Genomic DNA, 62654 nt, shown 5'->3' with positions numbered 1-62654 from the left:
TCAGTAAATATAGAAGAGCATTGACTGCCATCACCTGCCTCCAGTTCACTAAATGAACTACACCATCTAGTGGAGAACCCAGAGGCAGTACCTCGAACTTATTTGACAGTACAGCAGTCTCTATCATCTTCTAGATTGGTTGAACTCCCTAATTCAAAAACAACAACAAAAAAATGAATGAAAGAAAAAAATACGGGAAAGTGCATGCGTTGGAGGTGCAAAAATATATGGAGTCAGGATTCTATGATAACCTATAAAGTTTAAAAAAATTGAAATGCAGACACGGTTGTGTAAAAAAACACCAAATATTTTGCCAGAAATCTCTCTCCACCTGTGGGTTACATCCATGTTTTCATCTATCTTATAAACTGTGTGTGTGTGTGTGTGTGTGTGTGTGTGTGTGTGTGTGTGTGTGTGAGAGAGAGAGAGAGAGAGAGAGAGACAGAGACAGAGAGAGACAGAGACAGAGAGACAGAGAGACAGAGACAGAGAGACAGAGACAGAGAGACAGAAAGAGACAGAAAGAGACGAGAGAGAGATGAGTTTATATTATTCCCCCATTCCTCCAACTCCTCCCCTGCACTCTTAAATTCGTGATCTCTTTTTCTTTCTTTATTATTATTGTTGTCATTAATTGCCTGTGGGTATTCCTCAAGGATACGAGTTTTGTAAGATTTTCCCTATCACGTTGGCATGCCAAATGGTGTCATCATTGTTCTGGTCTTGTTTAAGCAACCAAATTGTTGAGATTTCATGATTGTAGTTTCCCTGTCATAGATAGAAAACACAGTCTTGGAGCCGATATTGGTCCTCTGGCTCTTACAATTGTTCTGCACCATTTTCCAAGATTTTCTCTGAGCCGTAGGTGTAGGGGTTGTGTATTTAACAAATCGACTGCGGCTGGGCGGTTATTCTCTGGGGTTTGACTAGTGGTAGGTTTCTGTGATGGTCTCTGTCTACTGCAAAAATAAGCTTCTTTGATGTTGGCTGAAAGCTATACTAAACTATGGGCAGAAGGCTTAAGTATTCAGAATAAAGTCTGAGCCACAAGGTGGTGGGACATGACTTTAATTTGAGCACTCGGGAGGCAGGGGCAGGCAGGGTGGATCTCTGTGAGTTCAAAGACAGCCTGGTCTACAGAGCAAGTTCCAGGACAGCCAGGGCTGTTACACAGAAAAACCCTGTCTTGGAAAACCAAAGTAAATAAATAAATAAATAAATAAACAAACAAACAAATACATAAGTAGAACGAAGTCAGAAATTATTCTGGTTTGGAAAGTGGCAGTAGTGGTTTTTCTAGGTCTCTGACCTCACCAGCAAAGACTAGTTGGCTGTGTTAAGTCCAATAGACAGCTGTTGGTTACCACCAAACTGTAAGTGCCACTATTGCCACTTTGGGGACATCTTACTGATCTAGTTATTGTTACGGTTTCCAGGTGTGGCACCTAGGTAAAACTATGGATGGCTTTTCTCTCTTGGCAGTTTACATAGCACGTTCCTGTACTATATGAAATCTAGTCCTCTGAGAGGAGGCTTTCACGTCAGATCCAGCTTGATTTCTCCAAGCTCTGTGTCTAAAATGTAGAGTGTCTTCAGCAACAGGGACTTAATTCCAACTTCTGAGAAGAAACTGAGAGCAACAGCAAGAGCCTAGATTGTCTTGTGGAGTGTGGTGGGGAGTATCTTGGAATCCCCTGACAGAGAATTTAAAAAGGGGTTTCCCATGCCCGATATTGAGTATTGCTGTGGCTCTTGTGGGAAGTATTAACATTTCAAGTGGTTTAACTTCATTATATACACATAGTGCTTTCTATCACCCCATTCTGGTCCCATTTTGCTTTCCTGGTATCAGTGTTTACTCCAGCTATATACTCACATTTAAAGATTGGGACCTAGGATCTATAAATAAGAGAGAACATGTAGCATTTGTCTTTCTGGGTCTGGGCTACCTCACTTAATATAGTATTTCCTAATGTCATTAGGAACAGGATACCTGTACCATGAAGGGGAAATATGAAAAAAGGGGGTTTCTCACCTAGGAGTGGGGGAGGAGGGCAATAAAGGGAAGAGTTGGGGAGGAGGGATAAATACAAACACAAAACACTAAGGATGATTGAAAAAGCCATCGATAGCCATATCATTTTATGTTTTGTGTGTGTGTATATAATGAAGTTAAACCACACTCCACAAGGCATCCACTTCCCAGGGACTTTGCTATGTGCAAGGTCCCTTGGCCTGAGATGCACTTTTCCAAATTGTGGCCTTATCACCTGTGTGTCTCTGTTCTACCCTCAATGCCTCCAGTAACTCCTACCTGAAGAAGCCCCTGGCAAGGCAGAATTGTGGTTTCTAACCTAGATGGTAGCACAGGCCTTTGGGACCTTGCTACCTCGAAGTGGAAAGAGCTCTTGGACAATTATGTACAGTTCTTAGGGTACTGCATGACCTGACCTATGCATTTACCTGGGAAGTGGATGTTCTCAAACTGCGATGGGTGGGCAGCCTAGGAAAGGCTGTTTAGCCACTGCAGAGTCTCATCTCCATTGAAACAACCCTTTATTTCCTCTCAGTTTATAGGCTCAAGGTACCTGGTATGAATGCTGGCCTTCAGTAGCTGGAGGCAGATAAGTCCAGGACACTTAGAGGCTTGGAGAAAAGCAGGCCAGCTGGGACTACTTGACAAGTCCCTACAAAAGATAATTGCTGGCTGCAATGGCAGTAGATTAAGGCGCAGTCACTGTGGTGAAGTCTAAACAGTAGGACACCTTGCAGGAGTCAGTTCTGTCCTTCTATTATGTGGGCCCTGGAGACTGGACTAGGTTGTCAGATTTGGAGTCAAGTGCCTTTACCCACTGAGCCATCTTGCCAGTCCTTTAAATAATAGGTTTTTTTCACAGTAATGAGAAGAGTAACTATGACATAATTTGCATTTCTATTTTTCCCTTAGAAACTCCAGCTTGATATACATCTTGCCAATTTGCTTTCAAGTAATCCAGATGGACCCAGTGACCTTCCTGTCCGTTTTCCCCCTCATCTTTTTGTGATTGCTTTAGCACTGTATGAACATGATTTACATGCCAGCATTCACATCTGCCTGACTCTCTCTTACCTTGTAAACATTATGTCCCAACCACAGGGCTCAGCACACCACTAAAGCGCCACACCAGCCCTAAGATCCCCTTAAAGTGAATCAGCCCTTTAACTGTTCTGTGAAAATGGTCTTATCTGGCCTGGTGAACTGTCTCTCATGGCTGAGGTCCAGACAAATATCAGAGGCTTGTGGAAGATACTAGAGGAAGGGCAGGCGTTGCTGAGACCTCAGCCTGTGATAACCAAGTGTAGCTAATGGCCCACTTAAGTCAGTCTTTCAGAGAATAATTTCTCTCGTGGGTATTTAGATTATACAACGTTGGTCTCAAGGGGTTCTGAGTATTTAGTTTCTCTGCTTCCACAGTACTCAGACTGAACTCAACTGCCTCTATGTGTCACAGCCTCATAAGTCAAGCTGTGAGAAGCTGTCACACTCCTTGTTTAGAAGTGTTTCCCTACTCAAAAGCACAAATTCAAAGGCAGAGTACTCTCCGACCATCATAGTTTCCTGTACTGGCTATTACTAGGGTCCCCATCTGTATTCTGTACCATGTGTTTTCCCTTCTTTTTTTATTAAACTTAAGTCCTGATGGTTTCTATCAGTTGAATGTAACTCCCAATCTTTCCTTCTTTGAAGCTTAGTCTTCCCATGTGTTCCAAGTTTTGGATCCCAGGAGGGCTGTTTAGCTAATCATTGTTTCTCTTACCCTGCTTCCCCATGCTCACCACAAGAAATGGCAAACCAAAGCTTGAGTGCCCCACAGTTCCCCTGGGGTCGAAATGAGTTTATTAGGTTTATATACACACCAGGGATGAGGGGATATGGGCAGAAGCATGAGTGAGCCTAAAGCAATGAAAGTCAGCATCCAGCGCAGATAATCACTCCTCCATGGATACATAAAGCACTCTTTCCCCAGCCTGTATACTCTAGCATCTCTGAAAACCCTGAGGCTAGGTGCAAGAATGGCTGAAAGAGGTGTCTGGATACCCAGATGAGGGTTCCATGTCCTTTCCCACACCCTTCACGAAAAAGGAGTATCAACAGTAAAGAAGCCTGCATGTGATGACTGCAAGTAGAAACAGCTGATCGTATGAGGGTGGCATCTGTTTTGCTATAATAGTACAGTGCAATGCTAGTGCAGAGGACAGCATCCACATGCTTTCCTTGTAATTCTGCCTCTCCATTGACTCTGTGAACAAGAGTTCCTGGGAGTAAGCTATGTCCGCTGGCAGACTGATTGAAACTTAAGTGATGTGGAGAAGCTGGAATGTTGCAGATCTTAGACCCTAGTTACAGTTTATCTCGGGCTATCTTTATGTTGCTAAATAGTTATTTCTTGCTCCTTTCTGTATCAGACCTAACATTTTAACAGGCAAAAAACGTTTTGGAAGCCGGGCGGTGGTGGCACACGCCTTTAATCCCAGCACTCGGGAGGCAGAGCCAGGTGGATCTCTGTGAGTTCGAGGCCAGCCTGGACTACCAAGTGAGTCCCAGGAAAGGCGCAAAGCTACACAGAGAAACCCTGTCTCGAAAAACCAAAAAAAAAAAAAAAAAACCAAAAAAAAAAAAACAAAAAAAAAACCAACAACAAAAAAAAACAAAAAAAAAAAACCAACAACAAAAAAAAACCATTTTGGAATCTATTAACGAAACCCCAGTTTTCCACCAATCAAAGAGCTAAAAGTGTTGTCAGATAGCATCTAAGACCTATAGCAAAGTCTCCCCTGTCTTGCTTTAGCCAACCATTCTGTGTACTCACCAAAGTATTTGAAAGGTGCCTTGATTTATGGCTTTTCTTTTCCATGTTACTGTAAAAAAAATTCACGAAATGTCTACCTACTGGAACAGAGAATCTGGGGCAACCAAAATCTATGTTCTCTGGGCCAGCCATCACCACTCATATTTGGTTCCAGAATAAATTCTCGCTTTTCTTTGAGGTGAGGACCGTTTTTGTATTGGTAGTTATGACTTCCAGTGTCGGGCTCCAAAGATACACTTTTCACAGCAGGAGTCACCTATTGGAAACAAAGTATCTGCATAGACCTCCTGCGTGGAAGCCATTGGGTGCTCTTTCCTCAGGTAGGCTGTGGTTGAGTGCTCTCTGGGGGCTTTCTGGACTCTTTTGATTTGGACTAATAGTCCATTTGATTATTCTGAGCTGGTTATTTAAAGAACTTGTTTGGTAGATACCTTTTTGATTTTTTTTTACTTGCTTCTGAAGTATTTGGATTAAGGCATCTATTTTGCTTTGAAAGAATTTTGACTCAACATTCAGTTTTTTGTTTGCTTTCAGATCTCTGAGGTTATTTTGAATGTTTCTTTGTGGAGCTGGATAAGAGTCTACTCTTCTTGGCCCATCCTCCTCCTCTTCTCTTTTTCATTTCCTCTGTACTCTTTACCCATGTGGAATCTAAGGAATGAGGGCATGTTTAGGGTGGTTTTGTGTTTGATTGGTGTGTTAATTCAACTTGCAGTTTTAAAAAAAGTAGAAAAATATGGCTAAAAGGACAATTCCTCTCAATGGGAAACATTTACTACCCCCAAAGTGGTTTATTTTGTACACTTAATTAAAAGTCCTGGGCAGGGGTTGGGGATTTAGCCCAATGGTAGAGCGCTTGAGTAGCAAGTGCAAGGCCCTGGGTTCAATCCTCAGCTCCAAAAAAAAAAAAAAAAGTCCTGGGCAGTATTTTTTTTTTCCTACCCACAGGCATGCAGCCTCCTTTAAATGGAATGTAAAATGATCTTTAAAAAAAATGATATAATTACTAATTCATCATAATATCTCTAAAAACTACACGTGTAAAGGAGATATTAAAAACAAATTAGAAAATTTAGAGATTAAAACTACAGATGCATACATATGTGAGTTCTGAAAATAATGCTCTACCCTCATCTTCTCTGACTTCATTTCTTCTTTCTTCATTTCCTAACAGCAAAATTACATATAAAAGGAAAGGACTGTTACCCATTTTAAGATACTGAAAGTCCCCATTGTAAAGGCCACACTACTTTGGTAAGCTATACTCACACTTAGATCTGTCTTATATTTTTCCTTGAGTGGCTTTTTCTTTTATCCTCATCCTTAAGCCTCCATTTAAAATGTCTTTATTATTTAAGCTAGTCCTATAATTCCTATCGTTGTCCAAGTTACAAATCCTGGTCTGGCCTGCACTAAGTTCTCTAGTGCTGAGGGGAACTCCTCAGGCTGCTAAGGATGACCACATAAAGCTATGTTTCTGTCCCCTCATTGCTAACATACCTGAGGGTTTATGCTGAGATCCATCTTCAAACATCATTTGTGAGTTTCTGTCTGATGCTCAGCTGATCTACCCTGCTAAGCATGGCTGCGTATTACCTTGTGTTTCTTTGCTTTTGTTTTCCTAACCATTAAATATAAACTAATATTTGGTTAAAAATAAAATTCTGATTTCTAACAGGTCTAATGTCATTTCTACTGGCGTTATGAACAGTTGGTACATAAAAAGACACTCATTAAAGTTCTGAAAAATAGTACATTGTCATCCATTTTCTTTCATAATGTGGTTTTTCCATTTGTTTTTTCAAACTAAATCAGGTATAATACCAATATAATAAAACAGATGAAGATAGTGTCCACAGATGGGAGCTATTAAAGGCTCATCTTTCCTAGAGTTAGAACTAGCCACTCTACATGAAGTAATAGCTATATCATCAAATCACTTTGGAATGTACATACACACCACTGTCTTCCACCAACCAAAGGGTAAAAATGTCATGAGCTAACATCTGAGGTTTATAACAACTTTATTATAACTCACCCACCTGATGTTTCTGCCAGTGTATTTTAAAAGTTTCAATTTATGATTTTCTTTTTTTCTGTTACTACAAAAACTTCATAAAACCATTACATATTGGCATGTTGCTTGGGGATGACCTGGATATGTGTTCCCAGGTCATGGTCACTACTACTTGGCTCCAGAATAAACTATCATTTATTTCCTATGAAGTGATATAGCTGTGTTTTTGGAGGCACAGAAAGGCCATCAAATGAAAGAATATATCCAACTGAATTAAAGATACAACTCAAGTGTGCTAAAATAAACTTTACTGTTTTCAGTATTATGCCAAGCCCTATATACTTTATTATCTCATTCCTATTTATTATTCAGAACAACCTGGGAAATGGGGGCAGGAGGAGCTTACTCTTATTTACTGGAAGTCCAAATATATTGACAAGAAATAAGTAACATGAGTATACATATTTATTCACTGCAAGGAAGCATGAAAGTTACCATGAACATATATGAAGCTTTGTTTTTTCTACCAGAGCTCCAAATTGGGATACATGGAATCCTGAGTGTGAAAGAAAAGCTACAGCTCAGGGTGCTAATCCTTAGTAAGGGAAAGAGAAGATCTAAGACGGTGTCCCTTAAGCCATATTTAGTTCTCTAACAGCACAGATACCTCACTCCCCCCCACCCCCCGGATCTTACCAAATTAAGTGTTAAAATGTTCCTGTGTACATGAACTCTGTACCCATGGAGTATCTAGAGAGAGCTAGGTGCCATTCATGTTAGTTACAGGCGTGTAAGAGCATTGACAAAAGGATCTGTACGTTAAAAATCGATTTCAGTCCAGTTTTGTGATATTGCCACAGCTATCCTCTCTGAAGACAATTTAGCTATAAAACAAACAAACAAAAAACTGATCAAGCTGACTTCTGCTCATAAGTCAAAGGCCCAGTGTCTCGTTTATTAATGAAACACTGATAGAAAACCTTTATACACGCAAAGACAATGCTCAAAATCACACAAGCAGTAATAATAGTATCTTGCGCCCCTTCACTTATCCACACCCCTCGAAAACGAGGGTAATATTTTTAGTTAAATAAGTTTGGGCAGGAAATATCTTTATTGCACCTATTCATTTTGCAGATGACGACGAGGGGAGCCAGAGCATAGCCAGGATCCCAGAGTATCAGCTCCACAGAAGCGAAGTCAAAAGATTCCCGGCATTTCCGGCGAGGAACTTCTACGTCACCGGAAGACGGTCCGGTTGATCAGCTTCAGGAAATGCCACATTGAACATGGCTGCCTCGCTGGGACGTAGCCACACTCAATAGGGACACAGTGGGTCCCCGCCCAGGCCCATCCCCCGACGACGACACTATTTCCGAAGGCTCTAGAGCCGGCGGAAGCGGAAGCGCTGCAGAGGTGGGGGCGGCAGGAAGAGTCTGTCGCGTTTCTCGGTCCCTCTCAACCACAAAAACAGACGGAGGGCCGGCGTAAGTGAGCCGCGGCCAGGGAGGCTGTCGCGAAGGTGGAGGTGCGCGGTTGTGGGCAGGTGGAGGGGTCCGGGGCTCCCACCGCCCAGACCCTCGCTCTCGGGCTCTGGAAGTCTTGGGGCCTAGAGCGACCGAGGAAGGAGCGTCTGAATATGTAGTTCTGGCCTTGCAGGCCTTCCTTGTAAGGCATCCAGCCCTCTATTCCGCCATGCAGGACCTTCTCTGGGTCTCGGTTTCATCAACCAAGTGGGAGGTTTGCCCGGACTTGGGGCCCCTCCCCCAGCACACACTCGGGGCGTCACGAATTCAACGATTTTAATGTTGACTCGTTTAGGCCAGTAAATTGAGGGACGCCCGCTCTCAGCCCGCTGAGGAAGTAGCTCTAGTATGATGCGGTTAATTCATCGTGTCAAAGATGGGAGACCCTGGGTTTTTTGTCCCAATGTTGCTGTTTACTTGGTGGATATTTTAGGCAGATCCCCTCATTGTTTTGAACCTGGAATTTTCTCATCTGTCAGAGCAAAATGTTGGATTAGACACTGGCTTGCAGTCGCCTTTCCCACCCCCACCCCCGTCACAAATGGGAGGTGAGATAGGGTTTCTGTAAAGCTAAGATTTCCGGAGGTGGGAGAAATTGGAACATGGAAAGCACATACTATGCAGTACAGACAGAGAAATATCTATTCTTGTAATTTTAACTTTTGTTTGAGAATTCCGTTTTTAGGTGACTGGAAAGACTCCATCCCTCTCTTCAGAAGTTGTGATGTTGCAATTGTACTGTGTTTGGGAGAAGGGTGTTGCAGTGCATATTGTAGAGCGCTATCCTCTAAGCTAAATAGCCTCCAGTCCTTGTCAGATCATCTTTGGCTTCCTGCAGAAGACCCTGCAATTGGGCGTGTTGTCTGTTGACATTCCTTCATAGAAGAAGGTGATGGGATATGGGTCATAGGACCCTCATCTGAGATTCAGGACTCTGCCTCCTGTACCTCGTGGCCATTTGTATGTAATTCTGCCCTAATCGCACATGGCCTCTTAGTAGGGAGGTACTAAAGTATATAGAATGGAAAGGTTAGCTGAAGGAGGAAGAACTCCATGGGTACAGCTGTGAGGAAGCTGTCACCCATGCCCGGTGAAGACTTGCCAGTCTGGCTGCTTTTGAGTATACCAGGCTCTTGTAAGTAGCACCTCAGTCATGCTCTGTAAGTAAGCCTAATAAATACATTAGTTCCCTAGGGTAAACTTTGGTGGAATTGTATCTTAGTTTGTCACTAGGGCCTCATAAGAGAGATTTATGTCTCCCCAGAGGCAGAATTCAGACAACACTGTGTGTGTTTAAATGGTTGTGTGCCTGAGGTACACATTTTATCTTTTGACAAAGGGACATAACAGAAGAGAAAGAGAAAACTAGTTTTCACTAAAGTTAGGTGATATAAAAATTGGTCTTGAATTGAAATTGAAGGCCTAGATCTGTGCTTCAGAAATGGTACATTTCTGCCTCAGTAACAAGACAGTATATCATTCTGGTCCTCATTTTCATTATTTGTAAAATGAAAGGTTGAACTAGATAGATTCCTTACCCTTTTCATTAGTGTAGGTTTGGCCCCTCACTCCTCCTTTAGATCAGACAAGTATGGTGGATGGATGACACTTTTGTGGCAAGAAAGTCTATCCTAGATAGTAGATACATAAAATGTTCTGTGAATATTAATTAGGTGATTTGCAAGGTACTGTAAACTGAAGCCAACAGAAAATAAAGAGGCATTGGAAACCTCACAGGCAGGAAAGACCTTGGCAATGTAAGACCATTGGGATGTTGGAAGGAGATCATTGTTCCGTGTTTATGTTTGTTTTTTAGGGCAATGATCTGTCATTTGATCTTAGTAAATGGAATGATTGAAGTAAGAATTATCTCTGAGGGTAAGCCACGTGGGAAGACTTTGCTGCCACCTTATACCAAACAGAAAATAAATGAGGGGATGGAGGAGTAGGTAGATGCTAGTAATCAAAAGGAAGGAATTCATTTCAAGAGAATTACCATTGATTAGATACAGATCGAGATATTGATTCAGATCCCTGCATTTTCAGCTAATGTCATGATAAGTTACTTTAGCTCTTCTCTACGAAGTACTAGTGTGAAACGACTGTGTGTTTCAGAGTCCTCGAGTGAGATGAGGAAAAGGAGTAATTACTCCTTCCTAATTAGTAGTCTGTGATAAAGATGCTGACAAGCTAGATCAGGTAGAGGAAGATTGTCAGTTCAAAGGGGTTGAAGGAGTCCAGGAGGTAAGATATTTGTAGGCACAGGTGATTTCAGAATTATGCACCATAGTTTTCAGTAAAATTTATGATGGGAATACACAATTAAAAGAACTTAATTACAGGCATAGGAATGTTTGAATATTAAAGCTTAAGCCGGGCACAATTTGGGGAGCAACCCAAACGAATCTGTCAGGTTATTATAGTGTCCTTTTAGCTGAGGACATGGCTGAAGGCCTTAGAGAAAATATATTATAGAAAGAACTGGTTTCAAGGGCACTGGCAAAGAACTCAGGCTTAAGACTGTGCTTGGGGTGCCCAAACAATATTGAAGCTTCCTGTGCTTAAGCTCTGGTAAACAGGTTTCTGTGGCATACTAATGGACTACCCAGGTGGCTATGGGCTACTGTGTGGAAGCCTAGCTTTGTGAAGGATGGTATGGTCAGAATTCTAATAGGAGCATCCTGAAGCCCAATCTCTAGGCAATGGGGTGTAGCTCTGGAATGTGAAGAGACAGCTGTAGTGGCTGAGGACTGCCAATCACAAGGTATGTTATGTAGGCCAGGAAGTTTGAGTCTTCTGTGCTGTGACAAGTGACTTCCCGATTGACACTGGTTCTTTGTTCATCTGAAAGAGCCTCTGGAATTTTATTTGTAACTCTTTTGGCCTGGGAGTAGGAGAGAAGTGCCACTGTCATATTCTCAGACTAGTTTGTAACCCACAGGTGTGACTAGGTAGTCTCTGAGGGCCCCTTCAGCTTGTAATATTCAGGGATTATCATTTCTGCCAGAGTAACATTTCTGACAGGGTCAGAGCCAGCCAGAGCTTCCAAAAGTTGTTAACGTTAGAAATAATGCTTGGTATTTCAAAATACCATCTTCACATATTTCTGTTTATGTGTTGTTAATAGTCACCTGTCCCTCACCCTCATGACTCGGCTAGGCCTCCTCCAACTCATCTCTCTTCTACTGCTGGTAACTAGACTCTCTTTTAACCTGCTACTCCTTAAACCTTGGCATTTCTTCAGGGAACCAGAATGTTTAGTGGTATGGGCTGTGAAAGGTGGGAAGAAAGGAAAATAAAGGCTGGTCATGGCTAGTTTCCATCTTTACTTGCTTTTTAATCCCTCTTACTGTGAAGGCAAAACGTGATAGTCTGCTTTTGTATCATGAATTGCTTGTTTTCTTCACATGCAGGAGATGCCCAGCATAGCTCAGCCTGAAATTTGATGTAAATGAGACAATGCCCAGTTGAGTTCAGCAATTCTGTTATCTTTTGTCAGTATGCACTGGGCTAAGGAAAAATAGAGGAGTCCTTTAGTGAGGAAGATTTTTTTTTTCTCACGAATGTTTTAGAGGTACCTGCTTGTATTGGAGAGGGCTTCCCCTTGGCTATGGGCCCTCCCTTCCCTCTTAACCTCCTGATGTAAAGATCTGTCCCTTACCCTGGCATCATCTCAAGCCTTCCCTCCACCAAAGGCTTACAGCCTTTCTTACCTGAAAAGTATGTAATTAGAAGAACACATGTTTAATTGTAGGCCTAATGTCAGAGCTGTGAATACCCTGTGAGTCTTGATAATTTGGATATTTTTTTTCTTTTGTATCACTAGTTTTTGGTTTTAGATACAGATTATAGACTAAGTAGACTTTCATGGACTTGTCAGACACACCTATCTTCTGTATGATATATCTCTGTAGTTTTGAGTTCTAAACAAATGAATTTTGTAAACTTAATTATATTAAGATGAATTGATTTAGAATTTTAAGCATACATGGACAAATACGTAGCGTGAATCCTAATTGGTCTTAATAATAAAAACCCGGAGTCAGATATCGGTGAAAGCTGAAAGATCAGAGAAGCAGAGCAGCCAGCCACTAGAGACTTCTTACCTCTATGGAATCCTCAGACTGAAAGGAAGCTGGGCTCCTGTCTCCTCCCACCTTATATTCCTCTCTCTGCCCTGCCATATCACTTCCTGCCTCTACCTCCCTAGTGCGGGGTTTAAAGGCCTGAGATCCTAAGTGCTGGGATCAAGGATATGTGCCACCGCTGCCCGGCTCTCTTTCTCTTTTAAACTGGATCAATCTTGCGTAGCCCAGGGTGGCCTTGAACTCCTGATCTCCTGCTTCCTCCTCCCAAGTGCTGGGATTAAAGGCATGTGCCACCACTGCCTGGCCTCTATGGTTAACTAGTGGCTAGCTCTGCCTTCTGATCTCCAGGCAAGCTTTATTTGTGAGAGCACAAACAAAATATTACCACACAAATATCTGGGACACTGGGGATTACTAAATATGGCTCAGAAAGAGCACTGCAAAATAAGAATGATAATCAGAGATACAGTCCTAAGAGGGAGGGGCTTTAAGTGCCGTGGATGCAGCGGGGGAAAGGAGGAAGGGCCGGAGCGTGTCATCTGAGGGCTGTCAAAACTCTTCAACCTGAAGCATGTGTTCAGTACCCGGAGGACTGTTCTGAACATCTGCGCAGCCCGCAGGTAAACTGGGCTCTGCGAGTTAACAGTGTTTTAGAGCTTTTGAATGCTGGAGATAGATGTTACATGTATTTTTATTGGGCTAAACTCTAGTAGTAGTTACTGATGTTATTCTTGGATGTTGTGGTAACAAGCTGCTCATAGGAGTGTGAAATGATTAGTGGAGGCATATGGAATAGTGGATTTATTATGAGTGAAGACTTGTTGCCTGGAGGTGAGATTAAGATTCTTTCCTGGCAAAACAACAACAAAAACAACAAGTGTGATCATTAGACCATTACACAATAGCTGTGGAATTTTGTTATGTTCCATAGAGTGCAGGTGAAAGGAGATGTTTTCACAAAACCACTAACATTTAAATTGGATTTTGAAGGCTAATTAATGGTTTTCTAGACTAGGAAGAAGGGGACATATGAGGGGGTGGGGGAGGCTAAAGGAATATGACTGTTCTAGCCAGAATTGATAACATAAAGGAAAATTCCACCTTTAGAAAGCCGTCTAGTCCTACTGGAGTATACCAGGGAGTCACAGGTAAGGGTTGGAAGATGAGATTAGAAAAATAGCTGAGGCTGGATTCAAAAGATCCTTACTCTTTAGGAGCCATGGTTCCTTGGACACTGATTCTTTCCTTTTCTTTTTTATTTTTTAAAGAACTCCCATAAGCACAGTGAATCTGAAAATCTGAAATAATTGAAGTGAATATGAAATAAAAAATAAGTTCCTGTTTCATGTTCAAATCAGCTCTCATTTTCTAGAAGTAACCACTGTTAATATTTTGTCAAAACAGGCATATTTGTCATTTACTCTTATCTAGATAAAATTACACTTGAGACTTAGTCTACACCTTGCTTTTGATTTTAATTTTTTAACTTAGTAAGAAATGAGAAGTGTATTGAAAAGGTAGCTGTAGCTTGGGTGTAAAATGTGGTATGATAAGCATTTATTCAGTGAATTGCCCACTGAAAGCCTGGCCTGTGGTTGGCTTGCTGTAGGCTCTGATGGTCCAGTGCTGGGTCCTGATAGAAAGCTGCTAGTCACCGTGGCCTAGATGAGGATAGCTAGAGTCCCAGAAGCCAGTGGGAATGCATGTAAGAATAGTATTGTGGAACATTGGGTGATAGCTCGTGGAGTAGTCAGGGAACATGAGAGATCTGGGTGTGTTTAGGACGGTCAAGGTTTATAATTTAGACATTTAGTGGCCCACAGTAGAGGACAATGTGTCTTATATGCTGTGTTTGCATTTGTGGTAGCTGAAGCCTTAGGAATGGGTACAGTTGGTCAGTGAGAAGCTGGCTTCCAGGGGATCTGGCAGAGGAGACAAGAGTGGTCATAGAAGAGAGGAACACTTGGGGAAATTAGACAAGAGTGGTCATAGAGCAGAGGATCACTCCAGAACCCAAGGAGGAGAAGCAGGTTCAGGAGCTACCGTGACATGGTTTCAGTTGGGGAGGAGAGACAATAAGCAGGAAAAAAATGGGTGTGATAGAGTTGGAAACTGGTTTGTGTAATTTTTTAGGTGGTTTCATAGGTTCCATCAGCAGTGGTCTGATAGCCATAATAAGGTGGATAACATAAATCAGCCACCAAAAAACCAATATAGATGTCACAGACTCACTGTACTGCCTTTAAAATAAAGCAAAATGTATATGCTTTGTAAAAATGAATTTTCCCTTCAGAATTACAAGTTCTGTATGGTTTGTTTGTTTTTGTTTTTTGTTTTTTGTTTTTTGTTTTTTAAGGAGAGTGTCAATATTTGATGTTATTCTATTCACAAAAGGTACAGTTTCATTTCCTCACTTTGTAGGTAGGAGAATGAAGAATTTAAAAGGCTGAATCCTGTTCTGAAAATAATGATTTGTGGCAGATCGAAAATGAGAGTCCTAGGGTCTCTGCTGTGTTGTGGGTAGCTTATATGAAATGTTGAATTCCTCGGTGTTAATGGCACACAGATGAGGGACAACTTAAGCTGATAGCTGAAAAGTTCACTCCTGTGACTTCAGACATCCCTTTACACATTAATTTTGGATGTGTGTTTAAAATCATAAGCTCTTAGCCAGCAGCAGTTTGTTACCTAGTTTGATTATCTCACTTTACAAACTGAGGAAATTGATGCCTGGAGAAGCGGAGTGAACCAGTTGGGTAGGAAGTCCCAGAATACAAATTAGAAAATAGAACTTTATTCTTGTTAAATGTTAAATAATTAAATAATGTTAAATAATTCATATTTATAATCTCAGCTGTTCTTTGGGAAAAGATATTCTGTGTCTTTAGAATAGAACAAATTAATACTTTTCTAAATTTGAATATGGTGTGTTGTTGTAGTAACATCAGTATTTAAGGCCTTTGGCGATCAGTAGTTCCAAATGAGCATTATCTTAACTCACTTGTAATAGGGACGGCTTGGGTTGGAGTTTGGTGTGCGTCCTTAGACTCCTCTACTCTGTTTGCCTTTCAGGTCTTGTGAACTAAAATCAGGAGAGATTTGACACTAAGGGCAGCATGGGGCCACGGAAGAAAAGTGTTAAAATGTGTCCGATGGACAGTGAGGTCCCAGAGGAAATGATAGCAGATGAAATGAAGGACTATATGAATCAGCTGTCACATGAAGTGCTTTGTCATATTTTTAGGTGAGATTTTTATTTGGTTCACTTTTATGTACCTGAATTGTAAAAACTAAGAGCAAACTTGTTTTATGAAGCTTTTGCTTTTCCTTTAGATTTATTTGTTTTTACTGTATATGTATTAGCGTTTTGCTGGCATGTCTGTCTGTGTGCCATGTGGCATGTGTGTCTGTGTAGCATGTATGTGCCTGGTGCCCATGAAATCTGAAGAGAGTGTTGGATCCCCTAAATCAAACCTGGGTCTTGTAAGAACAGCAGGTGCTCTTAACTGTTGAGCCATTTCCCAGCCTCCAAACAATTTTTAAATAGTATTTTTTACTAAGCCGTTATTAGAACCATTAATTAAAGCAAGAAAGAAAATGTTATATTTTCTTTTCACTCTTTGTCCTTTCTTTTCATTCTTTTCTTTGATTCATTATCTTTATCCATACTACTCAGAGACAGAGTAGAGACCCAAGTCAGCATCCTTGGTCCACCAGTCTCTACCTATGGACCAATGATGGGAATAGAGGTGTTTTAGGATTCAGTGGTTAAACAGTGCTTTCAAAGCACTCATTACATTGTAAGGCATAGGTATGTGGTTTAATGATCATGTACTCTGTTCTCCCCTTTTTATATTACAACACGTTTTTCATAGTTACCGTGTTGGTCTTTGTTTTCTAGTCTGTTAATGGTACATATGACACGATACTTAGAATTTCCCTTGTCTTATACATGGCTCATTTGTGTTTTTTTTTCTTTCTTCTGTACTTATAATTGTAATTAAATTCCCTAAGCCCCTAGGTTTTCCATTATTTTAGATTGTTTACCTAGAAAAAATTCCTACCTATGAAGTTTTCAGAAGTGTGTTGAATAACTAGGTTAAGTTTTATTTGTAGGCTTCTAGAATTTTTCTCTGAGGACTCCTGTGATGTTGTAGTGATTCCTTCATGTATCCTTGAGACAAAAAAACGTTGGTCTCCCTTAAAAGAAACCTTTGTTGATGCAAAATGTACTTACATACTTTTATAATACGGTTTTTATTAACTTATGAAAAATTAGGTTCTGTTATGCTATTTTTCAAATAAATGATTTTGGTGTGCACCCATTCCCTGCCTCTCCCCACCCTACTTTCTGTGTGCCCTTTCAACTCTAGATTTTAACCACATCTATCACAGAAAAACATACATTTCTTCTTCCTAGGGAAAGTTTGATAAACAATAATCTTGCTTTATTTTTAAAAGTTACTCAGAGTTTATAAAACTAACTCAGGCAAATACTTTGGATAACAGTAAAAATATTGGAATGGTATAAGACTTGATTTAAAAAGCAAATTCAGCGTTTTTCATTGCATATATAATGTGTAGTCATGCATTGTCTGAAAATTGTTGAGTTCTAGAGAGTTAATTAGGTTATGGCTAGCAAGAATGGTTTTTGGTAGAAATTTAATTTGATTTTATTTTCTTTATTTAAATAGCTTTGAAGAAGGGCCAGTGGTAGGAAAACAGTACAACGGGAAAAATATTCAACATACACACATCGACTTTTCTTAGAATTAGCATGGTTCTTCGGAATTAGAGTCAGCTGCAATATGTTGTGATTGTCACTCTTCCCACTTAACTGGCTGTAGGAATTTTTGTAGCCTTAGCTTTTCTGAGGCAGTTTCACTACTTTTAAAATGGCATAATTGCAGCACCTAGTCGATAATTGAGGATTCCAGCAGAAAGGGGAAGATATGCTCAGCTGGACTTTGAAGATAATTTAGTTATGGAGCTTGTTACATAGGTGGAGTTGAAGGAACCACCATCTCCTAGATGTTGAGGATTCATCCAGGAGATGGTGGCAGCAGAAAGAAGCCCTGCAGCTGGTGCCTCGTTGCCACAGCAGCTGTTAGCTAGAGGACCAGGGACAGGGTGGCAGAGGAGAAAGAAGAAACGGCCAGGGTTGCATGGCAGAAAGAGCAGCCAGGTGCATACCTTGTGATGCAGTTGTGACAACACGGTCCCCACTGAGGACAAGGAAGCTCTCTCCAGTCTCAGGGTGTGTGTGTGTGTGTGTGTGTGTGTGTGTGTGTGTGTGTGTGTGTAGAGTGTCACTGCTCTTTAAAGGTGCCTGTTGGTGTTACTAGAAACGAGCGAGAAGCAGGTTGGCTGTGCGTTCCAGGAAGGAGCTGAGAAGATTGGGAGAGAGGACATCACAGGAGAGACTCCACCCGCACTGCTGTAATGCAGTGCGTATGTGCTTGTGGGAGGACAGAGGAAGGCGTTTGAAGGAGCAGGGATAGTTGAGCGGGCTCGAGGACCAGATGCTGGGACGGTGAACCCCATGTGGCTGTGTTCAAGGCTCCATCTCTGTTGTCACCTCCCTTCCCTCGGCAGTGTGCCTTGACACGCACTGAGCTTTCTTCTGTTCGTCCTCTTCTTTGCCTCCTTTTTGCCTTTTGGGATGTTTATTTCTAATTTTTTTTTGTCCTTGAAAACTTATGGGAAGTGTTGCAGGTTTTCTCCACTGTCCCATAGAAAGAGCTCAGCACTTTACTTGGGTACTTCAGTATTTGCTGACTTGCCTATATTTACTCAAAAGCCAAATGAGGACAGCAGAGTTGATTCAGTGGTCAAGAGCACTTGTGGCTCTTGCAGAGGGTGCAGATTTGATTCCTAGCACCCATATGGTATCTCACAGCCATTTGTAACTCCAGTCCCAAGAGATCGAATACCCTCTTCTGAACTCCAAGGTCACCAGGGTGCATGCTGTGCACATATATACATGCAGACAAACATTTGTACACATAAAATAATAAAGTAAATAATCTAAAAAAATTATGAGCTGAATGACCGTACATACATTTGCCTAAAAGTGCTGCAGATGTTCCTAATACCTCACATCATTTGAAGGGTAGAGGCATGGTAGAGGGAGATGAGCTGCATGCGTCCTTGATTAATATTTCTTTCCATTACAAAGGTACCTCCCCCTGCAGGATATCATGTGCATGGAATGTCTCTCTCGGAAGCTAAAGGAAGCAGTTACTCTGTACCTGAGAGTTGTCAGAGTTGTGGATCTTTGTGCAGGGCGGTGGTGGGAATATATGCCAAGTGGTAAGTAGAGAGAGCTTCGAGGGACATTTGCACCCTTTCAGAATGTAATAAAAATGGTCCCATAGAATGTGATTCCTTTATTTATTTATTTATTTGGTAACCAGTTTATGACATGAAAACAGGAGGGACTGTTCGAGGGGAGAGCATAAGTGGGTGTAGCTGGAGAAAGAGGACAAGATGATGGGGAAATCTATGATATATATGGATGAATATGTCATAAAGAACTCCTTAGTTTGTATCCTTATTAAAATAACAATAAAAAGGGCTGCCCTTCATTTAGCAGGAGTCTGTTAATTACTATGCTTTGCTGTTGCTATTAATTAGAGCCTTTTAAAATCATGCTTTTAAAAAATAATATTCAGACTGTAAGACTTTGAACAGGGGTTGAGTCTGAGGCAGACAAACTCATTAACACAAGGAAGTCTTACCAAAAGCACAGAAATGGAAGGCTGCAGATACCGTGTTGCATTCTCCTGGACAGACAGAACAGCTTCATCTCGAGTGCCTTCGTGCAGATGTGGTGCTGTCCTTTGAGAAGTCTCGGAACTCATCCATATACAGTAGTTGCCAACATGTGCGTTCTTGAAAAGAACGTTGCAATGCCAGGCTAGAACTCAGCTTAAAGGAAACAAAACATAGTTGTCTGTAGTTACTTAGGAAGCAGTATGAAGGGAAAGTGTTCATCTAATTCTAGACAGTGGTGGTTTGTAGTAGGCAGGAAATCAGTCAAGGCAGCATGAGAATAGTTATGTCATTCTGTGTTAGATCTGCTTTACCAGAGGCTGAAAGCAGGATTCTGGAGGACAGCACAGCTCCTGCGTGCTCCAAGCTTAGCATTAACATGGCTCTCACCATATTAGGGAAGAATCTGTGTGCACATGGCCAATTTTTAAACTGTAATAAATACCTGAGAGCCCAAAGCTTTTCATTTCTGCAGCGAATATAAAAGAAAATGGACGCATACAATCTGTAGCCTAGGAGAAGATCACTTAAATGTATGTAATGCTACCCTGGCGTATTCTCTGGAGTTTAAGCCCTGAATCCTGTTTTTAAGACTGGCTCTCACTGTGTAGCCTTGGCTGGTAGAACTCACTATATAGATGACTGACCTTAAATTCAGAGATTAAGCTATATCTGCCCCAGGTGCTGAGATTGAAAGCATGTGCTACCATGCCCAGCCAAAGCCCTGAATCTTGCTAGGAGTACCCCATGGCTCATAATGTGATCTCTTTGGAGTCACATTCCATCTCAATCAACTTTCCTCCCCATTTATGATAGTTATAGTCTGTAAAAAGAGGCTAACATTTGTAAGTCTCACATTAGATTTTGAATTCTAGCATTGCTAGTTACTTCTTCAACTTTTCCATCTGTACATGAGATGATAACCTACCTTATCCATTATGTTGATAGAAAATGAGAAAACATATAACATAGTTAACTTTTAATGGTTCATCCAGTAAACACTACAAGAGAATAATAGGACCCATTGTAATAATAGAGAGCAAGGAATATCTGTGGTCATGTCTTACTATTCACTTTGTTGTTGAAACAGGCTTGCTTGTAGGCCAGGCTGACTTTTAACGTACTATATAAGTGGGCTGAGGTTAGCCTTGAATTCTTGACCCTTCTGTCTCTACCTCCCAAGTGCTGAGGGTTGTAGGCTGTACCACCATGCCTGCCTCTTACTATTTACCTTTGTGATTCTATAGTCAGCCACTCCAGATTAGCCCCATACAAATAGAACATTTTTTGAAAAAATCTTCAGTACTTTGGTTTAGTTGGAAAGTTAATCTTTTGTTATCAGTGAACAGACTGTTGACATTGTCACATACCTTCCGAGGCTCCAGTAATAGAAAATATGTCATGCCTGTGACTTGTCTCCATATGTTCATCCAGTAGCTCCTGCCCGTCTGTTTGCATCTTGTTAATTCCTGCTACAAAGCACAACTGGCCTCCCAGATACACGGTTTCTCACCATCTCAGCATCTGCTCACATTTGATTGTTCTTGTTTTCTTAGCCAGCGTCCTCTGTCTTTTTTTTTTTTTTATCAACTGTCTGAAATAATGGGGAGTAACCTAAACATGGAAGAGGGCAATTGCAAGGAAATGGTTAGAATGGATGAACTTAGTTTGGGATGGTAATAGGTGAAATGTTGAATTTCTGAAAAGTAGGGACTGTATGCTATTTGTACTTTTAGTGTTCTGCAGAACCCTGGAGGTTTTCGGATAGGAGACTGGGTGGGAATGTGATCAGTAGTCCCTTAGCATCCTCCAGTTCATAAAGCCACATTATCTAGGCTAAGTACATGTTGTTAGGTGAAGGTTGAAATGCCCTGACAGTACCCAGAACGTAAAAGGACACAGTAGATGTAAAACCTTAGTTGTGGAATATGCTAAACATGCAGTGGAATATTGAGCAAGTAGTATGTGTGACACATTTTCCATGTAATGAGACTAACGTATCTTCCGTTGTAACAGCTTATTCAGCTGTAGCATTAGCTTTATAGAACTTTCAAAGGGACCCTTTTCTGTTTTAATTTTTGTTAAATCTTACAAGTACTTAGTAAATATTTATGAATGAACAATGTCCCTGTTCTAAATGCTTCTGACCTTCTCAGGCTTTACAGATTCCAGTTTCCTCACACTTTTGAAGAAGATGCCAGATGTTGAACAGCTGTATGGACTTCACCCTAGATATCTCGAGAGGCGAAGAGTAAGGGGCCATGAGGCTTTCAGCATTCCAGGAGTCCTGGAAGCTTTGCAAGCATGCCCAAACTTGGTGGTAAGTGCACCGGGTGGGGCATTTTAACCTCAGCTGGTTGATGAACTAGTGGATCAGAGGACCATGAGGCTTACTCACATGCAGACTGCACACTTAACAAACTTTCTCTTAAGTTCTACTGCATGGTCAGCATCTTATACAGAAAGAGACACGTTGGATACAAAATGAAAGCCTTCCTTATGCTTGCCATGGTGCTATTTTCTAGGGTGTAGAAACATCTCATTTGGAGTTGGTAGAATCCATTTGGACATATATGCCGCATGTTCATATTTTGGGGAAATTTCGTAATCGTAACGGAGCATTTCCAATTCCTCCTGAAAATAAACTGAAAATCCCCATAGGAGCCAAAATCCAAACTTTGCATTTAGTTGGTGAGTACCTGCTTTCTGGTTCACTTGTCATACCTTAAAACACTGTGTAAGTGAATATTCACTGAAACAGTTAGGAAATTTTAAGGATCATGTTATTGACTGGTTGTAGAAAAAGACGTGCTTGTGAGATTTGTATGAAAGCTCAGATTTTCCATTAGTTAAAGATCTCTCAAGGGGAAATGTTGCTTTTCAAGCAGTCTGTTGTCACGTGGAAGACAGTTTGGAAGGTTTATTTTTGTGTGTTTTTCCAAGAAGCTAGAATCCTGCCCTTATTCTGATTTTCCCCTTTAGAGGAGGGATCTCCAATTCAACTTTCTGAGAGGAGGAATTTTATTTAACTGTCGTGTTTGTATGTGTTGTGTGTGCACCGTGGTGCACACGTGGAGGTTAAAGGACAGATGTGTGTAGTTAGTTCTCTCTTTCCATCTGGACCTTAGGTCACCAAGTCTGCAGGGCAAGTGCGTTTACTGCAAGACAAGTGCCTTTCCACTCTAAACCATGGGCTGTGTTTACTGTGCTTCTGGCACTCATCCTAGCTACTGAAACTAAGGAACTACACTTTCAAAATGTATTTCAATCCCTTCTGATTAATCGAGTCAGGATCTTCTATGTAGCTCAGGTTGGCCATGAGCGCTCTATCCATCTTTGTCTTTCCAGCTCCTGAGTGTTGGCATTACAGGGGCACACCACCATGCCCAGTTAATTTACTTAAATTTAAACAGGCAGACATAGCTAGTGCCTTTAAACTTCAATCTAGAACATTATAAAACCCTAGATACTGGTTAGAAATTACCATGTTCTTCAATCTAGAGTCATTAGAGTGAACATTCTGCCTCTTACCTTTTTCCTCTAAAAAATGGTGATGGAAGCCGGGCAGTAGTAGCACACACCCTTAATCCCAGCACTCAGGGGAGGCAGAGGCAGGTGGATCTCTGTGAGTTCGAGGCCATCCTGGTCTACAGAGTGAGTTCCAGGACAGCAGCCAGGGCTGTTACACAAAGAAACCCTGTCTTGAAAAACCAAATAAATAAATAGATGGATGGATGGATGAATGAATGAGTGTAATGGAATGAATGAATGAATGAGTGTAATGGAGCGGTCTTTTCCAGAAATTCTTTATTTGTATCATTGCATTGTGCTTTCTCCATGTGCACGCTCTTTAAAATTAATTCACCTTATTTTCAACAAGGGCAGGTATTTTATCAAGTTTAACTTTTCGTCTTTGACTTAGTCTGCTAAGAGACTTTTGAGGGCTCCTTATTAATACTGTCTGACAGTTTTTGTTTTAATTTTTTATTTTGAGACAGAGTGTTATGTAAATCAAGCTGGCCTCAAACACATTAGATAGCTAAGGGTGACCCTGAGTTATGATCCTCCTGCCTCTACTTCCCAAGTACGTGGATTCTGCACACACTAAATGCCCAGGTTTATGTGGTGTCAGACAAAGATGAAATCTGGGTAGGTCTTTGTGCATGCTAGGCAAGTACTTTTATCAGCTGAGCCATATCCTCAGCCAAAATATTTTGTTTCATGTTTTATTAATATTTTAAGTTTATATTTTACTTTCTAAGTTCATGTTTTATTATTCTATTAATGTTTGTATTGAATGTATGCTATATTCCAAAAATGACTCCAGATATTGGGGATATTCTGAGGATATAGAAAGTTCTAAAATAGGGTTAGATAATCATAGGAGGACCTGAGGGATAATATGAGATAGGCTTAAGTCTATGTGCATGAGTATAGAAGAACAGTAAAGACCCCTCTTAATTGTAAGATTGTTGAGTAAGTCTGAGTAAGGATTTGAATATTTGGATTTTTAGGTGATAAAGAGGTTCTGCTTCTGTAATATCTGAAGTTTATAATGTAACCGTTAGGTAGTACATTTTTATATCTTCACATTCTCCATAGTGCCTGCACCAGTTAACTGCTAATATAAGTATGTGGCAAGTTTCACTGAAATGAATGAATGATGTGATTGACTCAGCTTTGTACTAACTGTATGGTAGAAATGTGAAGAAGTAAACAAATTATAAGCTAAATTTGTCAGGAAATAGGACTGAACATCAGATAATTGTCTTTGGATCTTGGTGGCCTTGCCCTTGACTCATCACAGCCAGCAATGCCGCCTTTGTGGTGGACACTAAGTTTAACTGTGAATTCTTTGCTTAGTGGTCTGAGTTTCTTCCTTTGGTCTTATCCGCATTTTTATTTCCCATTTGTTGCCATATAGTGTGTTTACATAGTCAAAACTAAAGTACACCACAGTTTTGAGAAGACAGCTTAAGGAGTACTCCATGGAAGTGATAGTAGGGGCATTCTTCAGAATTTATCTTTTTAAGAGCCATCCGGCTTGAAATTCTGTGATTTTGCTTTCTTGAGCTGTTCTTGTTAGCAGTCTCGAGAATAACAGTGGCATCGTGTTCATTTTTCAGCTACTGTTTAAGTATTATCCCCCTGGACCCTTAGGCTTTTCTCAGGCTTTATCTAACACACAGGGTTTTGATGGTTGGAGCACATTTCTGAAGCTACCTCCTTCCATTTAGGATTCATGAGTTATCAGTCTTTTTCTTCTTCCACAGCTGCTGCCACCTCCCCATTGCATACCCTTCCCCTCTTCCAAATTGTGTTCTCTATGAATATGATTCATCAGAGGCATAAAATATCCTTAACATTTTGATAAATATGAATATTTATCAAAATAAATAGCTGTCAGATTTTGTTCTCAAAGCTGTGCTGGCTTATTCCACATACTTACAAATGCTTACGATTCATATAATTGTGGAAGTGACGTCAAGGTGTATCTTGAATGTATTGTCTACTACAAACCATAATATTGAAACAGCTGGCTTTAGCTGAGAAATTTGTCTTTCTTACTGATGGGGCAGTAGTGGCCAGTGGCGGCCATGCAGTGTTTGTGCAGCTCATCTCCATCTGCACAACTGTGCTTTCAGAAACTTACTTTCACTTTGCATCCTATAAGATACGGCTATGAGTTGTGTGTTTTAAATACAGAAATAGACTGTAGGTCCCATTCTTTATAATATGGTTTCCATAAAAGTTCTTTACTAGCCTGTTTACTTAAACCAAACTTGGTGGACTTTAATTATGTCATAGATCTCCTTGAAGGATAGATTGTCAATTGAAAACTAGACTCTTGAACATACTATATGGCGCACGCCTTTAATCCCAGCACTCGGGAGGCAGAGCCAGGTGGATCTCTGTGAGTTCGAGGCCAGCCTGGGCTACCAAGTGAGTTCCAGGAAAGGCGCAAAGCTACACAGAGAAACCCTGTCTCGAAAAACCAAAAAAAAAAAAAAAAAAAAAAAAAAAAGAACATACTATATAGAAAGTGCTGAGTGTTTTTGTCACGATCTGTTCTTTTGTTCAGGAGTCAATGTTCCTGAAATCCCCTGCATCCCGATGCTAAGGCACCTATACATGAAGTGGGTGAGACTCACTAAGCCACAGCCATTTAAAGATTTCCTTTGCATCAGCTTGAGAACCTTTGTCATGAGGAACTGTGCAGGTAATACTATATAGTTATGCTTGAATTAAGCATCCGCTATTCTGAAAATGTCCTGGCAAGCTCTACATTTGTACTGAAAATATGTTTTTGCTGTCTACATTTGTGAATGAAGCATATCTTTTGTTTTGTGGACAGTAGAAACATAATCAACCTTAGCGAAAAACAAAAAACTATAGACTATCTTGTGTTTTATGAAAGCTCAGGTTTCAGTCCATTGGATTGTTTTAACAGATTTCAGTTTTTTTAGTCTGTGGTTTCCTAAGCATTGGTAAAGTTATTCCACCTTAAGCTGTTTTTTATGGTGTTACTCAACTGAACAGAGCCCTTAGTACCCAGTCTGCTGTTGGCATTTGAGGTGTGTTTACCCTTCCACAGACTCCTTTCTGACCCTCTTTGTGGTCACATCTGTGTGTTTACTGCCTCCACAGACATGCAGTTTCCTCTGAGGTCACCTTATGTTACTCTTTTCTTACCCCGAGACACTTGTGTCTTTTCGGCTTATGCATGTTCTTCAGGGTCCACTTTTCCTGACATACCTCTCTCTTTCTTCCTTTTTATTGAGTGTAGTATGCCTTCCTTTGGTACTTTATATATTTGACCTTTTTATCCTTTTGGAATTATTTATATACTGTCTCTCCTTTGGAAATCTTTTAATAGATAAGGCTGTTGCTTTTGGGGGGTCTTTCCTAGGGTCCAACACACTACTGGACACAAAGAGATGCTAAAATGATAGAGATGCTCATTTGAGTGAAGGAACGAATTTTCCTCTTGAAATTTTTTCCCATTTTTTATTTTGAAATGAAAATTATTGAGACTTAAGTGTATTTACAAAACATACTGTAGATCTTGACATTGTTTTTGAAAGATTCTTGTGCTCAATAAGTGTATGGTTAGCAGACTAGCCCTTTGACTTAGTAAAGCATGGAGCACTGACAGCCACCAATAGTCTATCACTTTTTAACACAGAGGGCTTATAGGTTACTCATTTTACTTGCTGGTTGGAAAAATTCATCTTTGAAAAGAATTTATTACATTAAGATTTGCTGTTGTTTACTTTTTCCAGGACCAACAAATTCCTTGAAATATGTGCCCTTGGTAACAGGTCTGGCGTCTGCCCGGAACTTGGAACACTTGGAAATGGTTCGAGTTCCTTTTCTGGGCGGTCTCATCCAACATGTGGTTGAAGACAGTTGGAGATCAGGTATTCGTTTCCCTTAGTTAGAAAGCAGTTTTGAAAATTAGCTTTTATTTCTTTTAGGCTTTATTTAGTAGCCTCTTACTTTAAAAAAAAATAATGCTTACATAATTGTCTTTGCTTTCTTTATGGTGTATTTGATGGTGATACACGTCCATGAGCATAAGCTAATATTCTTCGCCTTTTTATGCATGTTAAACCCTGAGAGAAATAGAAGGGTGATAAGGCTGGTTTTCTGGTTTGTTATTTGTTACTTGGTAACTAGATAATATCTTCTGTTATATTTGAGCCCTTTCTTAGAACTGCTGACCCAATTCCATTGCCCTTTGAGGAGAGATACTCTATGATGTGGACATCTCAGGCCTCTAAAAGAGCTCAGGCTATAGTGATGCTGATGTGTCTGGTATTTATTATTACAGTGTATAGAAGTTTTTCATGTCTGGACCTGGACATTAGATTCATCTGTCAGATGACAACTCTTGAAAACAAAAATACTCACTCTTAACATCCCTTGGCTGCAGGACAGAAGGACCTAACAGAATGCTAATCATTTCATTGCTAAGGAAAAAATTGACCTAGATAATTAGTAACTAAAAGTAGAAATGTAGTTAATACAAATTATTAGTAAAGTAAGATGGAAAAGAAAGTAAAATGAAAAAAATACTAAAGTGGAAAATCCTCCAGTAACATTGATAACATATAGAAGTGGTTAGCACTGCTAATGCATATTGAAGACATTTTGTCACCTAGTCAAGTCTGTGATGAGTTCCCTGCATTGCAATAAATCTCAGATGGGAATAGGCTCCCTCCAGGTCACCATCATTACTTTCTTTTTATTTTAATGAGTAAAGAAGATCCCAGTGTCCATCCATTAGAGAGAGGGCCTGAAGAGAGCGGACAGGCATGATCTCAAAAGACTTGATTGAGTGAAAAGGCAATCTATATATATGTAGAGTAGAAAGAACTCTTGAATATAGATCTCTAACAGTTTGCTTGCGGTAAGAATATATAAGGAATTCTTGAAATTAAGAAAAAAGCAGGCATTCTAGTTGAAAAAATAGGAAAGGACTAATAACAAAAGCCTTCACATAGGAGTTTATCCATTTGACTGATCAACACGAAAAAAATGATAAAATTTCACAAGACTTAGGAAGCACAAATTAAAGCTATAGTGTGACATGACACACAAGCACTGAGATGACTAATATGGAAGACAGTAGTGTTGGTCAGGTTGTGCACCAGCAAGACAGTGCTGAGAGTGGAAGTTAATAGAAGCACGTAGAAATGTTGGTAGACATCGTCTGCTACCATTGACCATACATATAAGCTTTAAACCCAACAGAAAAGAATACTTGTTACTCAGAAATACATGTGAGATTGTTTATAGAAGCACTGTTGCTAATAGACCCCCAACTGGGATAGCCCAGACACCAATCATCCATAGGATAGATAATTAAAATGTGACACAGTCACATGCTGTTCTGTACAATGCAAAGGAGCAAACTGAGAGCTACCAACAGCAATGTGGATGAGTCACATGGCAGAGTCAAAGAGGCCAGATGCAAAAGTGTATATGCTTGGTGATTTTGTGTTCAAGCAAAATTCATTGATCTGTATACATTAATGATTTTTGTCTGCCGCCCTTCCCTTTTGGTATGTAATATACCTTTTAGAAACAAAATGTAGGAGAGATGTCTCTGTGGGTAAAGTATTTGCTACATGAACAAGCTGGACCTGCCCCAATATGCAGGCTTATGTCACACAAGCAACATGCATCTGTAACCCCAGTACTAGGAGGCAGAGGCAGGCAGGTGGATGGCCAGCCCATGGAGCCGCAATGGTAAATTCTAGTTTCACTGAAAGATTTTTGTCTTAAAGCATAAGGTGAGGAGAAATAAAGGAACCTCTGGCTACCACATGACTGTGTGCACCAGTACAAACACATACACAATTAATGAACTACAACAAAATTTGAAAAGACACATGAAAATGAATTGAAGTAGTGCTGTCATGTTCCATGATACACTGGAGGTTCAGGATTTGGCCAGGAAACATCAGTCCTTCTTTACTTCTCTCATAGGTTTCCAGCATTTTCTTTGTCTTAAGGCTTGAACTGTCAGATGCTCAAAGTGTGTTTTCAGAATGAGTATCTGTTTGGGGAAATAGCTACTAGGAGTAATTCACCGTGAGATGATTTGGTTACAGAAACAAAGCGTTTGCTTGTATAAACAAGTAATTATTTCTAAGGCATGTATAACTCCTTTACCAAAAGTACTGAGGTAAGAGAAATGCTCCTTTTTGTTCTTTTTTCTTTACCCAGGTGGTTTTAGGAATCTGCACACTATTGTTTTAGGGGCGTGCAAGAATGCCCTTGAAGTGGATCTCGGTTACCTCATCATCACTGCCGCCCGTAGGTGTGTTTTGTCTTCACCTTATGGTTGTTGTTCTAGAATTAGAAGCTTTAGAAAACTTTGGGGCTAATGTAGCTGTAAATATTCGTATATAAAATTTGATCATGCTTACTTGGATTTCAAATACAAAGGGACCACTTAAGTAGCAGATGGTTTCTCTGATTTTAGCCATTTGAACTGCATTCTAGGGAGGTCAGCCCTAGAAGGGCATATGATAGCATTTTACAGGAGAGCAGTGCCTGAGTGTAGCATGAATAAAAGTTGGTGGCCCTCTCTGGAACCATTTCCCATCTGTACTTGGTTTCCCGAATTGTTTAGTTGATGATTAACTTTCTATTCAGAAACGTCTCTTGGCTTTTACAGCTTTGAACCACCATAACTTTAATGTGTCTTCATATCACTTCATATCACCTTTGCTATTTCCCACCTCTCAGAGGTCTACCTCTACTAACATTTTTATATTTTCCTTGAGTTTCAGCTTATTAAAAGTTGTTTTTATCAGTAGAATGTTAATTATGAATAAAATAAAACAAAGCTGTTTAAGTTAGTATTTTTATGTACCACAGAAGTGTATCTTTATTAAAATGAAGCATTAACACTGGCATAAGAAAAATGTCAGAGATATTTTTGTCTGATGCCAAATATATTCTGTTATATTTTTGTTTTTATTACACTCCTCTGTGTGTGTGTGTGTGTGTGTGTGTGTGTGTGTGAGAGAGAGAGAGAGAGAGAGAGAGAGAGAGAGAGAGAGAGAGAGGGAGGGAGGGAGGGAGAGATGCGAAAGTCAGAAGACAAAACGTTGGGTGGGTTCTTCAAATTTGAACTCGGGTAACTCAGGTCTGCATGGGGTCTGCATAGCAAATGCTCCCACTGAGCTGAGCCATCTACCAGCTCGATACTCTCTCCTTGCTCATGTTTAAGGAAGTTCTTAGGGAAGAAATAGAAGGTTCTTGGGCAGGTTCTAGGATTCTTACTATATGGTTTATTGTTACTAATCCCATAGCTATATTGTACTGCTAATATGAGGCTACACTTGAAAAGAGAAATCTCAGGGGGTTTGTTTGGTTGATTTTTGTTTGTATATTTGTTTGTTTTTGTCATCGTTTATTTTTTAATGGAAAGAGGGAAAAGCTCTTGATATCTACAATAACTTTAGTAAAATTATAAACTTGTTTCCGAGCCCTGTTATCAGGAGGAGTCTAATTTGGTGTTTTAATATGTTTTTCTGTTCGTAGGTTGCATGAAGTTCGCATCCAGCCTTCTTTAACCAAAGATGGTGTTTTTTCTGCCCTAAAAATGGCAGAATTGGAGTTCCCCCAGTTTGAAACCCTTCATCTGGGATACGTAGATGAGTTCTTGCTGCAGAGTAAGACATCCTGTTTTCTTCCCTGGATTTGCTGTGGAAACATGCTTGATAGACTGAGCTCTGGGTATTGTGTGCCTTTGTTCTCTTGAGTGTAAGCTAACCTGATGTCTAAGTGCTTGCATGCCCTGGAGCAGAATTGTCTTATTTAGACTTTGATGTATTTACTTCCTCTCCCCATGGCCTCTGGGGTTAGCATGCTATTGGGAATGCAGTGATTAACACTAAGCCAAGAAAATCATTATCTGGGTTTGCAGTTGATCCACTCCACTGTCCACATTTCTTCTCCAGTTCTGCTTCATTTTTTCACAGTGTCACTCTTAGTTCCATTTGTTAAATTTGATCTGTCACATTTCTTGAAACTTCTGATGGTCTCCTCAGATGAGGTCCCATTTTTTTGCTCATATTTTGCATTTCCATAATAAGCCTGCTGAGATTCTGAACTTTGCAGATACTGTGAGCACACAGTGGTTAGTATCCATTTGATGATAATTGCTGGCTTGATAACATTTGGGTATGCATTTACAATTAGGAACTCATCCCTTGGGGTTGAATTTAAGTCAGTCAAATTCATTTTTCAAACTGTTTTCCCATGTAAGATAGTGAAGAAAATTTCCACCAACATATTTTTATTTTATTAAAAATTAATTTGTAGCCGGGCGGTGGTGGCACACGCCTTTAATCCCAGCACTCAGGAGGCAGAGCCAGATGGATCTCTATGAGTTTGAGGCCAGCCTAGTCTACAGAGTGAGATCCAGGACAGGCATCAAAACTGCACAGAGAAACCCTGTTTTGAACTGCCCTCCCCCCCCAAAAAAAATTAATTTGTTTCTCATTCTTGAACATCTTGTACTAGATGGTTTTTTTTGTTTCCTTCGGATCTACTTTGCATTACAGAACATAAAAAGTTATAAATACTGTGCATCAGGACAGCCTAGGTCAAACCATAGGACAGTCCTGGGCAAAAAAAAAACAAAACAAAACACTCCCTTGTTCATTTCAGCGTATGTCACAGCAGTAGCAATTGAGCTTTTATTTCTTTTCTTTCTTCATCGTTGAGGTTCATTCTCACTAGTATGAGTGCAAGGTTCTTTTTAAAAAAATCAAAACACCCATTTCTAGACAATGCTGGAACTGCTTTTAATCTGTGTAGCTTGGAAACTCTCTCAGGTTTTACCAGCATAGCATTAGGAGGCTAAGAATGGTTTCATAGAAAATGAATTATTTCCTTGTCTAGCTTTTCTGGTTATGAAAGAGGCTGTTATCCTCTTTCTTGTAGCACCTGTGTCCAGATGCCCTCACCTCAGAATCTGGTCTTTTTAAAAAGTCCGTAACTTAGCAACTTCCCTGCCTTCCAGGGGCCACTTTAGCTCTACTGAAGGATTGGGTTAAAATCCCCTTGGCAGGGTTAGGCGGGTATTTCCTGTGACTATACCAGTTGCTCTCCTGTGTGTTCCTTCCTCCTCACCACACATTTTCAGTAGGATGTAAATACGACTTCACTACCATTAGTTCATACGTTCAAAGCAATTTGTTTCAGTTTTTTTCATATTTAATAGGCTCTTAGTGTTGGCCTTTTCACAAGGCAGTCCCTTAGACTATTCAACCTGTCCATATATGGACTCTGCTTTTCCAAAGATTGCTAGGGATTCTGTTTCAGGATAAGTGTTAGGTGCCCTTTGAGAGACCATCTTAAAGTGGGATCAAAACTAGTGAGCTATCTCAATGGGTACAGTTTGCCAGGCAAGCATGAGGACCTGAGTTCGGATCCCAAGAACGCACATAAAGCTGGATGTGGTAACACACATCTTGGAATCCCTGCTGTAATGCCAGCTTTCCTTTGGCAAGGTGGGAGCTGGAGACAGGAGAGTCCCTGGATGTTCTTAGAACAACTCCTTGGCCTTGCATCAGGGAATAAGAGACCTGTCTTAAATAATGTGGAAGACAAGGACCTAGAGCAGGGATTGTCCTCTGACCTCCACATGACCACATGGCACACAAGGGTCACTGCTCACTCTTGTTATTCCTCTTGGTCTGCCTTCTTAGTAATTCACATCTGGAAGCAGGAAGGTGAAGGAGTGGTACCCTCTTGGAAACCGGAGTCACTTTCTTTGTCTGACAAAATAGATTAATAGAAACATCACCGTTGTCCTCTCTCACTTATTAAAATTGGTAGTACCAATTTTTTTTTTTTTTTTTGCTGATGCTGTGTATTAGGAATAAAGATGGCTGGATTCAGTGACCCAAGGAATACTCGGAGAAGGATTCTTTGTTTACATGGATTTGTTATCTCAGAGCTTTATGCGAAGGTGATCAGGATGTAACAGTCAGTAATATAGACTTAAATTTTAGAACTCTAGTGAGAGATGCAATTGAGAGTTGTCTGTTGTTAGCCATGAAATTTTATAAGATACTTAAATACCTCCCTCTACTTTTCTCTTGAATGGCTCTGAGGAGATGTTGAAAAAATGATAGATACAGCCAAGTTCAGTGGTACACACCTGTAATCCTTGCACTTGGAAGCTGGAGGAAGGATAATCAGGAATTTAAGGTCATCCTTGCTACATTCAAGTTAGATACCACCCTAGGCAACATGAGACCATCTCAAAAAAAAGCAAAAAGATAAATACATTTATAGGAATCTCTAATACTTGAGGTGTTTATTTAGAAAGTAGTTTTTAACCTTTAGCTGCCCTGTAAGCTAAAAAAAAAAAAAGAAAAGGGATAGAAATTAATTCCTGGTGATGCCATGAGGATTTTAAGAATCTTGGCTAATAGAAAAACTTCAGAGTAATGGGTTGCACTAAAGGCCGAGCATGCATTTGTCACTATGTGGACAGCACTTAGAAACAGGATCAATTCAAGATTTCGTTCGTCATACAAGCATAAGCAGTCTTGAAAAAGTTCAAAGAGCAGCAAGGAGGTTGAAGTTTAGGATGGTGTAAGATGACTTCTGCAAGAAATACCAGCAAGTCCTCAAATTGTACAGTAATAGAAAGTATGAACTATATGGAAAATAAAGTTGGTAGAAGTTGAGTAGATTGATTGGTTAACACACATTCCAAGCAAAATAATATACATTGCTCTATTGTTCCAAACCAGTTTGACCAAGAGCAACTGAGTTTTTAAAATTTTTTTGTAGGGTTGTTCAGTTAATTTAAAAGACTATAGGGTATGTGTCTGTGTGTCTGTTGTCTGTGTGTATATGTGTCTTAGATTCCCTAGTACTACCTTACACAGTGAGGATACAATTTAATTAACCAAAACATCCTTCAGAGAGCTCTTATGTTTAAGTTAACTGTCCTGGAGAGTGAGGACCAGCTATATGGAGGAGAGAATGATGATATGCAAGAGATGGAGTGTGGTTACCAGTGGCATGATGTAGGATAATTTAACCACTTCTAAACCCCACCTCAGATTGTGACCTGGCCAGTGGCATGTGTCTGAGTTAGAATCCAGTTCTGGGTCGACACCTCTTCACCTATGTTATGGGCTCCAAAGTGAAATCTGATCCTCATTTTCCATCGCCACACCAGACTTCAAAAACTTGTTCCTTATACCGCAAGAGTTCCATTTTTGTGATTTTTCATTGTAAAAAAGTAAAATGTTATAGTTGTATGAACCAATACATCTCTAAGTTAGTCTTTTTCCTCTTTCTAAAGAGTTGAATATTATTTACTTCCTATTAGCTGTCCCTTGACTTTTAACATAAATTTTTGTGTGGATGAGAATGCTCCCATACATTCAGAACACTGACTTTAAACTTGAAGCCAGTTTGCTGATGACCATAGATGGAACAGAACAGTTTAATCACATAGAATGATACAGAGTTGGCAACTCTCTGTGACACTGAGACTTTCTTTCAAATTGATTTCTTTCTAGGCAGAATGGCTAATGCAGATTTGGTGAAGTATGGTTTGGCTGACGTGGTAGAAAATCCTGGTATCATCACTGATATAGGAATGAAGGCAGTCAATGAAGTTTTTTCCTGTATCAAATACCTAGCAATTTATAACTGTCCTCATCTACACAACCCATACAATTGGATCTCAGGTACTATAAACTTGGAAATAGCACTATGTTTTCTGGTAGTAAAATATGTCTTTTTATGTGATATGATTATATTCTTAATGTAGATATTTTATTTACATATATTTTAGGTGGATTGTTCATACAAGTTTTGAGAACCATTATTCAATGAGTTGGAAATATATTCAGTGCCTCTTTCAATTTTTAAAGCTCTTAGCTTAGAAATTTGCACTGTCCCCTGTCCCAGTTATAGATTTAAGTGCCCTGATCTTCACATGTACTAAGAGTCACTGCCCAGAACCTAGGATATTACTGTTAGTTCCTCTGAGAATTTCCTTCAAGGTGCACATCATCTGAAAGGGAAAAATGGGGGCATAGTTTTAAAAGCTTTACTTATGTGACTCATTAGACACTAAACCTGAAGTGAAAAAGCTTTTGTTGCCCAGAAGTTCTATTCCGTTTCAACCTCTCCTGCCTACTACCCCATTTCAAACATAGAAGTGACTTTGTACTTATGGCACAAGTTCATCCTCTCTGAAAAAGTAATGCTGTTTGTGTATTTGAAAAGCCTTTCTCTGTCTGTATTCACAAGGCTTTAGTAGAGTACCAGTTAGAAGATGAGGTTTTCTTTTGTGATATCTACTTTAACCAAATACCCTTGCAAATACCTACTGAACCCTTGGCCTCTACTGTCAGAACTGTTGCCAAGGATCTGTACCTCCTTGCAGAACTGCCCTCAGGACTGTTCAGTGCTCTCGAGCCTCTTCTGAGATGGCTGGCCAGAATGGCCATACCTCACCTATCAGTGGCCCAGATGAACCAACGTGTTACTGGAAATTAGGAATTTTAGGATATAGCAGGTATAGCTCACTTTTAAAAAATAACATTTATTGGGTTTTTGGTTTGTTTTTCTTAAATACAGAAGAGTATAAAGAAGAAAACAAAAAATGGCTTATAATCCCATCACTCAGAACTCCTGTTAACACTTAAATTAAAGTAATACATGCACTTGATAAATTTCAGACAGTACAGAAAGGTACAAAATGAAAAGTCTCCTCTTCTCAAGGTAACCATCATCAACAGTTTCTTATATATTCTTCTGGACAAATTATTTTGTGCATATTACAGCCTATACCTATATAGCATTTAAAGTGATTTCTATTCGGAAGGATCTTCCTATGTGTACACTGTCCTGTGCCTACTAGTTTTCATACTTAGTATGTTCAGGAGAGCACTCCATCTCAGCAGACCTTAGTTCTCCTCATTCTGTCAAAGTAGGTGCATCTGTTTGGCTAAGTGAATGTGCCATGCTTGCTTACCCAGTGTCCTGTTGCTGAAAGGCATGTAGGCTAATGAGAGACATTTCCATCAGGGCCACCTTAGTGTGACATCAGTGTTTCCTGGGCCATGTGTTTCTCACAGGGAAATCGGCTGTGGAAACATCCTAATAGGGAGTCGTCAAGTCTTAAAGACCATGAAATAAAGGAAAAGTTACTCAAAGAAAAAGGATTGGAAAGACTTTTGTCATCTGTAGCAGAAATTCATCAGTTACATGGTGGACAGTGCTTAATAAACACTCTGCCATGTTGTTTTCAACAGACCACTCTAGATGGACCCGACTAGTTGATATCAACCTCGTTCGGTGCCATGCTTTGAAGCTGGATTCTTTTGGCCAGTTTGTTGAATTATTGCCCAGCCTGGAGTTCATTTCCCTGGACCAGATGTTCCGTGAGCCACCTAAGGTAAACCACAGTTGAGAGAAGATTTTAGGTTTTTTGTTTTGTTTTGTTTTTTTTCAATCTGTCTTTACGGGGAAGAAAGCAAAACAAGCTGTGATGTTTCTTTCTTCTTAGTAAATATGCCTTTATGCTGTTAGAGTTGTGTTTGTATAACTTCATCTTCAGCGAAGGCATAACATTTGTAACAGTGGATGGCCTCTTGTTATCAGTGAGTAGTAAGGGTGTTCAGAGAAGGGAAAGGAAAACCAAGGATGCTTCCTGGTTTGCAAATTAAAGGTAAGGCGGAGGAAAAGCTAGAACAGAGGCCTTTCCCAGAGCACTTAGAAATTAGTCTACAGGAGCTCAAGTCTGAGGAGTAGGAATTCACTTTGGATGTGTTTTCTTTGTTGTCATCTCCTAATGAGTTATATCATGAACAGTCTGAGATTGCCCAGTTGTACAAAATGTTGTTTTAAAACTGCCTCCCCAGTCGAACCCTCCTCATGGCAGTCTGCTGCTGGGGTTTTCTTCTCACTGTTGAAACAGTCGTTATAGTGGGTAAAACTTAGGACTTGAGGTCCCAGAATCTGTTTTCAGTTCCCAGCTAAACCACTTAGCAGTCATGTGCTGTCACATCCCCAGTATGCACCTGACACGTGTAAATTGGGCTAGTGATGCCTTTATCTTGCTTGAAGTGTTGTGAGCCTTGAATGAGATCTTTTATACATATTTGAAAGCATTTCTTAAGGTGCACTTTTAAATATTAGTCCTTATGTAAAGATGAAATAAAAGTTTATTAATGAGGTATTCTGTACCAACCCATATGAATAACACATGGTTTGTTTTTGCCTAGGGCTGTGCTCGAGTTGGTCTGAGTGCAGGAACTGGAATTGGGGTTTCCTCAGCACTTGTTAGCAACCAGAATTCCAACAATGACAATGATAATAATGCTCAAAACAATAATGCCAACATCCATGACAATAATCACCATCCCCCAGACGACTCGGATGAGGAGAATGACTTCCGTCCGGACCTGCAGCCAGGAGAGCAGCAGTTTGCCGCTGATGGTAACTCAGACCTCTCCTGAGCTCCAGACACAAAGGCGTCTGCTCTGGTTTCTCTGATCCTGTCCTGTTCTTTTTCTCTTGTTTGAGCTTGTCACTCCTTGTCCACACAGAATTCAGAGTGAGGGAAGGACTGGTAGATACTGGGAATTAGGGTACATTGATAGCATTAGAGGATTTATGTCCAAAACTTCTAGCAAAATAGTCTCTCAAACTACTTAGATTAAAAAGGAAATGAGTACCAAGTACATGCATGGACAAGTTTCACATACTTTTTTTTTTTTTTTTTGTTTTTTGTTTTTTGTTTTTTGATTTTCGAGACAGGGTTTCTCTGTGTAGCTTTTGCGCCTTTCCTGGATCTCGCTCTGTAGTCTAGGCTGGCCTCGAACTCACGGAGATCCACCTGCCTCTTGCCTCCCGAGTGCTGGGATTAAAGGGGTGCGCCACCACCGCTTGGCTACATACTTTTAATCTGTAAATCTTCACAACTTTCTAGCAGATAAAGTACATGAGCTAATTCCAACCTACGAAATTTCAGCTCTGTAATTACCCGAGCATTTCTTTACTAGTTGTTGAAGCCATGTACTAACAGGTTCAGCTCCATACCCTCTGCTAACCCATGTACTAACACGTTCCATTCCGGACCCTCTGCTAACCCATGTACTAACACGTTCCATTCCGGACGGACCCTCTGCTAACCCATGTACTTACAGGTTCCACTCTGTACCCTCTGCTAGTGAGTAAGAAGGAGCTGAGGTGGTTTCCTTACCAGGTTCTCTAGGTTATCAGTTGATCCCTCAAAACTAGAAAAATAATTCCTCTAGCCATCTTCATTGTTATTCTTTGGTCTACTCCCTTCAACGTTGTAATTGATAAGAAATAGGCTGTCCTGATCCTGTGGACTGTAATTAAAGGCATGCTGTGAACATAGATGTCCTGAACAGAGTCACCGCTAAGCTTTTTTTTTTTTTTTTGTCCCAGCAGAGTCATCAGACTGACTCTCAATCCTGGTGGTCATCTTACTTGACAGCTCAGCTGTACTTGAGAGTTGTCTACTTGTACCTTCTTGAGATACTTTCTTCTCTTGGTGACTCTGTAGCCGTTTTCCTGGTTTGACCCTGACCTCAGAGCATTCCTCCTCAGTTTCTTCTCTCCTTCCTTCCCACCCTCTCTCCTCCTCCTTTCCCTCCTATCTTTTCTTATTCATTGTCATTTAGAATTACCAACTATATATTGAGCTGTAGATCTTTTCCTAGCCTTGAACTTTCCACTTTTTAAAGTAAATGGGACCATATATGGCTCTAAACTTTGTTACTGTCATATACAAACTCCTAGACAGTACAAACTTAGAATCCAGTCCGTCCCCTGAACCCCAAGAGATACAAAGAAGTGTAGAGCCGCAGATAGTGTAGATGAAGAAAGGAAGTGTGATGTTAAATATTGTTGCTTTGATGTGGCCAAGAGAGGAGTCATGTTCCAGGAGTCATACCATGTACAGGTCACAGGCATCATAAAAACACAGACTGGAAAGACAGAAATCATGTCTGGGAAGTTGTCACAACCACTGTAACACAAAACACTGCAAGCCCTGTAAACCCAATGGTGACAGATGGATTGCAGTGAACGGAAGATTAAGTGCCCACAGCTCAGTACAAAGAAGATTAAGTGCCCACAGCTCAGTACAAAGGAGAGAATGCCTTTTGTTGCAAAAATCTCATTCGATGTATCCAGTACTGGTATTGTTCTGACTCAAACTGAGATCAGTCAGTGATTGGGGGAAGTAGGATGTTGCTTGATTAAATTTCTTGAATATTTGCCTTGAGAGATTTTGCACTTAATTTTGTAAACATCTGATGAAGTCAGCTATTAGTAGTAATAAGTTGAAGCTTATTGGTCTTTAAGTTTTCATGGGCCTTATCCTTTGGAACAATGTGAGAATAAAACCACATGTTCTCATTCATTGATAGGCACTAGGTATAGTAAATACTGAAAAACATCAAGCATTTAAATGCCACTAAAGACTTATACACTGTGCAGCGTATTAATGGTCCTTGCCATATATTAGCCAGTAAATGACAACTTAACCTTGTAACTAGAGTTTTCCTGCCTTGCCCACAGTCAGGACAAATCTCTGTCACCTGCCAGTCCCACAGCCGCTCAGACCCAACCAAGTAAACACAGAGACTTACATTGCTTACAAACTGGCCGTGTCAGGCTTCTTGCTAACTGTTCTTATATCTTAAATTAATCCATTTCCATAAATCTATACCTTGCCACGTGGCTCGTGGCTTACCGGCATCTTCACATGCTGCTTGTCATGGTGGCGGCTGGCAGTGACTCCCTCCACCTTCTGTTCTCTCCATTCTCCTCTCTGTTAGTCCCACCTATCCTTCCTGCCTGGCCACTGGCCAATCAGTGTTTTATTTATTGACCAATCAGAGCAATTTGACATACAGACCATCCCACAGTATAACCTCTAGAAAGTACATGAAAAAGGTAGAATTTGAGTTTGCATGCTCAATATAGCCTGGTTAAGATAGCAGGTACCACAAGGCTCATTGTTCATAAGATGACCATCATCGTCCAGCAAATAGTGTAGAGGGGTGTCATCCAGCCATCCTTGGGAATACTTCAGGGATGAAAAGGTCTTTTTCTCAACCATGACCATTCCCCCTGCTTTTGTCTTACACTGATTGATGAAATAATCTTTTCCTGTCTGTGTTTTCCTTTTCTGTGGATTAACTGGACCCTTCTTTGTCTCTCTACTGAAGCGGTTACAAGCTACTCTTCTAAGAGTGGGCCTCACAGTGACTGAGTGTTCTGTCCTCAGAACTGCCAGTTTTCCGTGCATTGTGGATTTTTGTGTTTCCTTTAGTTTTCACTTTATTTTTATTTAAGCACTGAATGAGATGGAAGACATGGTGCAGGAAGATGGCGAGGTGGGAGCGGAGAGTGGAAATGACATGCCGGCTCCCAATCAGGGAATCCTTCCTATGGATGCTGATGAGGAACAAGCAGGTAATCATGTCACTCTGTCCACATCCATCATTCTGGAAATTAGAGCCTGGGTGTAACGGAGAATAGAAAGGACTGAGAACAAGTACTGATGTGTTATCTGCTACTCCCTCTGAGACTTGTTATAAATCATCGATATTTTCCTTGCCTCCTGCATCTGTATCTTAAGAGTTTTTTGTTTTGTTTGTAGCTGCAGCCAACAACTGCTTTTTTTATTTCACGGTATGTCTTGTGTGTGGATATAGAAAAAGAAAGCACTCAGACTTTGATAGAAAATAACCTGATTAAATACTCTTACGTTTTTATGGCAATGTTCAGTGGACACAGCAAGGTGTGTGTGTGTGTGTGTGTGTGTGTGTGTGTGTGTGTGTGTGTATGTGTGTGTGTGTACACAGTAATTCAGAGGTCATAAATGTGAGAGGTCAGAAGAGAGGAGTGTAAATGATGTAAATAAAGTGCTCCTTTATGAAAGTCTCAAAACTTTTTATTTAAATGAAGAAAAATGTGTTTGTACTCTGAGCCCACTTCAGAGGGGAAGAGGAACAAGACAGAGGCTGTTCTAGGTTAGTAAGTAGACCAAAACCTAGTCTCTGACACCAGTGGCAGGCTAGTGTCTTCGGCCTTGAAATGACCTTGACTGGCTCTTTGCTTTGTGATGGGAGACAGTTTTTCAGAGGTGAGTGATGTGCTCAGTACTACCTAAGAGTGACAGCAGCAGCCTGGGACTGGAACACAGCACTGTCCTTCCTGGCTCACCTGAACGATGATGCCTTGTTCGAAGTGACTTCCGAATGCCGTCACTTACGCAGCAGACTTACTGAGTGGCACCTTTGCCAGGCTCTGAACAGGGTGACAGGCAAGCGCAGGCAGGATGGCTTGCAGCTTGTGTTTTGTCAGGATCGATGGGAAGAGCTGACGGGCTGGAGCTGTGCTCTAATCAGGTGATCCTGCTTTACACAAGTGCCCGTTCTCTACCAAAGTATAACGTGCGGTCCTCCAGGGAGGCTGCACGGCCCGCTCCATGCACCCTGAGGTGTATCTTCTTTGCTTTGCCTTATATATTTGCAAAATTGGAAAATTTTAGAATTTAATTAGAACTGTTACTTTGATTATTTTAGGATGAAATAGTGAAATTGAGACAGGTGTTTTAATTTGCCTCTAGATATGATAGCAGTTGTCATTCCCATCACACTTAATGTTATAGTGACTTTAGCTTGTTTAAATGCTTTCACAGAATCTCACACAGTATTTGTTTCACTAAAGTAAGTGACCGAGGCTGCTTTCCCAAAAGCATGTCTCTGAGCCTAGATCTTGGAAGTAGTACTTCTTGTGAGAGTTTGTCTTGAGCAACAAGTATTCTTAGTCTTGTGTTTTTGTTTTAGGACCTAGTGGTCTACAGCGAGTGGTAAAACCAACCCCAATTACAGTTCACGATTCAGAGAGCGATGACGAAGAAGACAGTCTAGAACTCCAAGAAGTCTGGATTCCTAAGAACAGTGCCCGGCGTTATTCAGAACGGGAAGAGAAAAACGGGGAGCCAGTACAATCCAGGGAGCTGGCAGGTGAGCGAGCACCCAGCTCGGGCTGGTCAGTGGGAGGTGTCAGAGCTGCTTCCCTTGGTCTTCGAGGTGTGTCTTACTGCAGTGTGCAGGGCGGCTTACACCTTAGGACGTGTCCTGGGGAGCAGGGAGGGCAGACGTCTCAGCAGGAGAGTGGGCGGTACTGCTGTGGGTGATCAGCACAGCAGACAGGGAAGGCAGGGAATGGGAGGAATCTTTGAGTGGGGCTTTAGGGAGCTGTGCTATCAGCTGGTCAGTGGCCAGCGAGAGGCTGTGGTTTACAGAACGCATGGGTGGTGAGTATCCAATGGAGAGATAAGAAACACTCGCTCTCCAGCTCATACTTTGTCCAGTTGTGGTCTGAATATTGGTGACTGCGGTAGTGCTTGAGGAATGAATTAATTTGGGCTTTTCCTTTGTTTATGTAGGGTGTTGTTGTTGTTGTTGTTGTTGTTGTTGTTTTGGTTGTGCTAGGGTTTGGGAGCTAGGCCTGTAGCATGCTGAGTGGGCACTCTACCACTGAGCTCTCTCTAGCTCCCTAAAGTAGTTTCTAGTTCCTGATTGCCTTTTAAAGCCAAGCAACAGCTTGTTCTGTTCACCTTACTAAGAAACTGGTTCTCTGTCTCTTAGGTTCACAGGCCTTCCTTCCCGTGCTCTCTCCTCTCGGGTCTCAGAGCCTTGTGCTCATTCCTTGTAGCAAAGGATACTTCGTTTTTTCTAAACCGTCTACATTTTTTCCCTCTTTGCTCTTTAATGTGTTTGAAGTGCGGTACACAGTTAACTCTGAACCTGCATTATACAGAGTGCTTCGTTTTGGAAAGCTCAGCTTACTTGGAATACTTTACTAACCACCAACTGTTTATTCCATTTTTACCTCACTCCTTTTTAAATTCAGGTATATATTGTAGTTGAAAAGAAGCTCCATGGAAATTAAAATTTAGAAAAATGTGACCAGCTGACTAACCTAGAATTTTTCCTAGAAAATTCCGTTTCATGATCAGGCAGCTAAATCTGTGCTGGCCGGAAACTAGCCTTATTTGTTAATTCTGTTCTGTATTATTGAGCCTTGCTGTGCCATAGGGGCTTTTGTGAGGTGCTGTGAAGGATCACGGGATGCATTAAGTTATGCTTTGTCCTTACAGAACGCTTAGTGCAGCTGAAGTCAGGTAGACACATGGCTCCCAGTGTTGTGGGAGCTATTACTATACTATACTATACTATAGTGGCCCTAGGCTGGGGCATACCCAGGGACTGCCAGAGCTCCAGGCCCTGGGTGGTGAGGTGGTTGTTGAGGGAAGCGTTGGGACTGTGTGCACAGTGCAGGTAGAGGGGCTGAAGGGGAAGGGCGTTTAGAATCGGGTCATGGTGGGCCTTACTGGACCAGCTGGAGAGAGCTAATGAGGGAAGCGCTAGGGATGCTTGCTGAGTGAAGTCTACAGTTAGGAAACCGAGGGAACATATCTCCTGTTCCAGACTTACTCTTGCCTCCGGTCCAGGATTTGTACTGACATCTCTTCTTTCCCCGGGCCGTTCTCTTTTCCTTTGAACAGTAAGTGGAAAGGGCAAGACTCCACTTCGAAAGAGGCACAACTCCCACCAGCCGGGCCCGTCGAAGCAGTGTCCCCTGGAGGAGGGCAGCTGTGAGAAAGGCTGCCAGGTCACCAGTGAGCAGATCAAAGCTGATATGAAAGCCGCTAGGGATGTCCCTGAAAAGAAAAAGAACAAGGACGTTCATGCCAGCTGCAGCAGCACCTCGGCCAGCACAGCGGGCACCTCGAGCTCATCCAGCACTGCTTCTCAGAGCCCCGACTTGGGAAGGACGGTGACCGGCGGTGGCGGCTCCTCCGAGCCTAGCCCTGCAGAGGTGGATGTGTCCAGGCAGTGCGTCTGCTCCCCCAGTGGGTCCGAGGACTCTGAGGCCATGGAGGAGGGAGATGCAGAGAGTTCTGTCTGCCCCAGATGCTGCTGTCACAGGCCCCAGGAGTCCCAAAGGAGAACTAGCAGGAGTTCTGATGAGGAACGTCCTTCAACCAGCCGAGCCTGTGTTGTGAATGGCCCGGATGGTACGAGATCCGCCTTTTCCTTTAGGACTCTGCCACAAGGGGGGTCTTCAGGCCCAGCACATGCTGAGAGGACTAATGGGAGTGGCCCTGGGGCTACAGGTGAGGACAGGAGGGGGAGCCCCCAGCCTGAGAGTTGTGACGTGCAGTCTAATGAAGACTACCCTCGGAGGCCCCTTACCAGGGCCCGGAGCAGACTGTCCCATGTACCGCTGATATCTGAGTCAGGTATGACAATGCTCCCAGGATTAGCCACTGCAGGGCAGGGCTGGAGAGTGGCCTGAGCTGGTTTCATGAGTTTTCTTGGAAAAAGCTAATTTATGGTAAATTATACTATATTTGGGAGTTCTGTGGATCATAGAAACTTAAATAATTTTCGAGAATGTTTTGGTGGAAGGGGGTGTAAAACAGTTTCGATCCAGAAAACTCAGAATCATTTCACCTTTAGAAAAGTTAAACTGTGTGTATTTGCCCTGAATGCAATCCTGATTCTGATGCCCCATAGACGAATGCTGCTCCCAACCCACACTTAGTGGAAAGTGCTCGGGGGCAGGCAGGAGTGTGAGGTGCCTGGGCTGGTACAGTTCCCTGTGTGTTCCTGGTTCTGCTTCTGTGACTTGTAGTGATTACTTTTTGCTTTTTTGTGTTTTTGTTTTGTTTTTCCTGAAATTTATTTTGTTCCCAGCTAGGTTTGGCAGGAGATAAGCAGGTAAGTGATTAGTTTTCCTCCGATTGTTTGGATGAAGGTGTACACACACACTCACTCAGTTTCATTGATATGTGTGGTGTATATGCTTGTCATTGGGTCTGAACTGAACAGGTCTTTTAATCTTATTTATATTTCGGTTCTAAGGTGAGCCCTTTATTAAATTACTAATATTTACCAGTAGATAGTAATGGATTTCAATTTTCTCTAAGCATCTCAGTTTTAGAATCTTAAAACAAGTCCCACAATGGGCAGAGTCCTCTTTTTCATGTACTAAATGAGCTGACCTCGTGAGACGTCACACTCACCAAAGTGAGCTTTTGTAAGTGCAAGACTCAGCTGTGCAGTCGTAGTAACAGTAGTCATAGAGTATAAGCTGTGTTGAAGATGCACTGTAGTTTGTAAACTCTAGTTCTGTTGCATAAAAAAAAACGCTTTTCCCAGCTTGAATTCTAAAGGGTTTTTGATTTTCAAAACCTGTGGAAAAGTACATATAACATGAGACGGTATCGTTTTGAAGTTTGCAGCTCAGTAACGTTAAGAATAGTCCCATTTGCACCTGTCGCCCGCATTCAGCTTCTCTGTCGTCCTCCCTGGGCTTGCTGTGAGACTTTGGGTTGCCTAGTCTTCATCTCTGTGAAGTCGGTGGACACGGTTTCCTTACTCTGTAAAAGGCCTCCTCACGTGCTTTAGAGAAACGGTCTCATCCTCTCATTGTATTAAATGCCTGTTTATTTCCTCTTTAGTTCTGTCAGAGTTGGGACTAACTTGAAGTTGACTGATGGAAACATTGTCTTTCCAGCTCTGAGTCCTATTTAAGAACTGTTATGTATGTCCAGGTATTTGGCGTCTGTCTTGGTGCAATTTTACAAGTTGTTTTTCAGATGGTTTTTTAAACATGAGCCATTCCTATTCGCTGCTGTCCTTTGAGGGTCTTCATTGTTGCCTTGATTCTCCTCACACTGTTTCATTCTCCTCTGTCCCATGGCCTGAGTTTTCATAGGTTAACTAACTCCCTGGAATAAACACAAGAAAACCTCGCTAAACTGTCCACTATTATACCTGTTGCTTCTGCTCCCCCCCCTTTTTTTCCTTTTTCAGTTTGAGATAACTTTATGTTTTAGTGCATAAATGAATTGCCAATATATTTATAACATCATGCAAATGTCCATTTACTTTCAATAAGTTTTTCTGGGGGAAATGCCAAAGTATTGATTTCAGTATTATCTAGGTCTCTTGGCAAGAACAAATTATCTGAGTGGTTTACAGATTATTTGAAAGCTAACATGATTTTTTTTTAATCTGTTAAAGCTATTCTGTTTTAACAGTATTAAAGAAATACGGCTAAAACGGGAATAAATATGGTTGTTAGGAACCTTTTTAATGAGTTGAGAAGTAACATGTGAATTGTTTAGTTTTTACCTTAGGGTCTTGTGGCATATTAAAGCCATGTTAGAAGTTCACAGAGTTAACTTTGGTGTGATATCCCGTTTTTGAAATTAATACGTTTAAGGTTTTTTTTTATGCTCATTTTATTTATGAAACAAGTATCACAGAACACCTAATGTGGTTATGGAAGACTAACATTGGTTAAAGGAGCGCTCTTAGTTGCAGGGCTTTCCTGGGCACTGAGGCTGCTCCGCCCTGCTTTCGTTTCTGCGCTGCCCTTGATGCCCACACCTGTAATGCTGGGTTCCATCACCTGTCTGCCCACTAGACCAGGAGCCCACACGGCAGGGACGGCCCGGTGCTTGTTGCCCTTCTGTTCCCAGCCTCTGGCACCATGTCTATGCACAGTGTGAGACTTAGTGGATGCCGTGAACTTAGTAAGTGTAGCCACCATAAGGTGTGTTGATGCTAGAGGGTGTACAAGATCATTAGAAATTGTCCCTGGACAGGGAGGAGACGTCAGAGAATAACAAAAGAGGTAGCAAATTCCCTTCTCCGTGTACATCTGGAAAGATCTATTCAAGATCATCGACAAATAATTCGTTGTTTCCTTGTATAGCTTAAACTGGTTTATAACACAAACCGGTTTAGACCCAGTGGAGAGCAGGGAACATAACCCAAACCCCGTGTTAGAGACAGTGAAGGGAGGGAGAGAGCAGCCTGAGAAGGGGAAGAGTGAGATCAGACTGTAGGAGAAGGCGGGACAGGCCTGTTCACTGTTTTCATGCTGAAGGTGTGGTGAGGGAGGAAATTCGAGCAGCTGTGTGAACCTTGGTGGCTGAGTAAAACGTGCTGCCTTTAGCTGGCTGTTGGGCGTGGAGACAGATTTGCGAGAATTCCTTCAAGGTACTGTTTGATGAATAGACTAGAACTCCTCTTGTCTGCCTTCATCCAAAGCATCTACTTTCAGTTGTTTGGCATAGGAGACTTTCACAGGCTCCCACCGAGGCAAACGTGGTGGGTTAGAAAGAACATGTTGACCAATTCTCAGCTGTCAAATCCTGAGCCTTTTGCTATTGGCAGGATCTGTACCTCATTTCCTTTTATAATCTTGTTGGAGGTTACAAAATTCTGCAGTGGAATGTTTGCACTCAACAGTAGCATAGGAGTGAAAGTTGAGGAGTTCACACAGCTGGGCTGTATCCACTGGTGTGCTGCCATCATGCTGTGATGCGTCAAAAATGAGGGCACGACTTGGAATATCTTCATAGATTGTGTGGGTTTCAGTCTAGATACAAATTTAGAACTTGTTTTTTAAATAAAATCATACTTGTTCTTGTTATTAAATTGTAACATTTTAATAAAATACTAGTAAATTCAGTTAAAACCTTACTGGAAAATATATAGGTCTGATAACCTAGTGACGAGAGCCAGATGCAGTATGTTTAACTCTTGGTACCAGTTAACATAATGGCAACAAGCTATTGTACCTTCTTATGACTCAGTTTCCTAGTATATTTAGTGAGGAAAATTTTAAAAATAACCTATATTAGAGTGCTGTTATAAGGATTAAATGAGTTAATACAAATAAAACCCTTAGCAATGTATGACACACAATAAGCACTCAGTGAATATTTATTTTGGGTATGTACCTGTAGTGTTGAATGCCAGGTTTTTCAGTCAGTATTCATTTTAATACATAATGGCTAACACTGAAAGAAAAGTTGTTGCCTTGAAGGAACTTATAGTTTAAATATGGAGACAGGTATACAGGGAATTACAGAACAATAAATACTTTGGAGGTCTAAATAAATTTATTAGAATCAAATGATGATTGAGTAGGACTGAGATGGTCATCTTTCAAACCCTGAAGGCATAAAGATGTTCTGAGCAGAAAGAGCTCAAGTGATTAATGACTTCAGACATAGGTAATGGGAGATAATTGAGGTCTACAGAATGGGATGATACTGAGAACTGGTGCAGTGGAGGCCTTTACCCACAGCGTCAGGAATGGAAACGTGCACGCTAAGCAGCAGTCACTGAAAAGTTTTTTTAGTAGGGAAGTCTTCAGTTAATCCACCAAGATTACCTATAATGAGTTTAAAGCCAGGAATATGGATGAGATTTGTGAGTTGCTCGCAGGGTGAATTGCTTCAGGTAGGAGGGGTGATTGTGACTTGGAGCAGTCTTTTAGAAGCACCACCTAACTATTTTACCAGCTGAGTTGAGATTTTGGAGTTGTGATGGACTTTTCATATGTGACTCAATATGCTCTGGGAGGAAACAAAGAAGGATAGAATTTGAGGTTTTCTTTTTCCTTTTATAGAAGTTGCCAAAACAAAGCCATGTCATGCCATGAAGCGCAAGCGAACTGCAGATAAGTCTACCAGTACCAGTGATCCTGTGATTGAGGATGACCATGTGCAGGTGAAGAAGAAAGCTCTCACTTTTCACTGCCCAGCCCAGCTCCCGAAAGAAACTAAAGTTAACAGCTGCTAGGTTCTAACAATGAAAGCGCTGGGGAAGGTACACTCACTTGTAACTTTAACTTTTATCATTGTAGGTTCTTGTGTTAAAATCCAAAAATCTTGTTGGAGTCACAATGACCAATTGTGGAATCACAGATCTAGTGCTGAAAGACTGCCCCAAGATGATGTTCATCCATGGTATGTATTTGGGGTTGTAAATATAGAAGAGCATTATGCATCCTTTATAGAATTAAAGCAGACCAGTTGATGCTGGCTGCAACCCCAGCTACTCAGACTGAGGCTGGAGGATTGTAAATTTAAGGTGAACTTGTGCCACACGGTGAGACGTAATCACAAAATAAAAAGTTGAATAGTTTAAGAAGAATTAAAATGAGAGAGAGAGAGGGGGGGGGAGTGAGTGAGTGCAGCAGTTGGGGTTATAGCTCAGTCTAGAATCCTTGCTAGCACTTGACATCCTAGATTCAGATCTCAGTAGCGCCAAAGTTAATTCCCATCACAACAGCCACATTATTATTTTTCACAGGAATGTTTTGGGCTGTCTCTCATTTTGTCTCTGTTGTATGGTTCTTATATAATTAATTACTCCATTGTGAGGGTCCACCTGCTGAAGCTTGGTTCCTTTTGTAAGTAGCCTCTCCTTGAAGGTTGATTGCTCCCTGACTTGAGTGGCTTCACAGCATGGTCAGGCTGCAGTCAGTTACACCTCAGCTTAACTTGGGGCAGGAGTGCTGCGTAAAGGTATGGGGAGAGTAATAACTGGGCCTTCGGTGCTTTGCTGCTCTGTGTTTGGTTGGGTGCCCAAGCATACCCTTAATTCCCAGCACACTGTCCAAGTCCATTCTGCAGCCCCACTGCACATGCCTTCTCTGTCATCTCCACTCCCTTATTTAATACACTCCTGTATACCTTCCGTGTCCTTCTTTACATGTCTGTCTTAAGTATAGGCTGTTCTCTGTAAGGTTTTAAAGTTTTAAGTGTATATTATACCCATTTATAATGGGTTTTGCTTCCCATTATATTCCTATTTAAAAGGGGGAAAAAATCTAGGCTGTATGTCGTGGCATACACCTTTGATCCAAAACACTCAGGAAGCAAAAGTAGGCAGTACTCTGAGTTTGAAGCCAGCCTAGTCTACATAGCAAGCTCTAGGCTAGCCACGTGAGACCCTGTGTTTAAAAATCAAAATCAATATCTGCCTTATTCCTGCCCTGAGCAAGTTACATGTTGTATGTTCATTTTCTTCAGTGTGTAAAATGTACATAATTTTGGTTAAGTGATATGGCGTTTGGCCTTTGTTATAGTTAAATGCAGTGGGGTGTATATGTGTGCTGTGTGTGTACATTCATATATACATGCATGTAGGTACACAGTACAGGTATGATTGCTACAAGACACCTCATACAACTGGGCACTTAAGAGGCTGCAGCAGGAGGATTGCCATGAACCCAATGCCAGGCTGGGCCAAGATGTCAGACTCTGTTCATGCTGCAAAAATGTAAATGTTTTTCTATTTCAGCCAACAAGGTTTATGCCATAGAATATCTGATCAAGTCACTACCTCCTCTTGGAGTTTCTTCTTGAAACAGGAAGCTCTGAGGGCATACAGCAGGGCTGTCCTTCCTAACTGTTGCTCAGGAGTCCACCTTCTGCCTCTGGGCATCTAAAACAGCCTCCAGATGCTCCCCTTTGCGATCTCATCTTCTAAAGCAATGCAGCACTTCTTAGAGTACCACTGGCTTTCCTGATGTGCTTTACCCCGTGGCTCTCCCGTATTGTCCTCAGCCTGCTGATAGATCCTACGGCCTCGGTCCACCTTCTGTCAACCAAGCTGTTTAGTTCAGCGTGTCCTGAGACACAGGGTCTTAGAGAAGTACTTCAGTCTCTAGACAACGGCTAAATTAGTGACAGGTGGGGTGTCTAGAGGAGATGAGAGCTAGCTGTAACTACGTCTGATTTTACAGCCCAGAGCCATCAGGTTCGTATCACCATCTGGTTCTCTTTTCTTTATTTCTGTCCAATTCCTCCTTTTCCTATGTGACGGAGGAGAGAGTGAGCCTGAAGGCAGGGTGCTGGCAGTGTTTAAACATGGAAGTTAGTTACAGGGCAGAGCATTCTGGAAGATGATGGTGCTTGTGTTGAAGATCTCATAGAAGATTTCTTTACGAAAGGTTTAAAAAGTCAGGCAAATCAGCTTTGTGGTGTTAAAATTGCATCCATTTAATCCTTTCTACAGTTGAACTAGGTGATTTAGAACAAGGAAGGATGTTGCTGGGACGTAGTTGGTATACCAGTGTAGTGAAGTTTGTGTCGTGAGTAGCAGATACTGCTCTCTCTGACTTCATGTTTGCTGTGTCCAACAAGAAGAATCATGTTGTAGGTAACGTTGTCAGTAGATCTTTCCACAGTGCTAGAATGCCTAGCCAAAGACTTCAGAGTCCACATATTACTGTGCCTTTTCTCAAGATCTGTTTCTGTATTTGTGGCAGGAATTAAAATTAACTCAGTTCCATTTCTATCATTAAATTCAAGGTAATATTTGTGAATTAATCCAGGTCTGACCTTTAACTATATAGTTATGTCATTCAGTAATTCTTTAGTGTTAAATGTTTCCTGGGCAGGTCAACTTCTAGGACTTAATTTCTTTCACAGGCAACATTAGAAGGAAGAGAGCCTTGATATCTCCCTGGCATGAGGACAGCCAGCTTCTGAATTCAGTCGTGTTGTCAACTCTTACCTGTTATTTGTACTTGATCAGTGTGCCTTAGTCACAAGCACAGTGCCTGTGCCAGAGTTTTCCAGAAAAGGTTCCACGACTCTATAGTTTGCACTCTTGTATAAACTGTTTGTAGAGCTTATTGTTTTTATTTTATAGCTACCAGGTGCAGGGTACTGAAACATTTAAAAGTAGAAAATGCACCAATTGTAAACCGATTTGACTATGCACAGTGCAAGAAACTAAATATGGATCAGGTACTAGACCAAATCCTGAAGATGCCGCCGGAGAGGAACCGCATCATCTACCTGCGTCCAATGCAGCAGGTACTGAGCTCTGCTTTTTATGATCACATGTACATTGTGCTAATGTTTGTTTACTTAATCCATTTTGTTCAACCCTCGATAATGATTCTTTAAAATCTGTGGAGTTTTTATAACCAAGCGAGATCGTCTTGCCAGTATTGCTTGATAATGCTTTTCTCCCAGCTCTTAGGGATTCTTAGCAGTTACACTGGACTCCTTCGACAGGCTAGAAGTTGCCTGTTGACTAAGAGCATGCACTCAGATCACAGACTTCCTGTTCAGAGTCTCCTTTAACATAGAGGAAGCTCTTTCCCTCTTAATTTCTTAAGTGTAAAATTAGAATCATAGTACACTTAAATTTTTGTGCTGTTTTAACTAATATGTATGATATACTAGGACAGTTGCTGGTATACCTTAAGCAATAGCATGGTAGCTGTAATTACTATTGAAAGTTAAGTGCATATGTAGGATGATGCTTGTTGCTAAAACAAAATATTAAATAATACCTGGACTCTGAAGTAAGTTCATCAAATTTGTAAGTGTATTAATACTCAAAACTGGCTATATGCTTAAAACTAGACAATGTTTTTCTTCCTTAAGGAAGTTCTTTTTGTGAAGGAGTTAAACTCATGTTCCCCTGAAAGCAGGAAGATACTGCAAAGCTCGAGATGGGAAGGGCACCCACGAGAATGTACTCTCAATCCAGAATCTACAAGGAGGAGAGAAACGCGTTGCCCATAAAACTTAGAAACTGTTCTCATAGAACAGTTCTGTGCACTCAGTTCTGTAATGCAGCCTGTAGCGAAACCTCTGAGGGGCATCCTCGGAAGACGTGGAGTTGACGGAGATCAGTTACCTGAGTCCTCTGACTTAGAGGTGCCTAGAGAGCAGTACAGGAGAAATTGCCGAGTCTGCTCTACAGAGAATTTGCTGTCTTAATCCAAACACGGCAAGCTGTGCTCTGGGACAGAGCTAGTATTTGATTTCCAAATCAGCCAAGCATTTCAAAACTGAAGCTTTTTAAGGTCCTCAGATGTCTCAGACCTGATACTAGTCCAAAGATGTTTTTCTGATGTCTTCCACAGGTAGATACACTAACTTTGGAGCAGAAGCTGTTCAGTGGCCCCTACCCCTATCACATTTGTATCATCCACGAGTTCAGTAATCCTCCCAACGTTCGGAACAAGGTGCGCATTCGGAACTGGATGGACACAATAGCCAATATCAATCAGTAAGTGACTCCGTGGCCCCCAAAGTTCTTTGTCATAGTACTCCTATTGAGTGCTCCTAGGAGCAAATCCTAATTTATTTTAAATGATTCCAGTTGAGCTTTTAGGTAGACTTAACTTGTCATGACATAAACATGTAAAAAAAACTAGTGAAAGAAAATTTCAAACTTAAGATCATGCATGTATTTATGTAGCGTTTTATTCAGACTTAGAGAAAAAAATGGTAAAGAACTGCCATTCTAGGTATGTTACTTCTTCAGACATGGAGGATGGAAAAACAAGTTAATGACAGTCTTGAGGCTAATGCTTCACTTTACAGAAAATTATGTTTGATTTTAATCTTATAAACATTGTACTAATTACCCTCAATATACAAGGTATTTGCTCAGAGATTTCCTTTTTCTTTCCTCAGCATGATTTGAAAGCTACTAAAGAGTGTAGCTCTTTAGTGGAGTGACTGGTGATGTCAGAGTTGTCGCTCTGCTTGAGATGGTTGCTGGACTATAAGCTTGAGGAGTCACAGTCGCTTTCTGCCCAGCAGTCCTTTCCAGTTGTGTATTTACTTGATTTTTTTCCTCTTGCCTCCAGAGAACTCATTAAATATGAATTCTTCCTGGAAGCTACTCGAACTGAAGAGGATTTAAAGAAGTACCCTAAGTACCCCTGGGGGAGAGAAATCTACACATTAGAGGGTAAGAATGTACCTAGATGAGGGCGGGGCATGCCTTAGGGGAGATATGGAGATCATCAGATTAGTGAGAGGTTTGAATCTCCACAAGAGGCAGAAGCTGGGTGAATAGTGGTCTGGCTGTGTCTTTACCATCTCTAGAATAATCAGAACTGTTGACCCACAGAAGGTAGATAAAAAGGAAGACTTGGGATGGTTAGAAGTGACTCTGAAGGCCGTTGGCCCAGTCTCTGTCCCCAGCCGGAAGTGCTTAGGTAGAGCGTGCTGCTGTCAGCTTTTCTGCACTAACGGGACTTTCCCACGGTCCGCTGATTTCAGGGGTTGTGGATGGAGCGCCGTATTCCATGATTTCTGACTTCCCTTGGCTGAGGTCACTGCGGGCAGCAGAGCCCAACAGCTTCGCCAGATACGATTTTGAAGATGACGAAGAGAGTAACTATGACCTGATTTGACTTGTATTTTCTAGACTGAGTCTGCCTTACTGTGTTAAATAGTTAATATTTTGTTTGCGAACTAGGGACAATACAGAGTTTGGTTTGTTTTCCATAAATGTTTTTAGTATCTCTTCTGAAAAGGTCCCAGCTCTGAGTTGGTACAGCAGATGCACAGTGCATCTCATGTGTCCACACGGTGGGAATTCCTTCCGGTTTCCTACTCATTTGATTGTTTTGTTTTGTGGTACGTATGTGTATATGCTGGAGATTTAACTCAGGACCTAATGGAAAACGTGACAGCCAGTTACAAAACCATTTAGAATTTTGCTTTTTGAGAAAGATTCTCATGGAGCCCGAGCTTGCCTCCAGTTGTCTGTGTAGCAAGTCTGGCCCTGAGTGCCTAGTCCAAGTTGCCAGAATTCCATTTGGCATGTGCCACATGCCTGACAAACTCATTGATCTTTACTGAAGAATTTACAGACATGCCATTTCAGAATTGTTCAGTTGTACCGATTAGTTGCCTGCTTCTTAGAAGTATTGTTGTGACACTGCTGCTTAATTGTGATTTAAGTGTAGAAATTTCAGGGGAAGCTTTTAATGAAAGTTTTCTAAGTTCTAGCATATTTGTATATTCACTTATAGGTAAAACTGAAATAAATATTTATAAAGAAGTGAATTTTCTTAACTACTTGTACTTAGCATAATTTACTCCTTGGTACATTATTTTCACCTGGAGATTTTGATCATGTCTGCTACCTTAGACATCATATCTGATATAAAACGAAGACAGATTCTAGAAGCCGTCCTTGCATCAGCTACATATGGTCCAGGAAATGGACCGTGTGGTTCATTCTAAGTATCTCTGGTCTCTCTCCTTTCCCAGGTACCATCTATGCCCCTCGAAGGAAAGGACAGCTGTCTGCAGACATCTGTATGGAAACAATAGGAGAGGAGATCTCAGAGATGCGCCAGATGAAGAGGGGTGTGTTTCAGCGAGTGGTGGCCATTTTTATCCACTACTGTGATGTCAACGGAGAGCCAGTAGAAGACGACTACATTTAAAGAGACCTTCCCTGGCTCTTCTGGCCAAAGCAGCCAAGAGGCTTCACAGGAACTTTGGGCTTGGAATTGGGAGGCCCTGGCTCAGTTTGTTATATAGGAAATAAATAAGGAACATGGAAATTGTATACAAAGATTTATATATAGAAGAAATATACAAAGACACTTCCAAAAGTAACGTCTTTATACCCTATGTTTGTACATCTTAATTTAAAGAAGTCATTTGAATGAAGGCAAGTCATTTGAGCATTGATTTTGTTCACTTTTCCTCAGTTCTCGGTGTCATGTGACTGAGCTCATTTACTCTGCTACTCACCATTGTCCCTTCGGTCTGTGCCTTTTTATCCCCAGCAGAGCTGTCTGAGTCAGTGCTAAAGAGTGCTGTGTCTTGTGTGTGTGTTAGTATAACGCCAGCTAACCCTCAGTCAGAGAAGACTGTTTCTGTACTGTGACAGGCCTCTTGTTTTCTTAGTGTCATTATTGGGCGTCTTTCTTTAAATGAAAAGATTCACAAACTTAAAAAAATGAATTTGAAGGGCAAATAGAAAGTTTTCAGAGCATTTCTAGTTATTTATTTCCTCACTCAATTGTGTATATGCTTTATCTTGAACATAAAAATAAACATTTAGTAAAAACTTTATTCTTGCCATGGACTCAACCGTATTTTACAGCGGCGCGTACTTCACAGACACTCGGTGTGTAGCTGTGTCTGACTGCGCGCCAGTGTCCACCTGCTGATCCCTTCTGAAAACGAGGCCAGGAGATCCGTGCCTAGTGCACGCAGACTGCGACAGAGTGCTGGGAGAATGAGTGTGGGCTATTTCAGAGGAGCTGCTTTGCTCTCAGGGCTAAAGCTGCCCGTTTGACAGTGACAGTGCTCTTTACTCTTGGGGGCATCACCAAGTGGCTTTGCTGCTTGGTAAATAAGTGACCTTAACAGGCTTCGGAAGCCAAAGTCTAAAGACAAAGGAAATTATGGTCTGTAGAAAGTGTCAGGTCTTTAAGGATTTGTACAGCCCCTTCCCTTTTCTGGGGATTAATTGAGGCCAAGAAAGGAAACACCAGTCATCCTTGATGAGGACTTGGTGTTCACTGGGTAGGACATGAATTTGTGGTTTCGATCCCAGCTGTATTGACTTACTAATGACAGACAGGCAGGAGTGCCGGTGAGGTTCCCTAACACCGGACTCTTGGATGGTAGGTGCCTGTGTCTAGCGTCTTTACTTCACAGCTTTTAAAATTCTTGACATGTAAGAGTTTTAAAAGTCTTAAATATAATTAGTTCAGTTTTTCCTTGCATTGTTTTTAGTTCACTGTTCAGGTTATAACTGCTCAGTAAGAGGTGGAAAACAAATGCAGAATAATAACCTACAGTTCTCAGCAAGAATCAGCCTGTCTGTAGTTTTCCCCTGTCACTCTAGCAAGGACCTCATCTAAATAATCCTCATACTGGCCACAGGAGGCCACTGCTCTTTAACGTTACTCAGTTTACCGACCTTACAGAGTCATTAAATAGGACGGGGGCCCTAAGATCATTTGTAAAGGTGCTGAAGGTAGACAGTCGAAGACACAAGAGGGGAAGCCGTACACTCCCCTAGACACTTAGTAAATGTAGATGAATAAGCCAGTAGTGGTGGCCTTCGAGCAAGGCCAGCAACCTGTGTGGACTAGACAGTAAATAATTTGTGCTCAGTGGGCCATAGACATCCTCGGATGTGTGAAAGCCATGAACAGTACACAAAGATGGCCATATTGCGACAAAACTTTATTGATAGACAGAAACTTGAATTCCACATAATATTCACATCACAAAATAATACTCTTGGATTTCAACCCAGACATTAAAAAGCAGAAACCATTTTGAAGGCGTACAGACCACATCTTGGCCAGTTGAGTAATGCCTGATGGAGAACTGAGTTTCCCATCCATTCTGTTATGTCAGCAGCTGTGTGGTTCAATGGCCTGTTTCTACAAGGCCTTAAATAGTTCACAGATGACCTCTGACCAAGGGTCAGAATCAGAAAGAACCATGTATCACATGCTGCCAGGCATATGGGGCTGATAGCTGACACTATGATTCTTGAAGTGACTCCGTACATGGAGGCCGAAGTCCTGGGTTCAGATTCTAACTTCCTCAGACAACAGCTCCGACCAGGAGACAGTGGTCTGTGGTGGAGAGCCCTGTGCTGGAGCCTCAACTTTCCTCCTTTGTAAGGTGGTCACAGTTCCCCACCCCCACCAGGCAGTGGTGAGGGTCCCCAGTGGGAGCACCCAGTGTAATTCCAGGTTTATTATAAAAGTGTTTGGTTTGGTTTTCTGGTTGCTTCTGTGTGTGTGTGTGTGTGTGTGTGTGTGTGTGTGTGTGTGTGTGTGTGTGTGTGTTTCGTAATTTATTTTCCTGTTTTTTTTTTCTTAATATTTCCATAATGTCCCTTAGGACAGCGATCTTTGAGAACTAACCAGGCCTTGGAAAGGAGGTCACACTTGACATTATCGTTTTTGAGGAGTTGTTTATCATACCTCCTAAGCTTGCTAAACATCCAGTTTAGCAGTTTAGGTAACTTGGTCAAAGGCAGGTGTTTAGGGATGACTGGAAGCAGAGTTTTATCAGTCTGACTCCAAACAATCCCTCAGGGGGGAAGGAAGTCAGGTGAGACCCACTTTGGGGCTGGCTCCTGCTGAGAGGACAACCCCTACATCTGAGCTGCCACTTCATCCTGAAATTAGTCCTGCTGACCTTGGGGAAGACACAGGATACAGTCAACTATTGAATTGCCTGCTCTCCCAGGCTGGCAGCATGAAGCACACATGAATTGATGTGAGGTGATGTGCGGGGTTGACAATTGAAAGGCCAGTAGCAGAGGACATACAGCATCACCTTAGTCATAAACAACAGCAAACGAAACCGCAAATTACCGAATCACCCCCACCTGCCTTGGGAATGGAGTGGGACTGAGCTGGGGCCAAGAGTATTTACTTTATCTGTGTTATGGGACTTTTTAAAATGGGAATAGTTGCATAAATGCATCATTTATATAAACCATAATTTATGTAGAAGAAAAAAAAATCACTGCTAGGTTAGGAGGACCTAATGTGTTTTCCATCGTTCTGCCACACGTCCTTGGGCAAGTCACTTGCTGTGACAAAGTCTTGTCTATAAAATTGAACCGATAATCTCTCACCGCTAGCTATTGTGAGGCTCTGAGACCTTGTGAAAGGGCAGATCAATTGTAAAGTGCCTACGGTGGTGGATAGATACCAGGAAAATCGGGCTGGCGCCAAATAGTTTAAATTCAACCAAGAAGTATGGCAAATTCAGATTGCCTTCTGCAGGGCACCTTGATGGTGGTTTGCAATATTCAGGGTTCATCCACTTGCCTGTCAGTCTGCTACTGACTATTCAGTAACCTCAGGCCCCCCTGGTACTCGAGGGCCTTCCTGCTGGACCATCAGGAAGGCTCATTTAATTAATGGACATGACATCCAGAGGAAAAAACAAGAGGGCAAGTGAATGGCAGAGCTCAGACCAGAACAGGCACAGCTCCGGGTCCCAAGGTGATAAGAGAGGGACAGTATTTAAGCCATGTGAACAAAGAGCTTGTCCCCGCTCTCTCCTAGCCCACTACGTCAATGTAGAGTGCAGGCATCCTAGCATTGAAGGCCACTGGGAGTGTTTAAGATGGTGGGCTTTAGAATCGAAGGGCCTGGGCCTACATTCCACATCCATACTTGTCAGGTCAGTCACCAGATGATGTCTCTGCTGAGGTTTGCTCATTTTTAGTGGGAGTCATGTTGGTACTTGTAAAGGTTTTTTTTTATGAGAAAATCCACGGAAAGCACTTAACTAAATGTCCAGTAGAAAGGAGTTTGTTAGTTATCTTCTCGTTCGGTTACTGCTCATGAAGTTCAGAAGGAGCAGAGGAGACACAATCTGGACTAAGTATAATACTAATAAAAATAGTAAGGAGTTTGTTTCCCTTCTATCTTTGTTTCCAAAAACGTGAAACGGAACTTGTATTAAATCGATGAATTCCTATAGTTTGGAATTCATTCTCTAAATTCTCCCAGAGAGGAGATAGGGGGACTCCACTGACACGTTTGTCTTCCTGGGACATGCAGAGGCAGGGGACACTCTCTGAGTGTTGACATCTGGTTAGAATTTAGTAGTTTGGTTTTATTTTTATTAGTTTATCTCTATGGCTGCTTTCTATTTACAGCAAATAAAACTCATTTTCCATTTGGGATCTGATAAACCATTTCCTTCTAAACTAAATTTCTGTAAGTGAAATGAAGATATTATGTAATTAACAGTGCAGGCAAAGCATGTATTTAGCCAAACTTGTAACAGTGGCCCTTGACTATCCATGTTGGGACAGTCACACAGATCCAGCCAGTTCAGTGACCATCTGCATTTTGTAGAAGAATAGAGTGAGGCAAGTTCTGCTCAGGGCCAGAACAAGAGTGGGCCTGAACCCAGCTCTTCAAGTTCGTCCCTGCGTTGTTCACATTCAAATCAATACTTAGTTTTCTAGACTGTGTGCAAAGAGGACACTTTTGACCAAAAGGAGCAAATGCACTGATTTTTGATTTCCTCCTAGACCCTGTGTTTTGGGGCAGATTTTGACCACAGCCAATCAAAGTAGTAGAGGAAAAGAAAAGCACTTTCCATCTCTTACCTAAGAGAGCCACAATACCAAAGAGAAATAGCTAGATAGCACAGCACCAAGAAGACATTTTCTCCCCACTTGAAGACTATATTTCAGGTGATTTGGTTGTCTCCACTCTCTGGCCTCTCATTGAGTCTCCTCTGTCACCTACCCACAATGCCCTACCCTACCCCATTTCCCAGATGGTTCTTTGTTTCAGGACAGAGCAAGTTGGCGGCAGGAAGTGGAAATGTTAGAGAGCGGTGAAGCTGAAATCTCCGAGTTGGCTTTGTTAGTTTGTTTTAGCCAATACCTTGTAGGTTTTTATTTCTTTTACTTTCTAGTTGCTAATAGAAAGGGTTCGTGACCTGGACCAGCAGTTGTTCTTCAGTGCCAGCATTCTAAGAGGGATGGCCAGAGGAGAAGGTAGGAAGCTGGGGTTGACAGGTCTTGCACAAGCTACGTCTTATGCCGAGCAAGCTTATTAAGAAGTAGAGCATTTTATATATCCTATTTGCTGAGGGAGAATGGCCAAGGTCAGTAGAAAGCTAAATCAGACAATGCTGGCAAGAGAACACAGGATATCTCAGACACAGCTGCCTTAGGACTGATAACCACAGCCCTTCAGAGGGGAAAGCTGGGTTCCTAGGAACTGAAATCTTAATCCTTTGAGGCCCAGGCCAAGACTGGCCCTTGCCAAGTCTGCTCCTAGGCAAGGGCAAAGAACTAGCATTTCCTTTTTTCTTTCATCAGGACCTCTGAGCCTTGGATCATTCTGGCTTCCAGCAAGATGAGGTGGGATCTTCAGAACTGGGCATTCCTATGGACTGCAAAGTCAAATGGAGAGAAAGCACAGTGAATCCTTTATCCCTGGCATGGAAACAGACTTCATTAAACATCCAAGTGGTTGCCAGTGTTCATCTGGCCAGAGTAGCTGGACCACAGCCTCCTCTTCCCTAGTAACATCTCATCTTACCACAGCAGGCTTCCTGACAGAGGAGCTTCTTAGGAAGAGGACAAGTTTAGGTCTCCTTGAAGCCTGGACTGCTGTGTATCTTCTGCGTCTTCCACACTCAAGCTGTGTTGTCTGGATTCCTGGAAGCCATGGGTGGAACTAATGCTGTGTAGCAGCTCTCCAGGTAGAATGAATCCACTCTTGTCTCATGGATTTGCGTTTGGCTTATCACCATGTCTTCTTGTCCCTAGTCCCTTCCTTCAGTTTTTCATGAAAAGACAGAAAGGGACTCAGACCCAAGGAGTTTACTGGTTTCCGATAGAGAAGGGTCCCATAAGTATGGTGACTGTCCTTAACTTGCCAAGGGCTGCGGACTGCCTTGGGGTATGAGACCTTTAATGTTAAACCTAGACGGTTGGTCACTTCATTCCTTTGTGGGAGATGACCATTCTTCTCACCCTATCTGAAGATGGAGAAAAGGAGGATGGCCAGTGAGTTCTTCCTTCATAGATTAAACAGGGACAAAGAGGCCAGTGTGACCTGTCATCAGAGGGGAAGAAGGAATGACACAGGAAGTAGAAAGGTAAGGGAAACTTGTAGGGTGACTCAAGCCTGTGGCCCCAACACTTGGAGGATGGAGGTAGGAAGATCAGGAATTCAGTCCAGCCTCAGCTACACAGTGAGTTTGAGGCCAGCCTGGGCTATGAAAAACCCTGTCTCAAAAAAGCATAAGAGGGAGAAGAAGGGAGGAGGGAGGAAGGGCCTGAGAGAGAAGAGGGAGAAAGATGGGGAGTTAAAACAGGGCATGAATGCCGGGACATGTCCAGCTTCCCCGCTCCCTCTGTTTCACAGCAGTGAACCGAACTGGTCTTTGTCCTCAGAAAGAAAAGAAAAGAAAACGCTTGTGAGTCTCAAGTCTTCTCTCTCTCTTGAAGAAATAGCTTGCCTAAGACAAAGAAGGTGGTGACAGCCTTAGTATGGGAGAGAAAACATATCTTGGGGTTTGGAACAAATGACACTTTACAAAAATGTGTGTAAAATGGAACCACAGTAGCTTCAAAGGCAGGGTTCAATGACAGTTCCCAGGACAGAAAGATGGATTTGTTCTTTGCTCAGAACAGAAAATGGCTTAGGGCTAGACTATTGGGTTGTTCAGCATAGGACCCTGATCATCCTTAAAAGGCAGTCTCCATGGGAGCAAGTCAGTTTCCCTCCTTAACGTTTTATTTTGTTTTGTTTTAGTATGTGAGTGTGTATGGTGTGTGTGCCTGAGTGTATGTATGTGCATCGTGTGTGTGCAGGAGCCTGTGGCAGTCAGTAGTGGTGCCAGATCCCCTGGAACTGGAGTAACAAATGGTTGTGAGCCACCATGTGAATGCTGGGAGCCAAACTTGGGTCTTCTGCCAGAGCAACAAGTGTTCTTCTCTTGAACACTGAGCCTTCTCTCTAGCTCCTCCCCAACCCCCGCCCCTTAATTCTTGAGTTGTGACACTGTTCTTTGTCAACATTCATAGCAATCAGGGTCCCAGTCCATTGTCATGGAGGGGAAGCAAATAAAGATTCATTCCAGGTGATACAGTCACTAGTATGCCAGTGGGAAAATGGTAACTTTACACACACATGCATGCATATGTGAACACACACACACACACACACACACACACACACACACACACACAACTAGCTGTATACAGGTCTCTTGGTAATGGGTCCAAAGGCAAAACCTAAGCAGAATCTTTAAAATTTAGCCTCAAGGGGGAACTGTTACCTCAAGTAGTATGCTATGATCAAGAAAGAAAAAAGGAAAGAAAGAAGGAAGGAAGTAAAGAAGGAAGGAAGGAAGGAAGTAAAGAAAGGAGGGAGGGAGGGAGGGAGGGAAGGAAAAGAAAATGTTCGTGGCTGTAAGCCAAGATTCCTGACGCCTTCCACGTCAGTACTTGAGTGCTTCTAGCCAGGCATCCGGAGCCTAGCAAAGCATGTCCAGAAGATGGCCAGAGCAAAGAGGAAACTGGAGATGTTCCATTGAGAGAGAAGACTGAGGGGTGGGCGGGTGGCAGATCATTTTCTTCCAATGTCTAAGGCTTTCTGAGAGGAAGAGGAGACCAACATCACTCCCCTGACAGAAGCTAGAGCAGCCACAGACTTGGGTGCC

At 41.6% G+C, this 62654-nt stretch overlaps 1 protein-coding gene across 2 annotated transcripts; it reads left to right on the top strand.

Annotated features, from left to right (window-relative positions):
• Window positions 1-15588: 15588 nt before the first annotated feature.
• Window positions 15589-55541, top strand: Fbxo38 (F-box protein 38). 2 transcript variants are annotated; one of them, XM_059245897.1, is made up of 21 exons: window positions 15589-15725; window positions 18660-18793; window positions 21412-21575; window positions 21781-21946; window positions 25338-25475; window positions 26539-26676; window positions 28991-29084; window positions 30317-30447; window positions 34327-34497; window positions 36073-36215; window positions 37045-37258; window positions 40154-40273; window positions 41653-41832; window positions 43380-43892; window positions 48311-48411; window positions 48548-48650; window positions 51346-51512; window positions 52577-52722; window positions 53309-53412; window positions 53727-53840; window positions 54726-55541. In XM_059245897.1, exons 1-21 carry the CDS (start codon window positions 15598-15600, stop codon window positions 54902-54904), a joined length of 3348 nt encoding a protein of 1115 aa, XP_059101880.1. In that variant the 5' UTR covers window positions 15589-15597; the 3' UTR covers window positions 54905-55541. The 2 variants fall into 2 exon arrangements, with proteins under 2 accessions (XP_059101880.1, XP_059101879.1); XM_059245896.1 differs by having other exon boundaries at window positions 43380-44117.
• Window positions 55542-62654: the final 7113 nt, after the last annotated feature.

The sequence above is a fragment of the Peromyscus eremicus genome, chromosome 19 (genome assembly GCF_949786415.1).
Source record: "Peromyscus eremicus chromosome 19, PerEre_H2_v1, whole genome shotgun sequence".
Lineage (NCBI taxonomy): Eukaryota > Metazoa > Chordata > Mammalia > Rodentia > Cricetidae > Peromyscus > Peromyscus eremicus.
Note: the sequence above shows the minus strand (reverse complement) of the source record. Positions and strands in the feature narration are given on the sequence as shown.

Coding starts and splice junctions, on each gene's coding strand:
- Fbxo38 (XM_059245896.1), top strand. CDS start 15,598: ATGGGGCCACGGAAGAAAAGTGTTAAAATGTGTCCGATGGACAGTGAG. Junction 18,794..21,411: donor GTGGGAATATATGCCAAGTG/GTAAGTAGAGAG, acceptor TGACCTTCTCAG/GCTTTACAGATTCCAGTTTC. Junction 21,947..25,337: donor CCAAACTTTGCATTTAGTTG/GTGAGTACCTGC, acceptor TCTTTTGTTCAG/GAGTCAATGTTCCTGAAATC.